We start from the raw sequence: 72089 nt of genomic DNA, 5'->3' as shown, positions 1-72089 counted from the left end.
CTTAAGTTTGAGAGGGGTGTTAGAGATATATTAACCCATTAGCATAAGCCCAAGCCTAATTCTACTTTGTATGCAAGCCAAGTCTTCTACTTGTACTAGAAGTCTATTAGTCTAGGGTTTAGTCTACTATATATACACATGTTATGATTCATTGTAACACTGGATTTGTACTACATTTTAATATATTATTAATGTAGCTCTTTAGGGTTTCTTCCGTGGATGTAGGCCGTTAGGTTGAACCACGTAACCCTCGTGTGTTATTGTATTCTACACTTTATGCTTTCGGTTCCGCATCCATACTTGCATATTTAACATGGTGTATCAATGCTAATATTTAACACAAACGAAGTTATTTCCTTTTAGACACACACAAAAAGAGACCCTAGTGTATGTTTTTTTTTTTTTTTTTTGGAATTTATTCTTTATCTGTAATGCATTGTCCACAACATTTTCATAACAAATTTTAAGTAGCAAGTTATTACGAATCGTTATTAGTAGCCAAAAAAGTAATTTCATAGGTAGGTAAAATTAGAACCAATAATAACTTACTACCTATGATTTTTTGTAAAAATATTGTGAAAATATTATGGAGGTAGCATTTCTCATTTTTTAAACCCCTATTTTGAAAAATAAAGTTGGACAAAAAAGTAATCTACAACAACATCATTTACCCCACATTTTTTTCACAACTATCCTATGCGATAGATTATAACCGATTGCTTGTCACTTTTACATTAACCCACCACTTACAACCTACCGCATTGATGCATCAAAATTATTACAAAATTTCTGCTCACATATCTTACCATTACAATTACCTTACCTAACCTAACTATTTACACTAGTTTCTCCCAAAAAAAAAAAAAGAAGATTTACACTAAGTACCGTCAAATAAAGTGTAGAGAGAAAGAGAGAGAGAGAGACAAATAACTTTGTCGGAAATTTTAGGGCCCGTTTGGCTTGAGGATGGAAGAAGGGAGAATGCAGGGAAGCAGAGTAGAATTAGCTGAAAATAAGCTAATTTGGAACCAAATTTACTCTACTCTACTCTACTCCCCTCAATCCAAACGGACCATTAGTCGTGATTAATTGTGAGTGTCATTTTTATACAAATTTGTCATTTTCATTATCATATTTAGTGCCTTCGAAAGCAAATTTAGTGCATCGAACCATCATTGATTGCCCAGTTTGTGATTGGTGTAAACAGGAGCCGGCAACAACTTTGCATGCTTTGTGGTCATGTCAAGAACTTGATGTAGTTTGGGAAGATGAAGACCTGTGGGCTTGTCGAAGATCAGTCACCTTCTTGAATTTCAAAGAGCTGTTATCGTGGCTAATCAAAAAACAGAATCACCTGGAGCTTTTCTCTATAACTACATGCATGGTCAATATGGACCCAACGAAACCAGGTTCGCTTGCACCAACTGAGCTACAGTCCCCATCAGATTGCCTCTACTGCAAAAGATCGACTTGCAGAATTCGTCTCAGTCCAGCCAGCCCCTCGATCTCACCCTCCTAGGACACGAGACCAATGGCGACCTCCAACTTTGGACATGATAAAGATAATTTTTGATGGAGCCATCTGCAACAAGGAGCCCAAGTCCGGGATTGGAGTGGTCCTGCATGATGTCCATTGTTCATTGCTAGCCTTTCTATCTCGACAACTGTCACAGGTTTACAGTCCATTGGAGATCGAAGCAAAGGCGGCGTCATCAGCTCTTCAATTTGCTGTCAATTTGGGTTTCAATCAGGCGGTCTTAGAGGGTGACTCCCAGGTTCTTATGATAGCACTGGTCAACAACAATATGTTTTTGTCCTCATGGTTTGCTTATTGATGATGTATGTCTTAGCGCTAGATTTTTTCATCAATTACGTTACTCTCATATAAAGAGAGGAGGTAATAAGGTTACTTATAATTTAGTTCGACGTGTTTTATGTATTTTAGATTTTGTTACGTGGATAGAGAATGTTCTACCACTCTTTCTTTCTGTTGTCCAAGCGGACATTGTTGGTTTTTTTTTTTAATAAAATGAATTATGTTTCTCCTCCAAAAAATAAATAATAATAATCAATCACAAAATTGTGGTAGAAATAAAATTTTTTTGGAAAATTTTGGAAAACACTCCTATCTTGAAGCATCTATCTTTCAATCAAATCAAACACATCCCAATAAATTTGACAGATTGACTTGTGCATTTGGTTCCACTTTAAGGAGCTAAAACGCGCTTTTTTAAAGCTGAAATTCCAAAATGTGTTTGGTAACGTAACGCAAAGCACATTGGAAGAAAGACGCTTTTCCTATTTTCCAAATCCAAAGGACTCCCACGTTACCGTGTGCCAGAAATAAGGCAGGAGAAAAATTGAAGAGGAAAGAACGAAAAAGGTAGGAGAAAGAGAAGAAATGAAGATTCTATAAAATTGGTGAAGAATACATGTGGAGGTGAATAAAAAAGAGGAGAAGAGTGGAGGAGTCAAGAGATTACTCAAAAATTAAAAAAGACATGGTCTGGAAAAATAGAATGAAGAAAAAAAAAAGTGTTGGGTTGGTGGACTACCCGGCCGGTAGTGTTTAATTTAAGAAAGAGAAGTCTAGAACACAACATTTTTTTATAACTTTTTGCCACAATTGTGACGTAGCAGAGTGTGATTGGTGAAAAAAAAAAATAGTAAATCCATATATAAGTGATGGTTAACTACTCACAATCTGCCACGTCAAAGTTGTGGCAAAGAAATTATGAAATAATTTGTGGTCCTAGAATTACTCTTTAAGAAAATGTTAGAATCACAAAAAATAACACAATTTTTGCCACAATTTGCTAATTGGCGTGTTATGAGTAGTGGAAGTGTGACCTCACTAGACTCACCACTTTTTTTCCACTACTCACAACTTGCCATGTGACGAGTTGTGAAAAAAAATTGTATAACTTTTGTAGTCCTAGCATTTTTTTAAACAAAACTTTGTTGATAGACTTGATGGAGTGATGATTACTAAAAAAGAGTTAAAATTAGGAAAATTTTTACTTTGGATCGTAAATACCTTCCAACCCAGTTCATGTACACCCCAATCATTTTGTGCTCCATGATGATGAAAATTAAATAATTAATTACTATTGATAAAAAGTCATTAAAAATATTAACAAATTATTATGACATTAATAAAAAGAATAACCAAGATCAAAAAAAGTATTATTAATATTATTGTTATTATTATTATTATTATTAAGCATGTGAAAACATATGAATGAAAGAAATATATACATGGTTCTTTTTGGTCCTTTTTGGTAATTCACAAATCAAACTGCCACTTTTTGCTAACCAAACACTCAGCTTTTCAAAAAACACTTTTTGGCAATCTTTACCATACCAAACATTCTGCTTTGAAAAATAAAAAACCAATTTCATACTGCACTTTTTAATATAACCACTTTTTCAAAAAGCACAATTTGCAAAATCTGAGCCAAACTCACCCTTAACAACTCAATTTCAACAAGGACCTAGAGTTGGATCACATTACCTAAACCACCAGGACAAGGGAAAGCACTAAAAAGTTGAGTATCATTGGTGCCACATAAAATGGCATAATTTACGCCACAACTCGCCATTATGAGTGATAGAAGTGCGTTCTTGCATATGACATCAACATTACTCCTAAAAAAGTAAAAATACTATAACTGTAACATTTTTCCACGTAAACAAATATAAGTAATGGGTTTACATGGATCCACAACTCACAACTAAATAAATTATGGCAAAATTATTAACTTTATTGTAGTCTTATTAGCATTATTGGGTGGAGCTCTGCTAATCAAAAATTAGCACTACAAAGTTTACTGCTAAATATAACTAATTATAAGGAAACAATTGATCAACCATTATTTTTAAAGAAACAATGAAAAATTTTATGACCCTAAATTTATTGTTTGTTTAGGTGCATTCATGGAAGACTCACTTGCCTTTCAATTTTTTTAGGCATAATTTTATGTTACTCACATGTGATTCAAGTTATATATATATATATATATATATATATATATATATATATGCTTAGACTGTCTCTTCTCCAAAAAAACAAATGGTTACTTTTTTTTTTTTTTTTTTTTTTTGAGAATCAAAATGGTTACTTATATGTACTTTATTTACCTATGATTTGAAATATCTTTTTTTTTTTTTCTACCTAAAATGAACTCTGTTGAGCTCCATAGTCCATTTAGAGAATGTTTGGGAAGAGTTTTTTAATTTTTTGTTGCCTTTTGTCTTAGATTGTTTTTGCAAGTAATATCTTTTAATTTTTTTTTTTAAAAAAAATAAGCTAACTTTTAACCTTTTTGTCACGCATTTAACATAAAAATCACAATAATATATATATAGATAAAAACTATATAAATAAGCTCCCAAAAATTATAAGATACCCATAAAAACACCTAGTCACCCTTCACCTTCAAAAATAAGGATAACAAAATGTATTTGTAGGACTTTTGTTGGTTTGTTTAGTCACACCCTGCCACCATAACAGATTGGGGAAAAAAGTGATAAGTTTATTGTGTTGGTAGGATTGTCGTTTTATGAAAGCAAAACCAACCCACTGCCAATATACGTTCATGCAAATGGAATATGCAGAGAACGTACAAATTTGCTTGTCGTTATGTAAAAACTAATAACGCGCGTTTTTCTGGCGTCACATTCCCCTTTTTTATGGCGTCACATTCCCTTTGCGACCATGATCTGACTCACACAACTCTCGTTTTCATTGACCGAAAGCACATGTCGAGGTCAGTCCAAAACCAAAGAATTTTAAAGAAGAGGGTAAAAAAAATTAGACGGAAATGCAATTTTTGTTCTTATATTTTGCCCCGTTTCTCATTTTGGTTCTTACATTTTTTTTTTTTTTTTTAAATTACAGTAAACTCACATGTTGTTTGTCCGTTTATACTTTGCCTACTCATGGTTTAAAATTTAATACTTTGTCCACTTGAAATTATTTCTGTTATGGCTCCATTATTCACTTCTATTAAAAATAAGGGTAATGTTTGCCCATTTATACTTTGCCTACTCATAATTTAAAATTTAATACTTTGTCCACTTGAGATTACTTCTGTTATGGCTTTGTTACTTACTTCTGTTAAAAATAAGGGTAAGTATATAATTTTACTCTCTTTTTATGTCTCTCTCCTCTCAAAACAAAAAATTATACTAAAAAACAAAAGAAAGAAGATCTAAAAGTTAGGGTTTTGTGGTAAAAATTATGAACTGTTAAATATTAGCATTGATACACCATGTTGAATATGCTAGTATAGATGCGGAAGCGAAAGAATAAAGTATATAACATAGTAACACATGAGAGTTACGTGGTTCAGCCTAACGACCTACATCCACGGAGGAAACCCTAAAGGGCTACATCAATAATATATTAGAGTGTAGTACAAATCCTGTGTTACAATAAATCATAACATGTGTATATATAGTAGACTAAACCCTAAACTAATAGACTTCTAGTACAAGTAGGAGACTTGGCTTGCACACAAAGTAGAATTAGGCTTGGGCCTATACTAATGGGCTAATATATCTCTAACACCCCCTTTCAAACTCAAGATGGAAGCTTGATGAAATCTTGAGATTTGATAAGTTTGAGAAGATCCCTTGAATGAAGTTTGGCTCTGTGACGGTAGTTTGAGGAAGGCAATGGTCTTGCAGTGTTGATACGACTTCTAACAGTGGCTTGACTATACCGGAGAGTTTTGACGGCAGTAGTAGAAAGCCAAAGAAGATGAACGCGGCGAAAAAAAAACACCAAGGAAGACAAAGATTGCTCTTAAATATACCGTAAGGACAGAAAACCATGGCCACAAGAAGGTGGCTCTGGTACCATGTTAAATATTAGCATTGATACACCATGTTGAATATGCTAGTATAGATGCGGAAGCGAAAGAATAAAGTATATAACATAGTAACACATGAGAGTTACGTGGTTCAGCCTAACGACCTACATCCACGGAGGAAACCCTAAAGGGCTACATCAATAATATATTAGAGTGTAGTACAAATCCTGTGTTACAATAAATCATAACATGTGTATATATAGTAGACTAAACCCTAAACTAATAGACTTCTAGTACAAGTAGGAGACTTGGCTTGCACACAAAGTAGAATTAGGCTTGGGCCTATACTAATGGGCTAATATATCTCTAACACCCCCTTTCAAACTCAAGATGGAAGCTTGATGAAATCTTGAGATTTGATAAGTTTGAGAAGATCCCTTGAATGAAGTTTGGCTCTGTGACGGTAGTTTGAGGAAGGCAATGGTCTTGCAGTGTTGATACGACTTCTAACAGTGGCTTGACTATACCGGAGAGTTTTGACGGCAGTAGTAGAAAGCCAAAGAAGATGAACGCGGCGAAAAAAAAACACCGAGGAAGACAAAGATTGCTCTTAAATATACCGTAAGGACAGAAAACCTTGGCCACAAGAAGGTGGCTCTGGTACCATGTTAAATATTAGCATTGATACACCATGTTGAATATGCTAGTATAGATGCGGAAGCGAAAGAATAAAGTATATAACATAGTAACACATGAGAGTTACGTGGTTCAGCCTAACGACCTACATCCACGGAGGAAACCCTAAAGGGCTACATCAATAATATATTAGAGTGTAGTACAAATCCTGTGTTACAATAAATCATAACATGTGTATATATAGTAGACTAAACCCTAAACTAATAGACTTCTAGTACAAGTAGGAGACTTGGCTTGCACACAAAGTAGAATTAGGCTTGGGCCTATACTAATGGGCTAATATATCTCTAACATGAACAAACTTCAACATTTTTTCATATCATTAGCCTATTCTAGTTTCTCATTTCCATCTTCTCCTCACAACCCATTTCATATTTTTACTTCCCAACCTTTTAATCAAACCCCTTTCTCATACCAAAACTCAATTCTCAGTCCAACACAAGAAAACCTCTGGAAAATTCACCCAAATCTACCATTAACAAACCCCAAAAGCCAAACCCAACATAAAACCCAACCTCCACGCCATAGAAAATCCATATCCAAAAAAAAAAAAAAAAACTCTTTTAATCTCTCTTTGTTTTAAGTTGGATTGTGAATTAAGTTTTGTTATGAGAAAGGGGTTTGATTGAAAGGTTGGGATGTAAAAATATGAAATGGGTTTTGGGGAGAAAGATGGAAATGAGAAACTGGAATAGGCTAATGATATGAAAAAAAGTTGATGTTTGTTAATAATTTTTACAACAAAACCCTAACTTTTAGATCTTCCTTCTCTTGTTTTTTATTATAATTTTTTGTTTAGGAAGTAGAGAGACATAAAAAGAGAGCAAAATTACATACTTACCCTTATTTTTAATAGAAATGGGTAACGGAGCTCTAACAGAAGTAATCTCAAGCAATATAGTGCTAAGTTTTAAATTACGAGTAGGCAAAGTGCAAACGAGTCAAATCACATGTGGGTTTACTATAATTTCCCCTTTTATTTTTACCACATTTAGCCCATATTTAGAAAAAGCCATCTATTTTATGCTCTATTAGTTTCAGCAATGATGTTTTCTAGAAAACAAGTCATTTTTCAAAAATTATTTTTTATAAAACTATCTCATTTTCCAATGTTTGGTAGCAATTTTAAATGAGTTAAAAAACAATTTTCTAACTTCCCTTATTTAGCTTGCTGTGAGATAAAGTTGTTTTCCAAAAAAAATTAATGGAAAACAATGTCTAAAAATAAGTCATACTTTTTATGTTGACCAAAGATAGTTTTTCTTTGACTCATCTTTTTTTATGCTACCAAACACTGGAAAACATGGAAAACTATCTTTACACAAGGTTTTGTATCGAAATAAACAGAGCGTTAGTCCTTTTCATTAGTGCCATAACGGCAATATCTTACGTGACTAACAAAGTGCATTGTTAGCATTCAGAATGCTTACGTGGCTATTAAAATAAGGAAAATGCTAACGCATGCCCTTAAAGCATTAGTTAATAATCCATTTAAAGAAAATTTTTATGGGAAAAGAAAAAAAATCAATTAATGTCTTGACAACTTTTTTCATTTCCCATAAAGGTGGTGTCAAAAATTTCTTAAAAATAGATTGTTAACTAATACCCTAAGGGCACTCGTTAGCATAGCTCTTAAAATAATATTATAAAAATTTATTTAGTATTCACATCAACATATAATTAAAAAAAAATAGCAAGGCTTAGATACAATACTTAGTTGCTGTTCCTTAGGTTCCCATTTTAAAATTCTGTCATGTGGATTTTTTCTCATGGGAAGGAAGTGCATTTTTTAGTTAAGTAGCCACATGACTAAATCTTAAGAGGGAAACCTAAGGAACGACACTAAGATACTGTACCTAAGTTTTGTCCTTAAAAAAATATAATTTCTCAATTTCTGAACAATTTTTTTTTTGAAATATATAATTTCTCAATTTAACAAAAAAAAAACAGAATTAAAAAATAAAAATAACATGAATTAAGATTTGAATTTACCTTGAACAAGAACACAAACCCAGTTCAATATCATCAATAAACCCAACACATACCCAAATGTTAACAAACTCAAAATACCCAAATATGAACAAAATACCAAACCGATTTACAACCACAATATTAATCAATATTAACATACGCACTCAAAATAATAATTAAAAAAAAAAATTGAAACACATGGCTGCCATGCGTGGGTACATCTCCTAAATTACCCAATTCCCAAGTGCTAAGCATTAATAGGTGGGTTGGATGCCACATGCAAGTTTTTAATTAGATTTTTGGGAAGAATAAGTTCTTCCCAAAGAACATTCATATGATCTCTCTCTCTGTCCCACAGAAGCGATTTTTATTAATGGAATTTTAGGGTATGTTTGGTAACTGTTTTTTTCCTCAGTTTTCTGTTTTCAAAAACAATTTTCTGTTTCCTAAGGCAAAATACTTGTTTTGTAACCTATTTTAAGCAAAAATCAAAAACTATTTTCAATTTCCATATTGTGAAGAAAACTGAAAACTGATCTTGAGCTGTTTTTGTTTTTTAGTTTTCAGAAGCTTTAGAAAACACGGAACCTGGTCCTCTGCATTACATGCTTTAATGAGCCAGCACAATGGTTCGAACCACGTGAATAACAAAACATTTTTCTTTCTAATATATTTTTCACTCTTTCCCGCGCTTGCAATTTTGTCTCTCAATTTTTAGCGCCTTCCTCTCCATCCCACGTATTAGAAACCCTTATATCTACTTCCTCTATCTACCTCCGCGCCTCCACTTCCTCACAAAGGCACAATTGAAAACGAGAACCACTTGTAAGGTAAGTGATTGGTCTTCACCAGACTCTCCTTCATGATTTCCTTTTGTTCTTCATTGGATTATACCATTCTTTATCTCGTTTTTTTCTTAGTCTCCTTTTCTAATTATATATATATATATATATATATATATTTTTTTTTTTTTTTGTGCGTGATTGAGCAGTTTTGTGCAACTTTCAAAGTTCTTGAAGAGCTTCATAATTTTGGGGAAGTATTTCATAATTTTAAAAACCCAATCTCTCAAAGGTACAGTAGTCTCCCCCTGCAACAAACCTCGACTTGACTGGACTGTGTTATTGTTTATTAATGGATGGTAGTCTCTCCCCCTGTTCTAGTAGTGGCTGAACAGGGCATACACTTATATGGTGCTTTGTTGATAGCTCAAAAGGAACAAACTTTTGGGTTTTATTTTTGGAGTTTTGGAGGGTTGGTCTGGTTGTGGCGGAAGGTTGTTGTTGCTTTGTGTTTGTAATTGCTGCTATTGTTGTTGGTTGTTGTTGAGAATGGCTTTTCTTTTTTTTTCTTTTTTTGAGACCGAAGATAGAATATATATTATTGATTGAAAAAGTGTTACATGAAGAGTACAAATAGGTTGCACGTAAAGATTACACCTGACCAAGTTTACATTGTGGGCCTTGTGCAGAAATCAAAGCAATTAACAATCACGAAATAGCTCAATTATTATAAGGAAAAGCAATTGAGTGTGCCTTATGTTTCATACTTTCATTGTCTATAGATGCTGATTGATAGTATTATTGTTTGGACCTTTAGTTTAAATAGAACCCCATTAACCAAAGAAAACAACTACTAAACAAATTTTCTGAATTTTGTTTTTGAAAAATGTGTTTTTCAAAACAACTAACCAAACGTGTTTTTCATTTTGAAAATAGAAAAAATAGTTTTTTTCTTTTTCCCTTGAAAACAAGAAAACAAAAATAGAAAACGAAAACAGTTACCAAACATGCCCTTAGTTTTCTGGGTTTGTTTTTTGGTGGTTGGTTTGGGTTGATGGATTTATGGGTCTTTGATCTTTCTCTTTTCCTTAACTGATTCAGTGCTTGAGAATGGGACTTTGTCTAGATCGAATCTCAAACTCGGGCTCACTTCAACAATGGAGCTTTATGGACCAATGAAGGCAGCCAACCTCGCCGAAATTGAAGACTTCAACCCATCCACTCAAAGACTCAGCTTGTCAGGTTCAAAATCTCAAATCTTCGGTCATGGTTTTTGTTTTATATGGATTTGAGTTCTCAATTTCATATGAGTTTGTTTGAATTGGGAAGTTGTAAGGATCAGTTGGGTTTGAAGGGATTTTGCTCCAATGGTCTTTGTTTGTTTCGAATTTTTCTAGTTTTGAAATTTATGAGTTTGTTTTCTAGGTTTGATATTTGTGGGTTTGCTCTAGATTTTCTGTTGGGTTTATGTTTGTGTTCTTGCTAGAGATCGGTTTGTGTTTGGTTTAAGTTGATTTTGTGTTGGTTTCTCGGAAAGATGAGAAAATCTTGATTTGAGTTGTGATTTTGTATATCTAGGTTTTGTGGTTTAAGAAAATCTAGGTTTTTTGGTTTGAGAAAATCTGAGATCATCTACTACTAGGTTTGTGTTTGTGTTCTTGCTGGAAATCAGTTTGTGTTTGTGTTTGTGTTTTGTGTTTTGTTGACAAGAAAGGGCAAGAAAATGTGAGAAAATCTAGACATGTGTTCTTATGTTTAAAACCTAGGTTTGTGTTCTTTAGTGTTTTGTTAAAGATGAACACAGATCTAAATTAATGTATTTTTTGGATTTTAATTTTTTTTTTCCCTTTTTGAATTTGTTAAAATTGATAAATTTTTAAAAAATTAATTGGTGTTGATGTGGCATTTTTAATATTATTTTAATTTTAATGGTCACTAGGCATTCTGAGTGCCAACTGTGCACTCCATTAGCCACGTAGGATATTACCGTTAGGGCACTAACGGAAAGAAATAAAATGGATGGCGTTTTTCTAAATAGGAACTAAATGTGGTAAAAATAAATGTAGGGGCTAAAATGGAAAACGGGGCAAAATATAACCGTTAGTCACGTAGGATATTACCGTTAGGGCACTAACAGAAAGAAATAAAATGGATGGCGTTTTTCTAAATAGGGACTAAATGTGCTAACAATAAAATGTAGGGACCAAAATGGAAAACGGGGCAAAATATAGGGACGGAAAGTGCATTTCCGCCAAAAAAAAATTAATAGCAGTGGCCACCACAATTTTGGAGGGTAAAAAATTAGTCCTTTTACTACTTTTCAGTTCCCACCATTCTTCTCTATCGCACTACATGACAAGATTTTAAAAAGATTATCCTAAATTTTAACCAGTAGCAACTTCAGGATTTTTTTTTCTAGGAGGTCAATAAAAAAATAAATCTTGATAGAAAATGAATCTTGTGGCCTACAATGTTTCTTTATAACAAATTTATCTATAGTACTAGCTAGAAAATAAAATATAAACTATTAGTTCATTTGACATATAGTTTCATAATACAATGAACATAGTAATTATTACTGTTAAGATGAAATTTTGAAAATCATCCATTGTTTTCAAATACAATAAAATTACTAATTATTATTGCTAAGTGAACTTTAATTATCATTGTTCAGAATACTTCTATCTATTAGTTTGTTTTAACTTTTTACAATTCTTGTATTTAACAATTCAACTCAATTTTGACAGCTATTGTTCTTTGTAACTGTATTAAGTGTGTTTGGGTCTTGATTATAAGCCAACTTATTACTTTACCTTTTTTCCTACTATTTGCGGGTCTAATGTGATTTCCTACTTATTTTATATTTTAAGCAAAATGTTAGATAAACTGTTCCTAAATAGATGCTAAGAAAATTTTTGTTATGTTAACATTTGCTTTTGTCTTCATTCAATCACTCTTGGCTTGTCCAACGCCCCTAATCCTTACTCAACAAATGACAAATTAAAAGAACTTCAAATTCAGTAACTAATTTTTATTTTCAGGGTTTTAGATTAAATTAGCTTGTTGTTGGACTCTCTTTTTTTTTTGTTTAAAAATTTCAAAATATTAGTAAGAGGATTATATTTAAGGTTATTTTAGTTGTGGTTCAAAAAAATTAGGGTCAAAGTGTTCCAATTTTTATTTTAGAGGGTCAAAACAAAATAAATATTTTATATTTTATATATTCTTTCTTGCCAAGTGAGGGGATTCATTTGAAACCCTTGGAACATGGCTAGCGCAGCCCATGGTCCTAACCTATGACTTTGACCAAAACATTATTAGCCCCCAAATATTTGATAATTTTGCACATAAATATAAACCTGAGAATTAGAGCACTAGCATTGGGATGTAAAAAAACACATATTTTACATTCTCAAATATTACTTTATCTATTTTACCACATTATTTTACAACTCACATAATATCTTAGTTTCTATTTTTACATACAACTCAATAAAATAATACAAATTATACAATCAAATAATATAAATTAAAAAAAAAAATCTATTTCTATCTCCTCTCCCATCTCTCTACTCTACCCAACAACTCTTCCCCACTACTCAAGGATGGACCCAAGTGAGGGCCCTAGAGGGCTTGAGCCCCCAAGGTCCAATTTTTTTTTTTTATAGTTATTATATATATATATATATATATATATATATATTTTTTTTTTTTTTGTAATTGGGCCCCCTTTCCAAAACCTTAGGCCCCTATCAGCCTAATTAGCCTAACTCAAATAGCAACTATCCAACCTAAAAATTTGACAAAAATGATAAAAGCATTCACAATGGTGATTGTATTTTAGAAAAAAAAAAAAAAAAAAAACTATTTTACCACCAAAGAACTAAAAAATAATTTGTTATTGGAGAAGCTAAAACTAAATTTTTTGTAACTACATTCTCAAAAAAAAAAAAAAAAAAATTATAATTACATTAAACTGGTATAAATACTAGTTGACTATAGCAAGTTGTTAAAAATAAAATACAATATTTTATTAAGATTATATATCTTCCTTCAATTAAAAAACTCAAATTCTCTCTCTCCCTTTATTATTTTAATGAGTTGTTTATATTATTTTAAATGAAGTGGTAAAATAATAGAACATTTGATATTAAGTGTAATATAAAGTGAAGTGGTAAAATAGATAAAATAGTTTTTTGATGTGCTAAAAGCTAAAATTTTTAGCACCACCACTATGAATGCTCTAAATTCAACAACAACAAAAATCCTAGCAAGCCTAGTATTAAAAAAAAAAAAAAAAAGTTATTTTGTTTTTGTTTTTGTCTTTGTTGGTAGATGATGGCATCTTAATGTATTTAGAAACAAAGATTTTGTGTATTTATAATTTTTTAATACTATATGGATGCATGTTTGGAGTTTTTTTCATTTATACTCCAGCCTCGCTAACTTAAAATTTTGGGTCCATCCCTGCCACTGCTACCCGCCAACATCACCCACAACCCATAAAAAAATCAACTAAACCACCACTACTAACCTAGCAAACCACCAAAAAAAACCTATACCAAACCCACTAAACCACCACCACAACACCGCCAAACATCACAACAAACCACCAAACCCACAAAATCAACCAAAACCTGCCAACCTAAACCACGATAAACCACCGCCAAGCATCACAACAAACCACCAAATGCACAAAATCAACCAAACTCGTTGACCAAACCATAATCAAGAGGCAAACCCCCCACCACAGTAAGCACCAGACCCACCATTACGCCACCATCACCTGACCACCCCACAACCCAACAACAACCCACACCACAAAACACTTCGGAATCCATACCCACAACCGCATTACACCCACAACCATCGAGCAACCCACCATCGCCGAGAGGCAAAAATGAACCACTCACCACCAAACTTACTGATTCAAACCGAAACTCAAACCCAAAACCCATACAACTTGCAACCCTAGACTTATTCAAACTAAAACCAATTCAAACCCATCTATCGCTGCTACCAAAGAGTGCATTTTGGTCCAATCAAGAGAGAAGAGAGAAAGATAGGCAACTAGGAGAACAGAGAGCATGGGTTTGAGAGAGAGAACTGATGAGAGATAGGGACAAATAAGAGATGAAAGAAAAGATAACTTATTTTTATTTGGAAAGAAGAATAAAATATTACAAAAACTTTTTTATCCTTAGCTAGAGTGGGTTGTATATATAAGAGCACTCACAACAGTGGAGCTAAATAGCTATATAGCTATTTTAGCTCCACCAAAACATAAAAAACCACCATCCAGTAGTGGAGTTATAGCTATTTTTTTTAACTTCATTGCTACAGTGCACTGTAGCTAAGAGCTAAAAAATATATATATTTTATTAAATTTCTCTCTCCTCTTTCATTTAAAAAATATTTTCTCTTTCTTTCTTTTTCTCTCTCTGGCTTCTCTTCTTTCTTCCTTTTTCCTTCTCAAATTTTTTTCCCTCCCTCATCTACTCTCTGCTTCACTGATCTATTCTGGGTTCATCTTCATTGCCGATCTTCATCTTCATCGCCGTCCCACGTCACCATCCCATGCCGATGACCCGTCTCGCCCAGTCCTTCAACGCCAATCTTCATCCTTATCGTCGTCCCACGTTGCCATCCCACGTCGCCGACCCATCTCGCCCAGTCCTTCATTGCCAATCTTCATCTTCATCGCCGTCCCACTCTGCCGACCCATCTTGCCCACTCCTTCATCTCACCGCCGATCCAAGCTCCATTGCCGACCTAAGCTTCATTGTCAATCCAAGCTCCACCGACACCGCCTTCATCGAACTCAAGAGTGCCTCGGATTTCATGGTTGTGGTTGGATTTCATGGTGGCGGTTTGGCTGAATTTCATGGTGGCTGTGGGCGGTTGTTATTGGTTGGCAGTGGTGGTGAATTGGTTTATGGTTTTTTTATTGTAGTGAGATGGATTATTTTATTGTAGTAGATATATTATTTTATTGTGATATTTATATTATTTTATTATGTTGAAAGCTAAAATAGATTTACTGTTGCAGCATGTATGTAGGTAAAATAGATAAAATAACTTTTGGTGGAGCTAAATAGCTAAATTTTTAGCTCCACTGCTATGGATGCAGTAACAACCCACTGTTCATTGTTGCTAAAATTTTTTAGCAATAGCAACCTAGATGTTGCATGTTTTTAAAGAATTGGGTTGTAAAATAGTAAACACCCCCCAATGCTAGTACTCTTATAAGGGGGGGAAAAAAAGCATTTACCCACTTTATGTTCGGGATAGTTCGCAATTCCTTATTTTACCTTTGAAACCAATCAATTTTTTTATTTATGTTTTGGAAATGAGCAAATACCTAAATTTGTTACTTTCTCAGTTAAATCTAAAGTTTTTTGAAGAAATTATTAGTTGTACATCACAAGGAAGATTAAAAGTTAAAGATTGCACTTTATTTTCTTAGATTGCATTTGTAATCATTGTAATTTCATTGGATTTAACTGACAAAGTAACAGATTGAAGGTATTTGCTCATTTTCCAAACATAGAAGGGGAAATTTGTTGGTTTTAAAGATAAGGGGGAGAAATTGTGAACTACCCCAAACATAGAGTACTTTTTCCCCTAATTATAATGTACCTTATATTTTTTAATCAACACTATAAGTTTTATTCAAGAACAAAAAAAAAAAAAGCAGAGTTTGATAATTTAAGGTCTAGCGTAAAAGATAAATTAAGAAGAGTAAAGGTTTAAAAAAAATAAAAATAAAAAATAAAAAACAAAGAAGGATTCTAGATAAGTATTGGGGAAAAAATGATTAGGTGAGTCTTACTCTTACATGGAAGTAAATCTGATGAACTTGAAATCCAGGTGCTAATTTAGTATTAAGTCATCATATATGTTACTAAATTTTGTGGAAATTTGGGGTATTATTTACAAGTTGCTCCTTTGTTTTTGGAGTGGGGGTTTCATAATTGAGGTTTTATGCTTATTAGTTTATGCAAAAGAAAAGATCGCTTTTCCATACCCAATTAATCCAATCGACAGCAAAGGCTAATTCTATTTTAAAGCATAGATATAGAACAAAGCATATAACATGAAACGAAGGAAAGTAACTTTGAATCATTTCTTCCGTGTAAGGAGGGAAAAGAATCCTATAGGCAAACTCCTTATAAATTGTACCTTGTAAGTTATTTTATATAGCTATCTAAGCGCTTTTGTTTGTGTGTGTAATAATTTGATATTTAGGGAGGAAGATTTGAACATTAGACATATTTATTAGAAAACACAAAAGTATCAATTTATATATTCACAATATGAACGACAAAACTAGAGAGGTAATTTTTGCAAAATACACATGTTAAGTGGCCATTTGGTGAAAAAATCAATCTTAACATGGAAGTTTTCATTAAAATATAAGTCTAGACAGGTGTCTATCTAAAGCATTGACACGTGTGCATTTTTGTAAGAGTTACTGTAACTTAGTTTGCAGCAAATCCTTACCCAAAATTATGTTCTCCTCGTGACCACGTGACTACGTCACTTTTCCATCATTCCACTTAAAACTCCCACCACGCATTTTAAATTGTTGAGTGAAAGTTAGTTTCTATTTAAAATTTTTTATCATAAATTGACTCAGCAATGTTAAATAGGTGTGAGTTTTGTAATGGAATGGTGAAAAAGTGTCGCAACTCCATTATGAAAACAATATAATTTTTCCTGCACGTGGTACTTTTTAAGGATGAGATATTGTGAGGTCCAACTAAAAAAAATTGGCATGAATTAATGAGAGGGCTTAAAAATATGGCTAAAGTGATAAATGAAACTTAAAAAGCTGGCTCCATTGACTCCACAGTCTACACCCTATAAAACAAAAAATCTGTCATAAAATAACTTTTGCAAATCAATAATTTAAGCTGATAGTTATTACTTATTTCATTTGATAGGGATTCCTAAATAGGTTATCTGTCCATAAGAGTCATCCAAACTTAATAAACGTCCAAGACGGGCTTCAAAAGGGAGAAATGAGAACAAAGTACCACAAATTTGAAAGGAGAACATCCAAAAAGATTTTAGTGATCTACACCACAAGAGGGTGTAAATGACCAACAAGCACTTAGTAAATTTTTAGGTATTTTCTACACCACGATCCACTATCCTAAGACGTGGGGTGAATTCCCCGAAACTTGCACCACTCTCCCCACTAAGTCCACACATTTCCCACAATGTTAGTGGCCCCTAACAAGTAGACCCACTCCAAACTTTCTATAAAAAAGACCCAACCACACCAAATTAAGAAACATACTACTATTCATTCACTCACTATACTTAAGTCATTGAGAGGAATCTGACTTAAATGTCAAAGAGTCCTTAGCCAGTTCATCCTAGTCACTTTCAATAGTCTTTTTTTCTTTCTTTTTCAGGTCATCACTTCACTGTTAAAACTCGGAGCTTACAGCCAATTGATTTCACTCTTCATCAACATTAATTACACCCACTTTTAAAGGGTTTCGAACTGAAAATTCTCTAATTAAGACGTTTATTAATTTGTTCGGTTTGTCATCCAAAACGACTTGTTATGGTTAACAACTACTCATCTTCCCCACTTGCGGCATTTTCAATGGTTTACTGTTTAGTGGTTTTCAAATTTTTAAATTGGATCAGTTGGAAAGGTATTTGGGGAATTAGGATAAGAATTGGAGGGTACAATTGTCAGAGAAATTAACCCAACGTCGCTAAAAAATTCAAATGCGGGCCTATTTGGTTGGAGATTTTTAGTATTGTTATTTAAAATGATGTAAAAATTGTGGTTTAAAAAGTGTTGATAACTCGTGTTTTAAGTATTCATAATGTAAAAAATGTGCTTGGTACCATATTTCAAATAACATGTTTCAGTGTGTGGAAAAGTATAATTATGTGTTTGGTATGTGTGTGTATTTTTTTTAAACTGACACAGTAAATATAATCTTTTTTTTTTTTTTGAGGAGAGAGAAACTCCTCTCTTTTCTTTTCTCCCCTGATCCTTCTCTCTTCACTTTTGTCTTCGTGTAAAAACAAAACCCACTGCGGGGTTAGAAAAATTCTAACTCAAACAATCGCATTGATATGGTCCGAAGAGTACTGCTCACAGGTATGGATCAGAAAAGGGAAATATGGATCAGAAAGAAAGTGAACTTCATACACCATTTCCACACGTCTTTTGCTTTTCTTCTTTATATATTTCTACACAACCCACTTTTCCTTCTCTGCCTCTCCCACTCCCATTTTCTAATATAAAGCATGGATTGGGATAAGGTTACCCACTTTCTTTCGCAAATTTTTTTTTTTTTTTTAATTTTAACTTTAACTTTTTAACTTTTCTTTAGTATATTTTATTTAACCGTTCAAATTGAAAGTTACTTTTTAAATTTTCAATTTCAATCATTGATTACAATTGCATCGGGTGATATTGCACCTGATGCAATTCACCCACTTTCTTTCACAATTTTTTTACTTTTTAACTTTAATTTTTTAACTTTCCTTTATTATATTTTATTTCATGGTTGAGATTGAAAGTTACTTTTCTAACTTTCAATCTCAATAACTTTCAATTTCAACCATTTATTACAATTGCATTAGGTGTAATACCCTAGGTATTGCACCTGATGCAATTCACCCACTTTCTTTCACAATTTTTTTTTTTTTTTTTTACATTTTTAACATTTTAACTTTCCTTTAATATATTTTATTTGATAATTGAGATTGAAAATTACTTTTTCAACTTTTAATTTCAGTCATTAATTACAATTGCATCAGATGCAATACCTAGGGTATTGCACCTGATGCAATTCACCCACTTTCTTTTACAATTTTTTTTACATTTTTAACTTTTTAATTTTCCTTTAATATATTTTATTTAATAGTTGAGATTAAAAATTAATTTTTCAACTTTCAATCTTAGTCATTAATTACAATTGCATCAGATGCAATACCTTAGGTATTGCACTTGATCTCAATCCGTCAAAAAGGATTGCACCTGATGCAATTCACCCACTTTCTTTCACAATTTTTTTTACATTTTTTACCTTTTAACCTTAACTTTTTAACTTTCCTTTAATATATTTTATTTAATGGTTGAGATTGAAAGTTACTTTTTCAACTTTCAATCTCAACCATTGATTACAATTGTATCAGGTGCAATACCTAGGGTACTGCACCTGATGCAATTCACCCACTTTCTTTCACAATTTTTTTTACATTTTTTACTTTTTAACTTTAACTTTTTTACTTTCCTTTAATATATTTTATTTAATGGTTGAGATTGAAAGTTACTTTTTCAACTTTCAATCTTAGCCATTGATTACAATTACATTAGGTGCAATACCTAGGGTATTGCACCTGATCTCAATTCTTTACCACCTACTTTTGGACTTAATTTCCGGAACAATCAATGCTAACACTTCGTCTCCATGTTTTAAGGGGGGATGATAACAGAGAGAATGTTTTGCAAAAAAAGAAAAAAGAAATGTTACGCCCATTAAAAATGATTTAGTGTGAGTTTAATTAATAAAAAATTGGTATAAATTGACGAAAGGATTGAAAATATTAATGAAGTGATAAGTTAACACATTAAAGGTATAGTGTGGGTTTATCTATTTTGATACTCACTTTATAATACACCCAACATCAAAGATTTTATTTTAACATTTAACACATTAAAATAATATAAATAACAAAATAAAATAATATATCTAATACAATAAACAACAACCACAACCATTAACACATTAAAATACTATTTTTTTATCACCCCACATTAAAAAATTATTTTTTTGTTTTGAGTTTTAAGCTACAGTGAGCTGCTATCTCTAGCAGCTCACTGTAGTTCAAACTTAAATTATTGTAACTTTGCCTTCTTTGCTGTAGAAGTTGTTTTTAGGGTATTGGTTGCTAAATTGACCTTTTAGTGAATTTAGCAACATTATTGAAGGCTCTTACTGTTACCTCAAAAAAAAAACAAAAACAAAAACAAAAACAAAACAAAACAAAAGGGCAGCTCATTGTAGTTCAAACTTAAATTATTGTAACTTTGCCTTCTTTGCTGTAGAAGTTGTTTTTAGGGTATTGGTTTTTAAATTGACTTTTTAGTGAATTTAGCAACATTATTGAAGGCCCTTACTGTTGCCTCAAAAAATAAAAAAACAAAACAAAAGGGAATTAGATAATTACTGGTTTCTTCTTGGACAAGTTGTATAGTACTCACTTTTTTACTACTTTACCTTCTGCCAACACTCTCTCCATGTTTTTTAAAGGGGGGTGATAATAAAGAGAATGTTTTGCTAAAAAAAGAAATGTTACGCCTGTTAAAATGATTTAGCATGGGTTTAACTAATAAAAAATTGGTATGAATCAACGAAATGACTGAAAATGTTAATGAAGTGATAAGTTAACACATTAAAGGTATAGTGTGGGTTTATCTATTTTAATAGATCACTTTATAATACACCTAACATCAAATATTATATTTTAACATTTAATATATTAAAATAATATAATAAAATAATATATCCAACACAATAAACAACGACTATAATCATCAACACATTAAAATACTATTTTTTTAACACCCCACATTAAAAAATTATTTTTTGTTTTGAGTTTTAAGCTACAGTGAACTGCTATCTTTAACAACTCACTATAGCTCAAACTTAAATTATTATGGGCCTCTTTGTTAGTGTTGTTTAAACAACAATTTTTGTTATTTAAACAACACAATACATGTTTCCATAATACTTTTGAGCCCGTTTGGTTGGGCGGTTTGATTGGGTAAACGCGCGTTTTTTAATGAAAACAATAATTATAAGTTGTTTGGCTAGACGATTTATAAGGAAATGTGTTTTTACAAATCGCCAAAAATGCGCGTTATCAATTCACAGTATCGGTCAACTTTTTTCAAAACGCAAATTTAAATTGATATCACGTTCTCCTATTTCACTTGTTTTGGGTTCAAAATACTGAATATACCCTCAAATACATACCCTTCCTTCTCATGAATCTCCTTTATTCCCTGCTATTGTGTCACTCCCTTGTTTAGCCGTGCACCTATATAGATGATTCGAGTCACGCATCTATCCCACTTTTTATGGGGTACAGTTCATATTTTTAGTTTCGTTTTGGCTTTGGTTCAATGAGGTGGCACTCTAATTTAACGCCAGGTAAACAAATCCATGTTATGCTAGAATTGGAGTTGGGCCAATTGGTATATGGATAGCATGCAGGAATAATGGTAAATGTCAAGGGCTCTTTTTTATTATTTTATGAATAGTCTGCCAAACTTTCAATAAAAGATCAACAACCATTACATTGAAACGGTGAGACTTATGCTACAGCCATAGAGAGGCTAATAGGCTACAATTTACAATAAGCCCATTATAGTAATTGCACCTATTAACTAAATGTTGTATGAATAGAAACAACACTTTTCTACCAAATGCATAATTGTGATTTTAAAAACTATGTTTTAAAAACACACTTTTTGAAACCGCTATTATTTAAAAACACTTTTTTTTAAACAGCTTATCCAAACAAATCATTTTTTACTCACACGTATTTTTATGACACTTAAACATTATTAGAATAACGTTACCAAACGGCCCTATAACTTTGCCTTCTCTTTTATAAAAGTTGTTTTTGACTTTTGAGGGAATTTAACAAACCTTATTGAAAGCTATTACTGTTACCTTAAAAAAATAAAAGGAAATTAGATAATTACTGATTTCTTCTTGGACAAGTTGTATGGTGCTCACTTTCTGACTACTTTACCTCCTCCAGAGTAATCAATGCCTAGACTTTCTCTCCATGTTTTAAAGGGAGACGATAAAAAGGAGAATGTTTTGCGAAAAAAGAAAAAAGAAATGTTACGCGCCCGTTAAAAATGATTAAGTGTGGGTTTAACTAATAAAAATTGGAATGAATTGGCAGGACTGAAAATATTAATAAAGTGACAAGTGAAACTCAAATAAGAAAAAAAAATGATAACAAGCATAATACAGTGATGGTCTTTAAAGATGAGTTATTGCTAGGTCCAACTAATAAAAAATTGGCATGGAATAATGAGAGAAGTAGAAAATGCTGATGAAGTGATAAATAGAACTCAAAACATTGCTAACTTATAAAGTTGAATTATGCAATTACTACATAATTAGGTATAATTTTGTTTCATAACTTACCGCATGACAAGTTATAATTGACAAAAGTGTATCAGTGAACCACAAAAAAATACACTTTTACTAATCACAACTGAGTTATAATACAAAATTATGCCCAGTTATATAGCACTGACATAATTCTATAAGTTTCTCAAAAAAAAAAAAAACATAATTCTATAAAGTTAGTAAAAAATTTGACATAAGCCAAAACAAATTCTGACATAAAACAATTTCGTAATACTCCCATGTTTGAAATTAAACCCGCCGTCGCCAAAAATATTAAATGCTTTATATTTTGATTTTCCACACGTCTTTTGCTTTCCAGTTTCTTTATACACTACTACACAGCCTATCCTTCTCTGCCACTCACTCCATTTTTCTCACACACTTCACTGAGCTCTATCTCTCTCTCATTTGAAAGTCTCATACACTTCACTGTGTTTTCTCTCTCTCGCGCACACAATGTCACGACGTGGCGTCGGTAGACAACCGGACTATCGTCGTGACCAGCCGTCACCGGCGTCTCAACAAGGCGGTGGAAGAGGCAGAGTTGCTGGTGGCAGACGAGGCGACGCTGATGGAAGAGGACGCGGTACTGCTCCTTCTAGTTTCTCTCTGGTTGTTTCACAACCATCATCAGTCGCTTCACCTTCAACTTCGGCTCCTCCTCAGCCTCAGCCTCAGCCATCACCGTCCTCGGTGGCTGAACTGGCAAGTGGTGTCGAAAGGACAGTCACATTGCAGGATCAAGCTCCGCCGAGAAGGCCTGGCTACGGAAACGTCGGAAAGAAAATCCAAGTCCGAGCAAATCATTTTCTCGTTGAAGTCGCCGATATAGATCTCTTCCACTACGATGTCAGTATCTAATAAAATGACAAAAGCTCTCTAAATATGAATCTGGATTTTATTCACTGAAGAGAGAAAATGAAAACGTGTAGAATAATTACATTGCTCTGCTATATATACATCTAACTAAGAGCATTAGCATTTTCTACTCTATTTTACCATTCTAAAAACTAACTTTATCATTATACCATTTTATTTTACAATACCTTCACATCCCAAACTTCTATTTTCCTCTTTTACTTATTAAAATAATATATTTACAAAATAAAATAATATATATCAAAATTTTTTCTTTTCTCTCCCATCTCTCTCCTCTCTCTCATTTTCAGCTCTACCCTCTGTAACTTCCGCCCTTCCCTCTGTAACTTCCGCCGAATCCTTCATTTCCAGCGAGGTGGTGAAATAATCCGACAATAACCATCAACTCAATCACCCAAAACTTCATAGATCAACCAAAAACGCATAAATTAACAAAACCCACAAACAAAAAATCCTAAATTTCACTACTCGATTTCAATAAAACCCAAAACTTCATTCGCTCCATGACGAGCTCGTACTCGCACTGCTCCGATTGTGGATCGTGGGTCATGGATCGCGAATTCGTGGGTCGTGGATCGTGGGTTGTGGATCGCCGTGTTGGTTTCGCCGTGCGGATGGCGTGATATGGTGCTGGGTTGCGGGTTCTGGGTTCGGCGATTGAGTGGCTGTGCTTTGTGGTGCCGGGTTGCGGGTGGCTGTTGCGGATGGCGTGATATGGTGTTGGGTTGCGGGTGCTGGGCTCGGCGATGGAGTGGCTATGCTTTGTGGTGCTGGGTTGCAGGTTCTGGGTTCGGCGATGGAGTGGCTGTGCTCTGTGGTGCTGGGTTGCGGGTGGCTGTTGCGGATGGCGTGATATGGTGCTGGGTTGCAGGTGCTGGGTTCGGCGATGGAGATTGGAGAGACAAAGATGAGGTTCGGCGATGGAGATTGGAGAGACAAAGATGAGAGATGAGAGACAGAGGAGAGAGAGAGAGAGAGAGATAAAATATTATTATTTTTTTACAATACTTGCTACAGTGCAATTCTATGTTTAGTTTAGAACTGGACTGTAGCAGTATTGCAAAAAAAATTGCAATACTGCCGTTTAGCATTCTCCAATGCAGTTGGTTTTGGGGCTTAAAATTGTAAATTTCCCTTAGATATGGCATTAGCATTCTCCAATGCTAATGCTCTAACTAACAGAATTGTAAATGCTTCTATAAGTGGTTGACAGCTGTATTAAAACCACTAAACTCAGTATTAACCACGTGACTGAAAAATTAAAACTGTTTAGTTAGACGGTGCCGTTTCTTGTGTTTTCTTCTTCTTGCTTTTGAGTAGAACGACATCGTTTTCATCCTTTAATTTTGCCTTCTGTTTTCTTTTACAAAACGCCACCGTTTTCTTCTGTTCTTCCTTTTGTTCTTTCATCTGAGTTTTCACTGTATCTCAAACGCAAACTTCTTCTCCATTTTTTTATTTACATTTTGTCCAGGAAGGAACTAGGTGGGGCCAGGCCCCTAGTCCCAAGAATTTTTTTTTAATATATATATATAATTTTATATTTAGACCCCTACCCTACAATTTTACATTGATTTCACTATAATAGTATTTGCATAAGTTGTAAAAATACACCTACATCAATCTATGTATCACTGTGTAAAAATATATTTGTGCTCATTAACTATGTAAATTTATACAATTCCGTAGCACAAATTTATTTTTTTCAAATTTACACGTTTATTATAGCACATATGTATTTTTGTATAATTATACCTAGACTAATGTCAGTGTATTTTGGGGTTGGTTGGAAAAATTTACAAAATAATTGTTGCTATGCAAATGAATGTTTTAGAAATTATCTAAATTGAGAGAAGTGGTTTTGGTTGAGGAAGAGAGAGATGATTTGAGATAATAATAAAAAATTAATACGGAAATAGTATTATGATGAAATGTAGTGTAAAATAAATAATTTGATATGGAATATTTTGAAAAGTAGGTATATAAAATAAAATAAAAATGTTATTATGCTAAAATAGACATAAATAATTGCATGAGTTAATATTGATACTCTAATGTAGTAAGACACAATCGTGTTTTGTCTTTGTTAGTAGATAATTTCATTATATTGTATTAAAAAACAATGATTTTGTGTATTTGTCTTTGTTAATAGTTTGTTAAAGCTAAATCGATGCTTATTTGAAATTTCATAATTTTTTTTTTTTACTTATACTTTACCCCCTAATTCGAAATCCTGGATCCATTCCTAATTTTTTTTCTTTATGACTTTGTTTTTAATGCACCAAATTATTGTTTATCATCCTGTTTCATGTATTTTAGTTTACTCTTATTTTTTAAATCTTCGTTGATTACAATTAATTTTTTTTCTTTACTTTGTGTTCTTCGACTTTTTGGTTTATTTGAATTTTTTTTAAATGTATGAAGTTGATGTTTGTGTTAACGTAACAATCGGTCTAGAAATAGAGTTTTGTTTCTTTTTTCTTTTTCTTTTTTTTGTTTATTTATTTGTTATTTCCTGTCGAAGAATCCCATTTCAGCTATACTGATAGCACAATGGTGATTTTAGTCATTTTTAAAAAAATCTCGGCTGATTATTATTATTATTTTTTTCATATTTTATGTGTTCTTTGACCTTTTGGTTTTCAATTTTTTTTTTTATAAAGTGTGTGAAGTTTTTTTTTTTTTTTTTTTCTGGAGAATGATTAAGTGTGTGAGGTTGATGCATGTGTGTGAATATAAAAATGGGTCCATAATCTTATAAAATATTAATAAATAAATAAAAGTCCATAAATGAAGACTCATTTCAGCTTCATTTTGTAGTAGTTTGTTTTTGGGTATTTATCTGAGGATTTAATATGTATAGAATGTAATGCATGTGTATATTTTGTTGTGTTGGTTTAGGTGACTATAACGCCAGCGATAAAATCAAAGAAAGTGAATCGGAGTGTAATGACTCAGCTAGACACGCTGTACCGAGAGTCACATTTTGGTGGCAGAAGGGCTGCTTACGATGGCAGCAATAGAATGTATACTGCAGGTGCATTGCCGTTTACATCCAAAGACTTCATTGTCAAGTTAGACAATGATGACCGTGCCGCATCTTCGACTTCCAGCTCTGCGAGGTATTGTCCTTCCATTTTCTTCTTGTTGGGTATTTTTCAATTTTGTGGTGGTTTAAATTTCATCTGATATGAATTGCCATTGCTCTGTTTAAGGTGCAGAAAAGAACGCCTATTCAAAGTGGCAATTAAGTTGGTTTTTAAGGCTGACTTACAGCATCTGAAAGAGTTTTTAGTCAGTAGGCAGTCAGATGTTCCGCAAAAAACAATTCAAATTCTCAATTTGGTACTCAGAGCGGAACCATCAATGAAGTAATTTATATATCTACATTTTTCTTGTATAGATATGGATATTTTTATTTTTTATAACTGTGTTAACATGGTGAAAATTTGGTTATAGGGATACTGTTGTGGGGAGGTCAATTTATCATCCTAACACAAATGATAGATTGGGTGACGACGGTATTGTTTATTGGAGAGGCTACTACCAATCTATCAGGCCAACCCAGATGGGGCTCTCGCTCAACCTCATCGGTATTCTTCATTCTTTATCTATGCTTCTTTTGTATGTTTTATTTGAAGTTGCACTTGTATTATATTGCTTTTAACATGTGATTGATTTTGTCGCAGATATGTCGGCCAGAGCATTCTATGAACCACTTCTTGTGACTGACTTTCTCGCAAAACATTTCCAATTTAATCTATCAAGTCATCTGTCTTATCAGGACCGTCTTATGGTTATTTTCTACGCTCTGTGATGTGGTTGTTGATGAATAAATGTGACTTTTGAATGAGGTGTAGATGAAGATTAAAGTTAGCTTCCTTTGTACCCAAAAAAATATTGAAAAACAATAAGAGTGTTTATTCTCATGCAGAGTAAATGGATTTTGTTGTGTTTACATATAAACTCAGTTGGTGGTGATGGTGATTATTCCCATCCACTACATTCTTTAATATGCCAACAGTGTAAATATGTACAATCAAATATACTATCTTCAGATATTCTGTTAGCTATATACTTGAAGTTGTACTTTCAATGGATTGTCGATGATGTACTTATAAAAAAAATGATTTGTTGATGCATAAATTAGCTCCAATGAAGTAATTCTGTTTTGTTTGTGAATTTCAGATTAAAAAGGCTTTGAGAGGAATAAAGGTTGAGCTTTCTCAGACGGACTATGTAAGAAGCTACAAAGTCACTGGTGTTTCAACACAATCAGTTAGCCAGTTAATGTGAGTAACTAGGCTTTTGTATTTGTCCTCTTCCACTCTCCACTTCTTTTGCATCCCTCTTTAATTGGTGTATTTAGTATGTAACCATAACGTTGTATGTAGTGAATATAAATATCAATTCAGCAAGGTAGACTGTGTTTGCATTGCTCTGTTGTTTTGTTTTTTTGAGTTAAATACAAAAATTGGAAAATGAATAGGATTTTAACTATTTAATGAAAATGCCATGGTTTCTTGAAAAATCTATAAGTGACTCCCTCCCCCTTTTTGCCTCTTTTTCTAAATGATATCTTTTATGATGTTTATTGTTTTGTTCTGTTCATTTGCAAATGCTCTTAGAAACTACTCTTTCTCATGGATTAACTTTGCTTATACTGCAAATTGCTTTCTTGTTGTATTAAGTTTAAGCAATTTAGTTTAAAAAAAAAAAAAAAAAAAAAAAAAAACTTAAATGTGATAACAATTTGTCTTACTAGTGACTTGCTTATGTGTTGGCTGTGCTTCAATTTTTTTTATATTATTTTTTTTGTGCTTCAAAGTTTTTTTCTTCAACTTATGTGGGTTTTTTTATTTAAATAACTTTTTTGGACTAATTATTGTTCATTTTCCTTGAGGTTTACCCTTGATGACAAGAAAACAAAGACATCAGTTCTTCAATATTTTCGTGACAAATATAACATTGTTCTCCAGTATGCGTCTTTGCCTGCCCTTCAAGCGGGTAGTGATTCAAATCCAGTTTATTTACCGATGGAGGTTTGTAAGATTGCTGCCGGACAGAGATACACTAAGACATTAAATAAAAAACAAGTAACTACCCTATTAAGAGCAACATGTCAACGGCCTTATGAAAGGGAAGGGAATATCACAGATGTATGTTAATGCTGTAAATTGGTGATAATTTGTTCAAATCTCTTTTGAATGAGCTTGTATAATTTCCAATATGTATTCATTGTTGGTAATCAAATGATGTATGGTTCTCTTTTATTACAGATCAGAAAGCGAAAGCTTGTAAATGAGGACTTCGGACTCCAAATACAAGAAGGACTTACAACGGTTGATGCTCGAGTGTTGCCATCTCCAACGGTAATTTTGTTGTTGTTTGTTTGTTTGAGCTATTTAGCCTATATAATACACTAAAATTTAATGTCACTTCCCTTTTTGCAGCTTAATTATCATGAAACTGGGAGAGAACCAAGGGAACAGCCTACAATGGGGCAATGGAATATGATAAACAAGGTCAGATGGTGCTTATTTTGTTGTGTAGCCGGTTACTTGATTCTGGTGTATTATAATTGATCCATTCCTCTGACATTATTTAGCTTTAAAATTCTGTAAAATTGGGTTTAAATTAGCTTTAGAACAGCACCCAGTGAATAATAGCAGCCCAAAATATGTGGCGGGTAAATGGTTAAACTGGGTGTTTCCCAAGTATCAAAGGCTGTCTGCCTGTATATTGTGAAAGGCTTTTATTATTCATAAATGTTGTTTTAGTTTGATTAACCTTTATAATTTTGATTTTGTAGAAAATGGTCAACGGCGGTAGAGTGTCATATTGGACGTGTGTGAATTTCTCCACTCGAGTGAACAAAGATTTTCTGTTCCAATTCTGTGATAAATTGGTCAACATGTGCAACAGCAAAGGAATTGTATGAGTCATATTACTTATTACCTGGTGTTCCATGATTACTTTATTGTATAATGTGCAGATCCTTACTGAATTTAGATAATTGACTCAAGACATTTTTGCACATTTCACCAGGATTTTAGCCTAGACCCTTTGATACCAATACATTCAGCTCATCCTGGTCAAATTGATAGGGCTCTCATGAATATTCACAAGCAGAGTGAAGCCAAACTTAAAGAAATTGAGCCAGCAGGAAAACAGCTTCAGCTGTTGATAATTATTTTGCCTGATGCCACTGGGTCATATGGTGAGCAACTCAATCAGTATTCAGATTTTATAATTAGAATTGGGTTCTTTCGCTTAAAATAATTTTTGTTGCTTTTAGGGAAGATTAAACGTATATGTGAAACGGAGCTAGGGATTGTTTCTCAGTGCTGTCAGCCCAAGCAAGCATCAAAGCTTAGTATGCAGTACCTTGAAAATTTGGCTCTCAAGATCAATGTGAAGGTTAGTTCTATATGATTTCTGATTGACTAATCCTGTTGAATTCATTGGTGGATTCAAATGTCTAAACTGACAATTGAAAACCTTTATAGGCGGGGGGACGTAACAATGTGTTAACTGATGCTATACAAAGAAGAATTCCTCTTATATCTGATCGACCAACAATAATATTTGGTGCGGATGTGACACATCCACAACCGGGAGAGGACTCTAGCCCTTCGATAGCTGCGGTATGTCGTGTAGTTTTTTAACCCCTTTATGACTTTATCATGTTAAACGGTTTAATTGATTGACACAGGTAGTAGCTTCTATGGATTGGCCGGAGGTAACCAAATACAGAGGACTTGTCTCTGCACAGGATCACAATGAAGAAATTATCCAGGATCTCTATAAATTAGTGCAGGATCCTCAAAGGGATTTGGTTCATGGAGGCATGATCAGGTAAGGTCATGCATGATTCTTTATTACCTTAGTGTGGAACGAAATATTATTTTTATTTTATTTTATTCTCATTTTTCCTTCAATTGTGTCACTCTTTTTCAGAGATCAACTTATTGCCTTCAGAAAAGCAACTGGGCATAGACCCCAGAGGATTATTTTCTACAGGTACAATATTGTTTTTGATCATGCAAAATTGAATTTGTTCATTATATCTATCTGATGTTCTATTTTACTCACAGAGATGGTGTTGGCGAAAGCCAATTTAGTCAAGTTCTGCTTTATGAGATGGATGCAATAAGAAAGGTAGTATAGCTATTGTTGTGAACTCGGGAGTCATTGTTCCGGGGTGCCCTTATGTATCACATAGGCATTTACCAGGAGTACCGAGGACAAAGATTCAGAATCAAACATGACTTGATTGTTGGGAGTACATTACACGTACAGCGTGTAAATAAAAACACCATCGTCATGTTTTTACGTTGGTTGAATATTAGTTTTTTGTTGTCTCTTTATGTTGACACCTTGGTCTCTAATTTTATAACTGTTTCTTTCAGGCCTGTCTCTCCCTAGAGGAAAATTATCTGCCGCCAGTTACTTTTATCGTTGTTCAGAAAAGACATAATACACGCCTTTTTCCTACAGATAATCAGACAGACAGGAGTGGCAATATTCAACCAGGTTCCCATTTTGTCACCCTAGGGTCAATTACAGTTTGTTGATTTTACAACAACTGACTGTGTATCTCGATGTGTAGGTACTGTTGTCGATACGAAGATTTGCCATCCAACTCAGTTTGACTTCTACCTTAACAGCCATGCTGGAAGACAGGTAAAACTTTGGTTCATTGTAGAATTAACCTTCAGAACAGTTGGCTTTATTTATGATAGGATTTTGATTTATTAATAGACATACCTTCCTTGTAAAGGAACGATTTGAATTCATTTGTATGGTACTTGTAGGGGACTAGCCGGCCCATGCACTACCACGTGTTGTACGATGAGAACAATTTTACTGCAGATCTCTTACAAGTGCTAACCAATAATTTGTGTTACACGTAATGCCCTTCCGATCTCTGGTTTTTTTTTTTTTTTGAATTCCTACTATGCATCTTAAAAACATTTCTGTTGTGTAATTTTGTAACTTAGATCAATTTCCTTTTCAGGTATGCAAGGTGCACTCGATCAGTTTCCATAGGTTTGATATTGTTCCTCTAATATTTCATTTTCTCTTTTTTATTATTATTTGTTTTTTCATTTAAATTACCATTAGATTGTGCATATGCTTATTTCTCTACTGAAACGACGAAAATTCCTATTGCAGTTCCTCCTGCATATTATGCCCATTTAACAGCTTTTCGAGCACGCTATTACATTGAGGGTGATACATCAGATGGTGGTTTTACTGGGAGTGAGAACAGAACAGTGTTCCGGCCCCTTCCTCTGATCAAGGATAACGTGACGGATGTCATGTTTTATTGCTGAGATAGGTGTTTTGTGGGGTTTCTTTTGGACGATAATGTTCATAGTTCCCCCTTTTGTTTATCTACTGAGATTAGTTAGGCCTTTTGTGGGGATTCTTTTGGACGAAGTTCACTATTCCCCCTTTTCTGTTTCTATCTTTTGTTAATACTCTCTTGCAATTGGTGCTTTGGTCTAGTTTCCATTGCACCTTACAGGCAACCGCTATAGTATTTTTTTTTTTTTTCTTTGTATTTTTTAGAAAGAGTTTCAACCTATGGCGTTCACTCTTGATAATAGTTTTTTATCTTCCTTCTGTACAAGCAAAACTAATTATATTTTGCAATGGTGTAATATTTGCTATTATAAAGTGAATGGTAATTACCAATTTGGCCGACTATTTTTATTTTGGATTAAAAATATCATTTTTTATTTATAAGATAGTATTTTAAACTTACGAAAATTTATATTGACATGAATTTAGTATTTTAAATAAAATATGATATGAATAATCAAAATATTATAATTCCCTTTTTTGAATGAGAAAATAATAGTTTTAAGGTGGGATAATATTGATATATTGTTATTCTGACAATCCAAATATTATCATATTATCACAAATTACTTTTTTGGATATATATAATAGATTCAACTTATCTCCATGATAATTGTTTTTTATCATCAATATAAAAGTCTTTAGATATCATGCTTTTTATCATTAATACAAAAGTCTTTGGATTTGAAAAGTTAAATGCTAGGGCTCGTAGTGGATTTTAATTCTAATAACAGAAAATTAGCAATTTAGCATATTTACATTTTGATTGAAAATTATAAAACAGTTTTATCCCTAAATGCTATTATTTAAGATAAAACTTATTGATCAACATTTTTTTTTTGTTTAATTTAAGATTCAATATTTGTTTACGTTAATTTTAAATATAAAGTAATAATTTCTTGACACATTTAAAAATAGACATCAAGCCTGTAAGGACCGAATTTGGATTGGACTCAATATAGGATTGAGTTTTAGCCCAATAAACCCAAACAATGAATTTGTAGAACGTGGGTAAAAGAACTAGTTCTTTTTGGTGATAAAGACAATAACAGTTGTTTATTTAAGAGAATCAAACACAAGTGAAATGAGAGAATTTGTCATCGGCACAGTCCGAGGAGCTATATTATAATATCCAGTTGATTATCAATGTTATAAGAATTCAAAGGATTATTACAAAGATTTCTTGACTTCTCAATCCCTTTTCTTATGCCACCTCTCCTTGCTATATACTATAATTTTGGTATCATCCCTACCCTACACGTGTAGGTTAGTTTCTAGGAACTCCTTCTTGTCTCATCCAACACCTCCCAAAACCTTCAACTAGCAGCTATAAGGCTGCTTAACTACTATTCAGGTATCACCTCCACATTAATGCTGCTAGAGAGTTAACTGAGATACATTTAATGTGGAGGTAGCAGTTTTTGAAGATATTTGTTGCCTCCCTTTACTCCTCCCTTATCTAATGTCCGACTTCTAATCGTGATTCAACCTTGAAGGATGTCAAGGATGATAAGACATTTTTACTGACCTCCGATCTCTATTTCCGAGATAATTTTTCTCCTTGGACATATTTTGGACTATCATATACAATCCTTATTTCTTCTTCTTATACCATTCTCATAATAACCTTATTTGACCGTCCTCGAATTAGGCCATAGGCCCAATTCGTACAGTTTTAATAGTATCTTCTGGCTAACTGGCCCCCACAAAGCCAATTTTGTTTTATTTTTTGGATGAATAGGGCTTGTCCAGATCTTATTTCTTTCTTCTCTTTTTTTTTTTTTAAAAAAAAATGATATGTCCACAACATTTTTACAACAAATCTTAAGTGGCAGGTTGTTATTAGTTATTATTATTGGGGCAAAAAAGTAAACTTAGTGTTAGGTTCAGATTTGAACCTATAACAACTAACCACCTATGATTTGTTGTGAAAATGTTGTGAACGTAGCACTTTTTTTTTTTTTTAAGATAAGACTAGTCAAATTGTTACGGTATAAAACACCAATAATAATAATAATATAATACGTTTAATTGACACTTGAGCTTACCCAAGTGCTATTGGGACCACTATATGAAATCTTTGTTATAATAAAAAAAATAAAAATAAAAATAAAAAATTTAAAAAAAGCTCAATAACCTCTAGGGGAAAATTTTTATTTTGAGTCATCGACTCATTGTAGCTCAATATTTCATTTTCTTTCCCCAACATCTTTCATTTGTGGAGGGTGTATAACTTTATATGCAACTCTGTGCGAAAATTGTCTATGAATTTGTGAAAACACACCCCTCTAGTTTTTGTAAGATGAAAACACCATTTTGGTCCTTACATTTTGGGGTTACAGTCAATTTAATCCCTACATTTTAGTAGTAGTCAATTTGGTCCCTATTATTTTTAAGTTGGAGTTAATTTGGTTCCTACCGTTAACTTACTAATAGAAAATGCCTACGTGACAAATGGTTTGTCCTGTTGGCGCACACATGGCTAATAATAATATATTTAAATATTTAAAAAACCACCTAAGCATTTTAATTTTTAAAAATTCCATTTCAGAAAAGAAAAAAAAAAATTGAAAGATTAACTGGAAATGATTGAAATCGCGCTTACTGGTACAAGTGGTTTGACAGAGAATACGGTTCGGGTCAAAAGTTCAGTAATCTCTTTGAATCCCTATTGCACAAGCTCAATCCCTTTTAGTCTTCAATCATTTAATGTAGATTTCACAAGCACAGATATCAAGGTCCTAGAGGGATGCAACTATGCTTTCTTATTAGTCAGCCAGAGATGCTTGAGTCCATTAAAACTCTGGAAAAATTGGATTTCATCCCTATGGTGCTGGATTGGAAGATGTATAAATGGATCAATGGTTGGCGTGAGATACTCGTTTCCTTCAACGATAGACGAGATATCTTTCAGTTATTAATCAGTGCATTCCAGTTAATCTTTCAATTTTTTTCTTAAATGGATTTTTTTTAAATTAAAATGCTTAGGTGGCTTTTTAAATATTTAAATATATTATTATATTAGCCACGTGTGCACCAACAAGACAGACCATTTGCTATGTAAGCATTTTCCGTTAGTAAGTTAACGGTGGGGATCAAATTGACTCCAGCTTAAAAATAACAGGGACCAAATTGATTGCTACTAAAATGTAAGGACCAAATTGACTGTGACCCCAAAATGTAGGGACTAAAATGGTGTTTTCGCCTTTTTGTAAATAGTCATGTTAATGAGTACTTTTAGGGTAATTATTAATAAACCATATTAGGAAAATTCTGACACTACATTTATGGAAAATATAAAAAATTGTTGACAAAATTAATTGTTTTATCATTTTTTCATAAAATGTTTCTAAAAGTAGTTATTAAAAAAATATCATTAAGGCATTCGTTAACATTTTCCTTTTGTGAAATGTGAATGATTGGTCCATAATTGAAGAAACAAATGTTGAAATTGAGAAATTAAGGATATGGAAAAATAAAAAAATAAAAAGATTGATCTAGAGAGATAAACTAATATATTTAAATGAAATAATTAAAAATAAAAAATAAAAAATAAAAAATAAAAATAAAAATAAAAATAAAATAAAATAAAATAAAAGAAGAAGAAGAAGAAGAAAAGAGTAGCCTGATGTTGTATATACATAACTACATATGAACCAAGTAAAGTACCCAAAAAAAAAAAGAACAAGTTGGGCTTTAATTTGTTACTGTTAATTAAGATTGATGTGAATCTTCTTAGCCCAATCTGTTCTAATAAGCCTACAATTTCTCGATTATGGATTTGCACATCGCATCCCCGCATCCTCTGAGATCGATAAAACTATTTGGATCTTAATCTTATTAACCAAAGAGATAAGTTAGCTCAACACAAATCAATAATCTTCCAAGGAATTCCACGTTGAACCCTCCTCAATTGCTCAATTGTCTTTTCTAAGTTAATCGGTATTGATATAATCAAACAAACTTCTAAGTCTTAACTCTTGTTCGACTTTTGGAAGAACTCATTTGTTCGACTTTTATATGTCTAAATCTTGATTTTTCTTTAATAATGTAATTAAAATATCTCCTTCACAAGGGATTTCTCCATAATACTCTAGGTGCTTTATGGCCACTGTATGAACTATGAAGTCTACTATAACTTTTTATTATTATTATTATTATTATTATCTATATCTGAAGATGATAAAATATTGGGCCTGATGGGCTTACCTTGATGGGCCTGACGGATTGGGTCTCTTGGGCCTGTGTGAAGATGGTCCCAGCTTTGAAGGCCCATCACTGACTGACACAGTAAGGGCCCATGATCCGAAACGTCCATATCCCAGAAAAACCCTAAGATCCGGAAGTGGGAATCCTTGCTCACCACGCTTAGAAGAATTGGGAGTAGAGTCCCACATTGAAAAGATGTGGAAACCAAAAAGGAAAAGTCAACCCTCTATCACTATAAAAGGTCTAATACCCACAGAAACCGAGATACGCTTTAATTGACCCTCTCTAACGCTCTAAGTAAAACAGAACAATTCTAACTTGACCGTCGGAGAACCTTTGGCCGGCACCACACCGGTGTTCCCTGAAGGACTTCCGTCGATTGTTCTTGTCGTGCAGGTTCGATTCGAGTCGCGAGTACGGTGTGACCCATTGGTGACAATTTTCGACGTCATCAATATCTATATAATAACTAATAGCCGAAACGTTTAACTTTTTGTTAACCACTCCTCATTCTTCCACATGGCTACATAAATTGCTGACACGTTCACTTTAAAACATTAAACAATTGTGTCTTTTCGGTGGTTTGCTTATTTAGTTTCAATGGGTAACTACTTATTATTGTTTAAAAATACCGAACAATTGTTTTGGATCCTGGGAAAGAATGAGAAATCTAAGGGCACTACCGTTAAGATATGGTAAAAACCTAAATAGATGAAGGCTATGCCCCAGCCAATTCAGAAAACTGTATCAATCATCCTCTAGAGAAGGAGTAGAAGAAGAAGAAGGAGGAGGAGGAGGAGGAAGATGAGAGAACGCTCTCACCACCTTGTTACCTTGTGATTCAGAAAACCTATTGAGAAGTCTTCTTTTTGTCTTTCCTTTTTAACTGTTTTTTTTTTTCCTTTTTTTTTTTTTTTTTTTTTTGCCATTGATTTCAAGATCAAGTACTAAGTTTTTGCCCTTCTGATTGATTTGTCATAGTTCCAAAAGTCCCCCTACAAAATTCTCTAAGTAGAAACCAATGGCTGTCTAAGTGGGTATGTATTTCTTATTTGAATTGTGATTGTGGGAATTATTGTTGATTAAAGAGATTGGCAGTAAAGATTGGGTTTCTAGGGTCGTTTTTGAGAAAATTCAAATAAATTTTTTGGTGTGTTTTGTTTGATTTGTTTCATGTGTTAACAATTAATGCTTTGGGATGTCATTTAAACTTCAAACTGTGGATCATGGACTCATGGAGTGGCTAATGTAACAGGTATAATCTGAAAAACATGGAATAATTTACGATATTTAAAACAGTGAGAACTATAAGTGGAAGAAAATTACAGCATTATGAAATAAAATAATATCAAATGGAGACAAACTACTGTGCGAGATCGTGGCATATCGTTTGTGAAATATGAAATTCATAAGTGCCATAGCTACATCTATGTTGCATTGTAAAGTTATCATCATTAGTTTTGAGTTTGAACAATTTGTTTTTACTGTGTTTTAACTCAGTTTTATTTTTAGATAATATCCGTCTCATATATTTATTTTTTTATTGTTTAGGACTGTATTTGGTTCTAAAGTGATGGTTTCACTCTCTAATATTCGATGATTTTTTTTTTTAACTTTAATTTTTTATCGTGGTCTCATACGATTTTTCTCATTGTTCAATTAAAATGCAAAATTTCAGTTTCAGGGTCATCAAAGTTGTTGGTCAACATACTGTACTCATGGGTCTATCCGTTGGGAACTAGATTCCTTGAAGGGATGAAAACGGTAAGTGTTTTTCCTTGAATCATCTTTTTGGGTTGCTTTGAATTAACTTATTTTTTAGGTCTTCTTTTGGTGTTGAATGACACATGTTTGATGAAATTCATTTTAAATTTGATATGAGATCTTTTCATTCAACTTTTTTTTTCCATCCTCATGTTGTGATATCTGAGTAGCTATACCATGGTTGTAAAAAAGTTAAATTTTTAATGGAATTTATTAATTTGGTTATAATATAAAATTTTCTTACAAAATTTTTTTAAATCTAAAATTTCATGTTCTTTTGGTGTTACATGAATTATATTCAATGAAATTCCTTTGGAATTTGATATATAATCTTCTCATTATATCCCCCCCCCCTCTTCCCCTCCAAAAAAAAAAAATCTTGTTGTTAAAAATCTAAGTATTTAAACAATAGCTGATTAAAATCAAATTTTTACATAAATGAATAATTTGGTTACAAATATGGAGATTAACCCAAATATTCAAAAAGAAAACTAATTCTAGACAAAACATAAGAAAAAGAAGAAGATTAAACCAATTCTAGACAGAACATAATTTTTTTTAGGATTATTTGTTTGGGTAGAAGAGATTGAAACGGTGTTGCATCGCAGTAAACTCGTCATCTTCTTCTACACGATAATGGGTTCCTTACAAATACGATTTCTTTGTTTTTCGTCAACTAAAATATTTGAATGGCTGAATTTTTTTATACTGAAGTAAGAGATTATATTAAGTTTTTAGAGTTAGTGCATCAAGTTCAATATATACTATAATTTTTTTAATAAAATAATTCCTAAATGGGTATGGTAGCAATTTAAAATGTGAATGTTTGATGTGAGATTTAATTTTGATGTATATTTGTGTTGTTAGTTCTATTATGTGTTTAATTTTTGGTTTTTTGGTTACGTAGTGGAATCTGTTTCAAGATTTGCTTTTGTTATTGGCTTAGTTGGTTTGCAACAGTTTTATTGCTTTTGGGATTTATGCAAAACCAATCTTTTCTATCCTGGTTTTCACAGCTTCCTTAAAATATGTATTGTCATTATATGTCATTCTATTTATTTGTTTATGCTAATCTAGGCAGTGGGTTGTGTTTTTTGTTTTTCTGTTTTTTTTTTTTTTTAATAAAAGATAGACAATGAATTTTGTTCTAGATGTGATTTTCTGATGTGGTGGGTTTGATTTTGGGTGTTTATGTGGTGTTCTGCTGTGATGGTTTTGGTGTGAGATGGTGGTGGGGTGGGATGTGGGGCATTGATGGGTGCTGGCAGCGAGGTGGGGTGTAGGTTGTGGTGGGGTGGTGGGATTTTTTTTTTTTGTATTTTTATATATTGTTGGTTTTTTTTAATGTTATTTTAATATTTGTATATATTATTTTAATATATAAAATTGAAGAATAGAAGATGTGATATATGGTGAATTATAAAATGGTTTATTAAAATAATAAAGTAGTGTTTTTGACATGTCAAAATAACATTTTTATAGAACACATGAAAAATTATTGTGCTAAATTAGCAGTGCTTATGTTACCTTAAGTCCATACTGCTTCTCCACTATTTTCCTCAACTATTTATATTCCTTCTCCGGCGCCAATGCTTCATCATCCATATAGTTTACTACAATTACCCCTTTAATTAATATCTCACACTTTCTCTCTCTCCTCTCCTGCTCTCTGTCTCTACTTCTCTCTGTTCGCTCTATCTCTCTTATCTCACGCTAAAATTCAGATCGGCGGTAGCTTTGGGTCACGGTGGAAGCACGAGGTGGATGTATGGGTTTGGGTTTTGATTTTTGGAGGAGCATGGCTACTTTTGGTTTTTTTTTTTAGAGTGAAAACATATGCAATTCATTAATTTAAATTAAGAGAGTCACAGTACATAGCTTCAATTGCAGGCAAAGGATCTTCCTCCAGCCAAACAACCTCCTCGTCTATTTGTCTAGCATATTTAGCCAACGCATGGGCCACAGCGTTCGCACTACGTTTTACAAAGCTAACCTCCAACCTACAAAGACTAGCAGCAATACACTTTATATCCTCATATACATGACCCAGACGAGACATATTTGGTTGAAGAGAACTAATAGCCTTCATGACTGTGTTGTTGTCTCCTTCAAGAACCAACTCCATGAACTACGCTTCCACCGCAAACTCCATTGCTCTCCGGCAAGCCAACACCTCCGCTTCCTCGCTGTCCTGCACCGGTGGCCTTCTAGCTGACAAAGCTGCCATGGCTTCTCCCTTGTCGTTCCGCACCATCACTCCTACTCCCGATGCATCTATCTCAACGAATACCGCTGCATCAAAGTTGAGCTTGTAACTTAAGCCAACTGGCGATTCCCACTTCTGCACCAACCCAGCACTACTCTAAATAGCCAATAGCTTCATTGCACCACGGTACTCCTGCAGCACATCTGTTGCACGCTTGACCAACCGCAACGGGTCTTGAAGCATCCCACCGTGTATGACCGAGTTTCTTTGACCCCAGATAACCCAGCATTGTACCAGGAACAACTCGAGCTCCTCCACTTCCAACTTGTCCATCATCTCCTCAAATAAATGGATGAAGTCTGCTTGGCCTCCCACCCTTTTTTGTATCCTTCCTTGACAACCAGCCCACACATCTCGCGCTACCCCGCAACTCCACAGTACATGCATCACCATCTCTGTTTCTTGTTTACATAATTCGCACATCCCATCCTCAATGATTCGTCTGCAAGCCAGATTCCCCTTCGTAGGCAAAATTTCCTGACAGGCCCTCCACCCAAATACCTTTATTTTATTTGGTAACTTGAAGTTCCACAGTCTAGGCCATATAAGTCCTCTGTTTCTCACACCTGAACTCTCCTCCATACCATTCCTTTCCCTTGACAGACCTCTTGCAATGTAGTATCCTGACTTAACCGAATACACTCCATTCTTATTAGGCAGCCACACAAGCGAGTCTAGTATGGACCTTCGACTCAAGGGAATGCAAAAGATAGCTTCTGCATCCTCTCTATGGAATTTTCCTCCAATCAAACCTTGGTCCCAACCTTGTCTATCCCAATCTATTAGCTCACTCACTCTCCAATCCTCTTTTGCTTCTAATGGTGGATGGAGTACTTGATTAGTTGGATGACTTGGAATCCATTTATCATGCATGAATCGAATCGAGCGGCCATCTCCAACCCTCCAACAACAACCCTTGTTCAAGATATGTTGGGCTGCAAGTAAACTCTTCCATACAAAAGAACTGTTGGGTACATCTGTTGCTTCCAAAAAACTGCCCCTGGGAAAATACTTTGCTTTAAAGCACCTAAAAACCAATGATTCCTTCTCATGTAACAACCTCTATCCTTGTTTGGCCAGCATTGCAAGGTTGAAATTTCTTAAATCACGGAAACCCATTCCACCTTCCTTCTTAGCTTGAGTTAACACATTCCAACTTTTCCAATGGATTTTCCTCTCATTGCTCATTTGCCCCCACCAAAACCTCGCACATAAAGCATTGAGCTCATCACAAAGCTTCACTTGTAGCTGGAAAACCCCCATAGTGTATGTAGGTATAGATTGTGCCACTGCTTTTATAAGAATTTCATTCCCAGCTCTTGACAATAATTGTCCCTTCCACCCCTGAATTTTTTTCCAAACCCTATCCTTAAGAAAGGAAAAAGTTTGGTATTTGGCACGGCCAACCAGTGTAGGCTGCTTTTGTTAGAATGCAAGCTATCATACAATCTTCATCAATGGTGGACAGCAATCAAACCATGAGAGAGATGAGAGAATTGTATATGCTTCAATATATAAATATCTGATGCTCTGCCCTTTATATAGTAGGATCAGAGGCGGGAAAAAATAAACTGCTCAAACTAACTTCTGATCTACCCAATACAGATGTGACAAGTGTCCAAATAGAAAATTAACCAAATGTTATATACAGACTACATGTAGCTTAAGCTAGTCTAAACTCTCTTGTAAACTACTTGTACTACTTGTAGCTTAGGCAGTCGTGTACACAATTTAATAGGAAAAATTTGGTATTTAGACAGTTTTTAGAAATTTTTTTTGTGAACAGTATGCGCGTCAAATTATTTAGTTAGTTGGACTGATTTTGGAACTCAAGTTTGGCAAACTCAAGTTCCGGCCCAAAATTCAAACTATAGTGGCGTTTTTTTAGTGGCGTTTGTCAAAAACGCCACTATATGTACCCTATAGTGTCGTTTTCTATAAACGTTGCTATAAGTACTAAAAAAACGCCACTATAGTGCTTGCTTTCCAGCCCAAAGTCAAGTTTGGCAAACTCGAGTTTCAAAATCAATCCAACTAACTAAATAGTTTGACACACATACTATTCACAAAAAAATTTTCTAAAAACAGTCTAAATACCAAATTTTGCCCAATTTAATAGCTTTGGGTTTTGGGTTTTGATTGCAGTGGATTTCAACCGATGAAAGGTGGCTAGTGCTGGTGAATCTCAAACCTTCTAACAACATGGATTTTGTCTTAGAGTGCAGCAGCTACAATTTATGAACTCAAAGAAGATTAGATCTTTCGTTTATTTCTTTTTGTAAGTGAGTCGGAGCTAATTTCTTTCATGTTTTTTTTTTTTTTTTTGGTCTTGTGCACAAAGTTTCATTCTTTCGTTCCTGAGGCTTGCTTGAAATCAAGCCAGCTACTGACAAATAGAACTTTCGAATGGTATGTATTAGTTCTGGGATTCAATTATGAATTCACTAATTTGATGTTTGATGTTTGCTAAGTTATTTTCTAGTCCAAGAGAGACACCGATATTAGTGGGATTCAGTAAAGGTCTCTGCATTGGAGTATTCAACTCTCAAGAAATTTTATATTAAGTTACTATTATTGATTAGCAGATATAACCATGTGGTTTACCCTAAAACTATGTCCAAATTATTACTAAAGCAAGACATTTTTTCTTTTATGAGATTCACTCATTCAGTCATCCAGAAAATAAAATTAGTTCTGCATTTCATTATCTGTGGGATTTTCCGTTGCTTACTGAAGTTTTTAACAATATCATGATTGTTGGGTGTAAATATTTACCTAAGAACAAATTGGGAAAAGAGGACCAAATTGTCACTTTCTTGTTTGTATTTTTTGCCAGTGCGTCGTTGCTAAGTGATAAGATTTATTGTTAGTTATTTTTTGTTTGATTCACTACATTCTTGTAATTGTTGCTAGGATTTTTGAACATACATTTCAAATATTAGTTTTTACAAAACCCTTCCTTCTTGATCTTGTTTTGTCTTTTTTTTTTTTAAATGTGTTTTTTGTTTTGAGAGGAGAATGACATAAAAGAAGAGTGAAAATACCTATTTACTCCTATTTTTAACAGATGTGAAACTTACCTCAAGTGGGTAAATTGACAAAATAATTTTAGGCCAAACCATAGGTGAGTTTACTGCAATTTCCCTGGTCATGTTTCTCTATATAGGTGTATTAGAGTTGTCATTGAAGCAATGACAAAGATTGGTTTCATTCTGGTGAAAGATGTCATAATTTAAAGCTGCATGAAATTGGACTCCTACAACTTCTAAAGATGCATTCTCAAATTTGCTACCCAATGGGACCATGAATTTTCCTTGTTGTATCTAGCTTAAACTTTGGGCAATAGACACCAAGGCATCTCCTTGGGCAACTAATCCAATATGAAACATCAATCCTCCAAAACCTCAAGCATGTCTCATAAAATTAGAGCCAAATCCTACTAGGCTAAAGATGCTTAATATGCATTATAATACCTCACTTGCCCCCTTAAACCTTCATTACCTAAAGGGTCAAAAAGAACTAGTCAAATTTGTTAGGAAATATGTGAGAATTGTTAGAGACATGTGATGTAAATTGGCTAATCCTTTGACAAAATACACTTTACTTGTAATTGGGTAGATCTAGGATGGATTTAGTACTTCAAAAAACAAGCGTTCAAGTCTAATATTGAAGCCATACAAGTCTGACCTTGAAACAAGTGAAGAAGTGTTGTTCATTAAAGCTCGACAGAAGTCTAGACAGAATCCTTTCAATCGAGGTTTAATGTTGAAGCTCGACAGAAGCTGTATCTGTCGAGAATTACGAAATTAGAATTTCTAGATCTGATTTCATGCATATCCATAAGTATTTGTGTAGGGTTTCTTTTCTCACAACCTTAGAAATATATAAAGATTATTTTAAGAGTCGTCACGAGTGATGCAAAGTGATGCAAAGGTTGTTGCAATTTTTGTTACATGCATATTGTGACCGGCGATAAAATTTTCCCTAGTTCTTCATATTCTCTGTAGAAGCTACTGCGTTTTTGCACTAAGGATTTTGTAACCAATGAGCTTCCTGATCTTCATCATTGATGAACTGAAAAATTTTGCAGTCAACATCTTCCTCAAGTTGGTGTGTTAGTCACGTACTAGGATCCATGCATCATTGATTAGTTACATATTGGAAGTCGTACATTGAACGAAGAGATTGCCGCTACATCACAAGTCCAATTGGATATTGGGGTAAAGGTTCAATTGTAGGTTGATATTGGGTACTAGAATTCCTTTTACTTGTAACCGTTTGTTTTGATAATAGTGGATTCTCGGGAGTGATGACCTTAAATTCACCTGATGGGATTTTGGCTCAATGGTTTTCTCCATTCGTAAACAAATCACCTGTGTCAAATTTATTTTCCACTGCATTTAACGTAGTTAGTGATTTGTTTATGCTACCACGCTTATTGCATGTTAATTTGACTTAATTAACTAACTTGGATAATTAAATAATTGATTTGTCAAATGGGTCAATACATTTTTGACCTATCAAATTGTTTCATAATTTTTTTCATAATAACAACTGAGACCATGCTAAAAAGCCCAGTCAGTGAGTAAGCACATGAAACAAGCAAAACCCATTAGGATGAACTTTTTATACCTTTACCTATGACTAAATGTGATACAACTCATTCAATTCTCTGATGTAGATGATTTTGGGGTTTAAAATGTCAAATTTTCCTTAGATTTGGAATTAACATTCCCCAATGCTAATGCTCTTACAGTAGCCATTTAGTTTTCTTTAGTAGTAATGACAGAAAATTCCAAGTTTTAAAACAACTGATTGATAATTTAAATATTTGCAACCAATTAACTATCAAAAAATTAACTGGAAAGAATGAAAAGATACAGCACCACCAATAATTTCATATATCTGGGTAAGCTACAAGCCTACAACGTACCTCAACTTTGTCAGGGAGTTTGACCATGTCACAAGCTAGTTTGAAAAGTTCCTTATTTGACCATGTCAGATATTCCATAGTATTATGATGATTATATTTTGATGCAAATTTCCTCTTCTTCTTTTTCATAAAAAGTTAGCTGGTTTGTCATTGCCTCCTATTTTTGTTTTCCTTATCATTATGCATTGTTATTTCTCTATTTCTGTTTTTTTGTGAGAGTTCATTAGGGTACCCTTTCTTTTGCAGAATGAAAATATTGACTCCCTTCCCCATTGGTCTGAAATCACCCTTGGTTATTTGCAGTGATTTTGGCTTGTGAAAAGGAGTGGGAAGAAAGAGTTATCACGTGGCATTTGTAATAAGCCTCTTGGCCCAATGGATCTGGGGATTCAGTAAGGGGGCTCTGTTTTTTAGCTGTGAGACCTGCAAATTAGCTTTTGAAAATTGAAAAAGCAACTGATGTAGAATAACTTTCATCTTTATAAAATTTAAGGGAAAAAAATCTACAAAATTTACGATGTGCAGGAATGAAATAGTTCTTTATTCTTGGTCTTCTAAACTTTATTTCTTTCATTCCACTATCACTATAAAAGTCAAAATGTAACAGTTTCTTTCATTTTATGTAAAGTTGTATTTAAAAGTTTCTATTACAGTACATATGTTACCACGTTAAATTCTTCCCGTTGCATAATGTACTGTGTTACCACTTTAAAGTCTTCCCATTGCATAATGGAAAAGAGCTTGTGGTGGTGACACTCATGCTCCAGACTCCAGTCTCCAGCGGCACGAACAGATGGAGTGCAAAATCAATATCAATCAATACATATATAAAAGCAGAGACCCCGTGTGAGAAAGCTAAAAGCATGAGGTTCTGTCAAGTGACACATTGTATGACATTCTTTTCATTTAGGTATCCACCTCATCTAAATTTAGCATTTATGTCAAACTATTTAAGTAATGGCAAATGCATTTACTTCAATATATTAATAAAATTCAAAGAATTTGTATACATTTATAACTTTACATGCTTTAAATTGATACGAATGGATCTAAAAAATCATGGGAAATGTAGGAATCAAAAAAAAAAATTCAATTTTCTACATAAGACTAACTTCATTGCAGAATTGCAAGAGTCGAATTCAATGAATTTGGTAAATATTATTTGTCTCCACATTTGTCCAATATAAATCCCCATTTCCATTGGACTTAAAAATTAAACTTCCATAATTTTCTCACAATATCTTTGTTTTTCTTTCAGAGAGGTATTGTTTTTCTTTCTAAGAGGTATCTTAATTTTCAAAATATTACGTTCGCATTAAATATTTTGTTTAGATTTTATGTATACGTTTTTACTTATGTAGCATTGTAATTTATTTAGGCTAATTTTTTCATATTATGTGCCAATTTATATTTTTGGTTTTCTATATGATGAATATACTTGGTAAGATCTATTTTTGGCTACTTTTAGTTCAATTAAAATTTGGAGGTTAAATTGTGATATTATTGCATCACTATGGCATTATTTTTTCTATTGCTGTATCATGAAATTCTAGAAATTTTTATAACTAATTGCTATAAAACATAAATAATACAAGAAAAACACCTAGGAACCAGCAAGTTTGTAGGTGACAATGCAAATTATGATCTAGTGACATTTCTTGGTTGCATAAATTAGAGGAATTTTCCCCCCAATGTATTTAGTTTGAATTTAGTTTTAGTAGAAAACCTCATAGATTAAGTGTGGCTAACAATAATAGTATTCATGAAATCAATGAGTCATAAATAATTTCTTACAAAATTTATTAAAATGCACCGCACATCGCGCGGGATATCGGCTAGTTTATTTAATAGTGCAAACTTAAAAGTTTATGTTTGGCAAGGATGCTTTGATGAGATCTACAATGGAGAGAGAGAGAGAGAGAGAGAGAGAGAGAGATTCTCTACTAAAAGAATATGTATTTTCAAAGATGCTTTGAGACCCAACTCTAGAGGTAGAGAATATTTTCTGAGATATGTAATGTCATAATGTGTCTTTCCTTTTTGCCACATCCGTTGTACAAATATGGATTTTAATGGAAACGAATTAATGAAAATTCGCCTATGTTGTGGATGAAGAGTCACAATGAGTAGTAAAATTGTATCAGTTGGGGGATTGTAATAAGGGAGGGATTTTTTTTTCTTACAATGATTCACTAAGAACTTATTAATAAGCATGTTCTTTAAGCATCAATTAGCTTTATAATGATTTAATCATAGCAAACACTGCATTATGAGAAGGTGCGCGATAATGATCAATTTGCTGAGAGCTCCTGACTGTTCATTAAAGCTGCATCAAGCAAAATCCACATGTATAATTGTTCGATACAGCATAAAGATCACACACAAACTGTTGTGTACAGCACGCAAGGGCTAGTAGGGCATATTGCCAAATATTTCACTAGAACAAATTCTAGGAAACTGAACTGTTTTAGCTAATAAGTGGACAGATATATGAGCATTATAAGCATGATGAAAACAAATTGCATTGGAAAATTTTCACCTTTATTGACATGCATGATTGAAGTAACATTAGCATTAGTTATGTTGTTAGATGTTGCATTATATTATTCATGATTTTTCCTCGTGCTGGAACAACACTATCAATGAAATGCATGAAGATGCTTCAAACAGTGAGCCCATATAAAGGCTACATCAGCAAGCACACACCATATAAGATTGTTGTTTAACAGGATGAGTCTGCATCATAAGAAGAATTTCTTGTATAAGTTTGCCTAATAAAGATTGACATGTTTAAACCTATTATTATGAGTTATATTAGATTACCATTTCACTGCAAGGGTTGGTGTCATACTAACAAACAATTCAAAATCCAAAACAAAGCTTCACTTACAAATACATCATCATTACATATTTGGTTTGGGAAAAAGCAGAATATGGTAGTTTCAATGTTTAATTTATTTACAAAATAGCTACGGTGAGGTAAAAAAACATTGATTTGTCAAAAACAGGACGGAGAAAGAAATGATTTATCCCAAATGTGTTCTTTTACTGCATGTAGCCTCATTTATCTGCAAACCAGATGATCCCTGAACTGAATTTTGACAAGACATAGTAGGTGTCGAGCTACTTTCTGCAGCATAGAAGTCATCAGCACAAAGCACAGCATACTCTGTGTGTCTTCAACTGCTTCCATGTCTATCTCCAAATTATCATCAAAAATCAAATCATCCCAGTTCTTGCACAACCCCTCATAATCCTCCCTGCATCTCCTCAGTAGCCAATGATTTTAGTGAACATATACTAAGGACTCTGCATGACCTGCATTCATCAAGTTCCTCTTCACATTACGAATATACTCAAATGTAGTCAATGCTCCTCCTGTGCAAGTGCTCTTAACACTTTGTGACAACACTTTAATTGCCAAACTACACAACTCTGGAGCACTTACACCATATAAATCCCACCATGACAGAGCAGACATTCTCTCTCTATCTTCTATAGCCTGAGGATGAGCAAAAAACCCGTTGTTGCTGATGAAATCACTCAGTTGCTGTCAAACAATCGAAACTTCCTTTGAATCCCGTACAAGTCTATCCACAGCATCTAAATAAACTTTGAGTACATCAAGATCAGCATGAGGTTTCCTTCTTTTGTCAGCACATATGCAAGAGTATGTAGAGGCACGTCCATCTTCTCCCATCGTCCAACAAGAAGATTTCGGATAACTTGACACAAATCTGCATTATTAGATAAAGCTAACTTTATGCATCCCAGCATGTCACCCATTCTTACTAATATGCTCCCAATACAAGCTCTATCTGAATCACAATGGTGAATTACATCCCTTATCATTTTTGTAAATGTCAATATGATGATCTTCAACTTCTTCCCAAAGTCATCTTCTAGAATAGTTCTTCTAACCTCTTCATGATCCATACTTGATTTTGACTTACCTTTCTTAAGGTTCTCCCATTCCTTGCTCAAAACCATGTTAATTAGATCATTCTTTAAGCGAAGAATGCCCTCTAAAACAACAAAATGTTGTCCATCTCTTCTCTTTTTTACTTGTAAAACATCCAGTGCAGAAAATTTCCGAAACATATACAATGATGAACTATGGTTTTAATGTATTTCATGATTTCCTTCGCCTGATTATATCATTTAGCAACAAAAACCAAACTTGGGTGTATAGAGTTTACAATATCTTTCAGCAAGAGACTAAGAGTATGAACAGTGCACCCTGACCAAAAAATATGTGGGTACGTTGTTTCAATACTTTTACCAGCAGCCTTACAAGTGTGTGTATTATCAGTAAAAAAAATTGCACCACTAGTGTAGTAGTGTTTGCCCGACCATCTACTGAAATATCACTTGAAATATCATCTCCTGAACAGTTAATGCCACTAATAAGCATTGCCTTACCTTCTAGTGTTTGCCCGACCATCTGACACTATAAAAACTCCATATGTTGCCCAAAGTTGTTTATAGTCATAGAGATCAATGCTTGATCAACTTTTGCTCTTTCCTTGTCAAGAAGGGCAGTCCTTATCTTCTCTGAACTTGGTGGCCCATATCCTCTAGGTGCTGCATTGATAGCTCTCACCTATCATTATGGAGTGAACAAAGGACAGTAACTATGAAATATGATAGAAATTGTTAAGTCGGGATGCTATCATAATTGATTTAGAACCATTGGAGCTATGATAAATTCTTGAAATATAATCATGACATCCCTCCCAAATAGAAGTTACACCAGAATAGCCTAATGAAAGAGCATCTTTTCTAAACATATAATTGGTCATGTAAACTATGGTATTTCAAAAAGTAAGATTCCAAGCAAATATAAGCAGAATGTATGAAGACCATTAATAAAACTAAATAACGTAACCTATCAAAAAAGGAAACATAATGCTGCAATGGAATTTTTCTTTCTTTTTCGAAAGAGTTTTAGTGACTTATTATTACATTGATATCATGATCGATTATCATGTTTTTCTTTATAGGTGTATTAGAGTCTAGAAAGCACGGACGCGGCTGGGAGGGTGGCGCACCCGAGTCCGACGCGGCGCGACGCGCGACGCGGCGTCCGACGCGGTTGACCGCGAGTCCGGCCGCGTCTGAGTTTTTTTTTTTTTTTTTTTTTCTCGGATTCGAGCCGAATTGGCTGGATTCGCGCCAACGCGGCTCGATTCGCGCCGAATCGGGATTATTCGGCCAGAATCAGGCCGTATCGGCCATATCAGGTCGTATCGGCCGGCGACTGATACGGCCGGAAACGGCCGAAATTGGCCTTAAAACTCGCCGGAGCAGCCGAAATTCTAACCTCAGATGTGTTTTTTGCCTTCTTCTTTCTTTGTTTTAAGAATCAAGTATATTAATGTGTTTTTTAAGAATATTTTTATAGTAAAAATATATAAATAATATAAATAAAAATATTCTTAATAATTTTTTAATCGCCGAGTCCCGCCGCACCCGCACCCTACTTTTTCAAAAATTGCCGAGTCCCGCATCCGCCCCCGCACCCGCACCCGAGTCCCGAAACGCACCCGTGCTTCATAGATTAGAGTTGTCATTGAAGCAATAACAAAGATTGGTTTGATTCAGTGAAAGATGTCACAAGTCACATATCCCCCATCACAATAAAAACCTATCCAACCACAAATCTTACCTTGAAAAGTATTTCTGAGTCTGGCTCAAAGAGGTTCATCACTAGGAGTCTTAGAAGGCTGAATAAATTTGGACTCCTACAACTTCTAAAGCTTGCATTCTCGAATTTGCTACCCAATGGGACCATGAATTTTCCTTCTTGTAACTAGCTTAAACTTTGGGCAATAGACACCAAGGCATCTCCTTGGGCAACTAATCAGTATGAAACATCAACAATCCTCCAAAACCTCAAGCATGTCTCATAAAATTAGAGCCAATTCCTTCTAGGCTAAAGATGCATTATAATACCTCCCTTGCACCTCTTAAACCTTCATTACCTAAAGGGCCAAAAAGAACTAGTCAAATTGTTTCATAATTTTTTCATAATAACAGCTGAGACCATGCTAAAAAGCCCAATGAGTAAGCACATGAAACAAGCAAAACCCATTAGGATGAACTTTTTATACCTTTACCAATGACTAAATGTGATACAACTCATACAAGAGCAACTAAATCACCAATGTATGTGTGTTCCAAACTAGCTTAATTGGTAAAATTTCTAATAGTTGAATAAGAGATTTGTGATTTAATCTTTATCTAGAACAAAAATCAATCGGTGTCTTGGTTTAATGATAAAAAACTATCATTAAAAATGAACATCATAAGTTGAAACTCTCTCAAAAAAATAAAAATAAAATATCAACCGTGTACAATTTGACGGGAAAAAAAATCTTATGCATTTGTTCAATAAGACCTCATTCACTAACACCACAAAAAAAAAAAAAAAAAAAAAAAAAAAAAAAAAAAACACAATAATTCCCAATTGTCCCACATGGTCCACATCTATAATTATAAATACAACAAAAAGGTACATTATTCATAAACTGAAAAATAATTCACTCCATTTTTTCTAATTCATTGGAACCACGAAATTCAGTATCTTTCACTAAACGAATTTAGGCAAAAATAAAAATAAACATCATCACATTTTCAACATGTTAAAATGTTGCATACATCACCACTATTGATTTTGAATACACTAATGTTCTGTTTGGCTGCACAAAAAATTTCTTCGACTCTGACTTGTTTCTTTCTTTTTCATACTTGTTTGGTTCTCTGTGAGCTGCGGGTAAGCTCAAAATAGCTCAATTACATATAAACACCAGAATTATGAATGTGTTTTTTCCTATATCACATCCTCTATTTTTCACAGCAACCAAAGTTTGGTTACCAAACAGACTTCAATGAAGTGATTAAAACAAAACGAAACCTAGCATGTGAAAGAAATAAGGCTATTTTATGTAAGAAAGGCAGGTGCTCCTCAAAAAAAAAAAAAAGTAAGAAAGGCAGGTAATCTAACTTTCTTTCACAAAAATGACAAAAGGGGTACTTAACTCTACTAGTTACTGCCAATAATAGGTGCAGAAAAAGCAAACTACGTCGTTTCCTTTTGGATACTCACACACATAAAGAGACCCCTAGGCCCTAGCATGTGTAAGATTTTTTTTTTTTTTTTTTTAATTTACTCGTCTAAATTTACCTATTTTTTAAACCCACTATTTTGAAAAATAAAGTTGAACAAAGAAGTAATTACGTATCGCATCAATTTGTCTTATCAAAATTATTACAAAACTTGTGTCCACATATTTTATTATTACAATTAATTTCCTGACCTAACTATTTACACCAGGAACTATCAACTAAAACTGTAGAGAGAGACAAAAATCCGACTAATTTTTTTTTTTTTTGGCAATAAATAGAGTAATTGTTTATTAATTTTTCTATCTCTCACAAAATTGTGATAAAAAAGTTTTTGTTTTGGAGAATTTTGAAAAACACTCCAAGAAGTATCTCTCTTTCAATCAAATCAAAGACAACCCCATCACTTTGACAGATTGACTTGACAAAGCAATTTCAACAAGGAGCCAGAGTTGAATCAAATTACCCAAACCACCGGGACAGGCGAAAGCACAATAAAGTAAAAACCCTATGACTATAACAAAAGCCACAATTTTTGCCACGCGATTAAAGTGATGACTTTGTGACACTGTCTGGATTTTAACCGTAGCTTTTTCTTATTGAATAAAATATTTATTAATATTTTGATTTAATGATAAAGATAAAGAGTTATCATTAAAACTAAATATTATATATTAAAATTTTTTATAAAAAATAAAAATAAAAAAGATAAATTATGATAAAATTAGGAGTTTATTTAACAACCTTAGTATTATTGAGCGAAATAATATTACTGATCAAAAGTTTTTTTTTTTTTTAAAGATGTAAAATTTTAAAGAAACAACTTCTCAACCATTATTTTTATTTTTTTTAAAGATGTAGAATTTTATGACACTTAAATAAGTTTACTGCTAAATATAACTAATTAAAGAAACAACTTCTCAACCATTATTTTTATTTTTTTTAAAGATGTAAAATTTTATGACACTTAAATTTATTGTTTGTTTAGGGGCATTCATGGAAGACTTGGTTCCCTTTAAATTTTGTAGAGATAATTATATGTTACTCACATGTGATTCAAGTTATATTTTATATGCATGTATTATCTTCTTCTCCAAAAAAAAAAAAAAAAAGTTACTTATATGTACCTTATTACCTGTGATTTGAAAATATCATTTTTTTTCTACTTAAAATTAACTCTCTTAAGCTCCATAGTCTATTTCTAGAGAATGTTTGGGATTTTTTTTTTTTCCCTTTTTGTCTTCGATATTTTTTTGAAAGTAATCTCTTTTAATTTTTTTTTTCCTTCTCAAAAAAAAATAAAATAAATAATTTTTTTTTTTTAAATAAGCTAGTATGTCACACATTTAACATAAAAATTACAAATATATATATATATATATATATATATATATACATCTTTAAATAAACACTATACAAATAAGTTACAAAAAATGACAGGTAGTCAAATGGACACCTAATTAGTAGTAATCACCCTTTAACCTTAAAAATAAAGATAAAAAATGTATTTGTTGGATTTTTGTTTGTTTGTTTTGGTCTCCCTGCCACCGCAACAAATTGGGAAAAAAAAAGTGATAAAAGTTTATTGTGTCAGTACTTGTAGGGATTATGAAGTTATCATTAGAGCTTTACTTTCTAAGGTGGTTGTTCATCCTGAGTATAGCCACGTGTTGCAAGACTCTCTTGTCTTAGCAAATGATTTTAGAATTTATAATTTTGTTCATATCAAACATGTAGGTATCTCGATTGCCCATTTTCTTACCAGACGTGTTAAGTCCGGCAATGAGCTGCAGGTTTGGCTTGAGGCCATTCTTAAGGATATAGCTCCTCTTGTAACGAGGGATTTTTTGTAATTTTTCTCTTTTCTGTCTTAATATAGTTTGACCCCGGGTCTGGATTCTCGAAGAAAAAAAAAAAAAAAAAAACCCAACTCCTTGCCAATATGATGATGCATATGGGAGTGGGATATGCAGGCAGAACGTACAATTTGCTTGCCTCTCTCTTTTAAGTACTATGAGCATTTCTTTCTCAAAAAAGAAAAGGTACTATGAGCATTTGGGCAAAAATATAAACCAGGTTGTAGGCCTTGTCGTTATGTAAACCACTGAGACAGGCAGAGCCGCAGAGCACAAAAACCGGTTCGACCACGACAAAATTTATAATTTTTGTCATAATTTTTGTTGTTGTTGTTGTTGTTTTTTTTTTTTTTTTTTTTTTGCCTTTTGTCTTGTAACTTTTTTTGTAAGTAATCTCTTTTAATTTTTTTTTTTTTTAAATAAGCTAGCTTTTAATCTTTTTGTCACACATTTAACATAAAAATCACAAGACAAATTAGCTACCGAAAATTGATACCCAAATGGACACCTAGTCAGCCTTCACCTTTAAAAATAATGATAACAAAATGTATTTGTAGGGTTTTTGTTTGTTTGTTTAGTCACACCCTGCCACCACAACAAATTGGGAAAAAACTAGCTTGGATGGCACCTGCAAGGCAAGTGCTACCCTTTTGAGTGAGAAAATTAAGCTAAAACTTATATTTGAAGAAGAATGAAACTATGTATTTAAACTTAGAGTATCTATTTTAATATATGAGTATTTATTTGCCATGATGGTTTCTTAGAACCTATTTGTTAAAAGTGGTATCCATTCACTAAAAACTTCTAAGAGTGATAATGAATATCATCTTCTTCAAATAATAAACAGTTTAGTTTTGCTAAGACACTATCGCAATATATAAATTTTCATAATGAATGATGTCATATTCTACAATTGAAGGTCTTCATCAAATACTTGCAATTATTCATAATAAATATTTTGTTATTCATACTTTCTTTTTTACTATCTTACATTTTATGAGTCTAGCCGTGATATTTAGCTTACTTTGTTTTTAATGAACACTCTTTTAAGTAAGAAGAGGAAAAAAAATAGGATAACAAAAGGCATATGTCATTGAAGTTTCCATTAGATAAAATTTTAAATCTAGAATATTTAAACCTAAGAAAATCAATTTCTTTAGGTAACAAATAACATATATCACCATTCCAACTTTCTAAGTATGACTACCACATAAAACTCAAAATACACATAAAAAAATTTTGAGACATTAAAATTTAGTAAGAGTCTTTTAGACATTCTATAATAGAACATTTTAAGAATCATAAGATTTCAAAATATTTCCTCGGTTCAACTAAGAGAGTAATATTTACCCTTTTTTTGCAAATATGTATAATATTTACTACTTTTGGTGTGTCTACATTCTACGCTGCAAGTTTACATTGAAAAGGTACAAAGCAAACATATAAAAATCATTAAAAAATAAAACAAACAACAAAAACAAACTCAAACCAAACTGGCCATATTGAAGGGGAGAAAAATAAGAAGAAGAAGAAGAATAAGAGAGCTCACCAATTAATTCTCCTTATTTTAAGGCTTTTAGCTAACAATATTAAATATTAAGTGTTACGTTTACAATATTTTTACAACAAATTTTCAGTAATATGTTATTAATGATTCTAATTTGAACCCACCATTAAAATTATTTTTTCCTCACCAATAATAGTCAATAATAACTTACTACTTAAAATTTCTTGTGAAAATATTGTAGATATAATATTTTTTTAATATTAAAAATTTTCCTTTCTCACCTAAGCTCAAACCTTTTGGCTTGTTAAAAAAAAAAAAAAACAAACAAACAAACAAACAAAAGTTGAATAAACCAATGAGTACTGTAGCCAGCGCCAATGGCTCCTTTTATATAGATATTATTAGTAAAAAGTGATGAAGGCGATTGTGTTGGTAGGTCCAGTTAGGATTATTGCTTTATGAAAGCAAAACCAACCCAATGCCAACATGTGTTCATGCACATGGAACATGCAGAGAACATACAATTTGCTTACCTCTCTTGAAAGTAATCCACGAGCATCTGAGCAAAAATACATTCCAGGTTGTAGGCCTTGCCTTTATGTAAACCACAAAGACAAGCTTGGGGATGGCAATTTTACCCCACCTTGCCTAACTCGCTCCTCTTCGTTTTGTTTCGCGTAAATTTTTTCCACTCCACAAAGGTGATGGGGCAAAATTTTAGCTCTGCACCATGAGGCGGGACAGGAATAGGTTTAGACTTTTTATATCCATCCCGCCCAACCCCTCCCTGTCCTTGCCCCATTTGCGATGCTAAGGGTTATAATTATATATTTTTTATATCCTAAAACCCTACTATTTAAATAACATATTAATATTAATTTATTTTATTCTACCCAATTTGGTTTTCTGCCTTTATTTTGCTATGTGTTATATTATGAGTTTTTTTTTTTTTTTTTTTTTTTTTTTTTTTTGTGATTGTCTTGTTAAACACTTGAATATATTATTCAATTTTTTTTTTAAATTGATTTGATTTGATTTGATGGGATAAATTTAGTTATAATTTCAAGTATATTTTTATTAATAAAATAGGTTTCATTAAAAAAAATTATACTAACTATAGGACAAATTAACAAAAAGTAAAGTTTTACGTGGTGGGATAGGGCTTCGTGGGGCCCCAAGGGGCTAGGATGGGGTGAAAAAGTTTTATCTGTCATGCGGGACGAGGTGGGGATAGAATAAGACAAAACCATACGGGGCAAGGACGAAGATCCCATCCTTTGGCCCCGCCCCGCCCCATTACTATCCCTAGACAAGTTAAGTACCAAAAATGTCATGAACACAACAAAATTCGTATTTTTTGTCCCAATTTGTTCACGTGGCAAATTATGGATGGTAAGTATATGTGAGTCCACAACTCCACCGCTCATAACTTGCCATATAACCAAGTTGAGATAAAGTTGTGAATTTAGTTGTGATTCTAGAAGGACGGATCCAAGATTTTAAGTCAACGGGACTGGAGTATAAAGAAAAGAAAAGAAAAAAACTCCAAATAAGCATATATATAGTATTAAAAAATTATAAATACACAAAATCATTGTTTCTAAATACAGTAAGAAGCATTCATCTACCAACAAAGACAAAAACAAAAACAAAATAATATTTTTTTTAATACGAGGCTGGTTAGGATTTTTTTTTTTTTTTTTTTTTTTTGTTGTTGTTGTTGAAGTTAGAACATTTATAGTGGTGGTGCTACAAATTTTAGTTTTAATACCTCAAAAAACTACTTTATCTGTTTTACCATCCCACTTTACAATACACCAAATATTAAATATTCTATTTCTTTTATCACTTCATTTAAAATAATATAAACAACTCATTAAAAAAATGAAGAAATTAAGAGAGTTTGAGCTTTTTAATTGAAGAAAGAAATATAATCTTAATAAAATATTGTATTTTATTTTTAACAACTTGATACAGTTAACTTGTATTTATACCAGTTTATTGTAATTGCAAAAAATTTAGTTTTAGCCTCTCTAATAACACATGATTTTTTGGTTCTTTAGTGGTAAAATAGTTTTTTTTTTTTTTTTTTGCTAAAATACAATCACTATTGTGAATGTTTTTATTGTTTTTGTAAATTTTTTGGGTTGAATAATTACCATTCGCGATAAACCAATTGGACTGGATGAGGAGAAAAGGGGCCTAAGACTTTGGAAGGGACCCAACTACAAAAATGAAATATATAATAACTAAAAAAAATTGGACCCGGACCCTTGAGCCCCCACTCAGGTCCATCCCTCTAGCATTATTGGACAAAGCACTGCTAACCAAAATTTGGCACTAACTAATTAAAGAAACAACTGATCAACAATTATTTTTAAAGGAAAATTGAAAAAATTTATGACATTAATGGTGTGTTTGGTAGTGGATTTTAGGGGATGGAAAAAATGAGGAATGAAAACTTTTTTGATGGTGTTTGGTTGAGAGAGAGGGGAGAAAATAATGGTGGAATTCAAGTATTTTTTCCTCGGGTCCACCAAAAAGTTTTCTTACCAAAATAAGAAAAAAAATTGATGATGAAAAATTTAATGGTAAATGACAAAAATCCTCATGTGCACTTTCCACAGGCACATGCACATGGGCTGCATTCAGTACGTTCCTTTTTTTTTGAATCTTTTTCTTTTCTTGTTGCTGCAACTTTCTCTTCTTCTTCATTTTTTTTTCCCTTCTTTTGATTTCCTGGACATTGCCTCTTTCCTTTTCTTTTTCTTTTTTCCTTTTCTTTTGATCTCCCTGGGATGTGGACGTGACAATGCTTTTTTTTTTTTTTTCAAGACGTGATTTTTTTCCTAGACATGATTATTATTTATTCAATTTGGGTGATTGCTTTTTCTTTTTTGGTTGTGTCATTTTTTTTTAAATGAACATCATTTTTTAACAAAGGTATATGAGTAAATTTATACAAACTCATTTTTTTCATACCTCCACTTTTTCACTCCCAATCAAATAAAAATAAGAGAAATTAAAAATTTTTCTATCCTCCCACTTTTCCATCTCTCAATCAAACAAACCCTAATGACTTGTTTGGATGGAAGGGGGGAAGGAGGGGGAGTGGAGAGAAGTAGAGTAGAATTGACTAAAAATAAGCTAATTTTGTACTAAATCTACTTTATTTTACTCTACTTCCCCTCTTTCTCCCTCAATCCATTAATTTATTGCTTGTTTAGGTGCATACATGGAAGACTGGCTTGCCTTTCAATTTTTTAGGCATAATTATTTGTTACCTGCATGTGATTCGGTTTTCTTTTTTTACATTATTGTTATGAACTTATTCAATCTATGAAAAGTTATAATGTTATATGTATGGACTATTGACTATCTTCTTCTAAAAAAATGTTACTTATATGTACTTTATTTACCTATGATTTGAAAATATTATTTTTGTCACACATTTAACATAAAAATCACAAACAAATTATATATTTAGATAAAAATTATACAAATAAGTTATCGAAAATTACATATTCCCTAGTCACCCTTCACCTTCAAAAATAAGGATAACAAAATGTATTTGTAGGATTTTTGTTTGTTTAGTCACACTGTCAGTGTCACACCCTGCCGAAAAAAAGTGATGAAGTTTGTGTTGGTAGGATTGTTGTTTTATGAAAGCAAAACCAACCCAATGCCCAATATGTATGTTCATGCGCGTAAAAAATGCAGATAGAGCGTACAATTTGCTTACCTCACTTTGTAAGCAATACGCGAGGCATCTGATTCGGAGCAAAAACCCAATGCCACGCGTTCTCCTGGCGTCACATTCCCTTTTCGACCATGGTCTCACTCACACAACTCTCGTTTTCATTGACTGAAAGCAACATGTTTAGGTCAGCCCAAAACCAACGAAGATTAAAGAAGAGGGTTAAAAAAATTATGGCAGTGTGGCCCACCACTGTTTTTGGATTATAATCCTTAGAACTTTTACTCCTTCTCGGTTCCCACCTCTTCGTCTCTATTGCAGTCTATGACAAGATCTTAAGAAGATTATCCTAACCAATGACTTTGACCAAGACATTACCAACCCCTAAATATAAACGTCATAATTGTAAGGGGAAAAAAGCATTTAATCATTTATGTTTGGGATTGTTGGCAATTCTTCTTTTATTTTTAAAACTAATTAATTTGTCTATTTATATTTTAAAAATGAGCAAACATCTCAATTTATTACCTTTTCAGTTAAATTTAATGAAATGTTTTAAATAAATTATTAGTTATACACCAAGGGAGAGAAAATTAAAGTTAAAGATTGTACTATTATTTTCTTAAATTGTATTTATAATCATTGTAAATTCATTCAATTTAACTGAAAAATAACGGATTGAATGTATTTGCTCATTTTTCAAATATAGACAAAAAATTTGTTGGTTTTAAAGATAAAGTAGGGGGGAATTGTGAACTACTCCAAACTTAGAGAGGATGAATGTATTTTTTTCTCCTAATTGTAATGCACCTGTTTTTTTAATCAACACTATAAGTTTTTGTTGAAGTATTTTAATATTAATTAATTAAAATGAATAAATATTACAACATAAATATAAAAATGTGGGAGTGAATATGAAATATGAGGAGTTAGTGAAATTATTTAATCCTACGTTAAAAAGGAGATAGACTATTTTATTATTTTTAGTTGTGGTGATTAGTGAGTTAATATGAATTGACTCAGATATTAGGCTGAATACGTGCATAAGGGGAGAGGTGAAGGGTGGAGGTGTCAAAATTGATATAGAATAAACAATAAATTAAGAAGAGTAAAGTTTAAAAAGAAAAAGAAAAAGCAAAGAAGGATTCTAGATAAGCATTGGGGAAAAAAATGATTAGGTGGGTCTTACTCTTACATGGAAGTCAATTTGATGAACTTCAAATCCTTCTAGATAAGCATTGGGGAAAAAAAATGAATAGGTGGGTCTTACTCTTACATGGAAGTAAATTTGATGAACTTCAAATCCAAATGCTAATCTAGTATTAAGTCACCATATTTGTTACTAAATTTTGTGGAAATTTGGGGTATTATTTATAGGTTGCTCCTTTGTTTTTGTGGTGGGGGTTTCATAATTGAGGTATCATGTTTATTAGTTTTTTTTTTTTTTTTTTGATAAGTTCACGTTTATTAGTTTATGCAAAAGAAAAAGATCGCATTTCCATACCCAATTAACCCAATCGACAACAAAGGCGAATTCTAATATAAAGCATAGACATGAAACAAAGCATATAACATGAAAAGAAGGAAAGCAACTTTGAATCATTTCTTCCTAGTAAGGAGGGAAAAGAATCCAATAGGCAAATTCTTTATAAATCGTACCTTGTAAGTAATTTTGTATAGCTATTCTAAGAGCTTTTTGTGTGTGTTATACTTTGATATTTCCAATAGGCAAATTCTTTATAAATCGTACCTTGTAAGTAATTTTGTATAGCTATTCTAAGAGCATTTTGTGTGTGTTATACTTTGATATTTGGGGAGGAAGATTTCAACATTGGACGTATTTTGTTAGAAATACAAAAAGAAAAAGAAAAAAAAAAGAAAGAAAAAAGAAGAGAGTACCAATTTATACCTTCACAACATGAACAACAAAACTAAAGAGGTAATAGCTAAGAGCATTCTTATCAAGGATTCTAAAATTTTTAGCATTTGACACTTCAAAAAACTACTTTATTTATTATACCATTCCATTTTAAGATACATCAAACATCAAAACTTCTATATTTTTTACCATTTCATTTAAATAATATAAACTACTCATTAAAATAATAATAATAAAACAACTACACAAAAATCTAGCAACCGGCCAACCCCTTCCTCCACCACCCCTACCACCGCTCCACTTGCCATAACCACCATTGTAGCAATCACAACCCACCATAGCCACCACCACCACAAGTCACAGCACCACCGTGGCAACCACAAAACAATTCTGAATGTGAAAAGCACTATAGATAGAACAAAAACACTATATATTTTCCTTTCCTCCATTTTTCTCGACAAGTAAACAGAGATTAAAGGAAACTCTAAATGTGAAAAAGAACAAAAATTGAACGAACCCCATTATAATTGAACTCAAAAATCAATACATTAATATCTCAATTTTCAATTTTGATTTTTCTTTCCCTCTTTTTTATGGGAAACCAAACAAAGAGTAGTATTAATGAAAAAATAGAGTATGAAAGAAGAAACAATAGAACGAACCAACGTCATTGGATCCAACAAGGAGGCAGTGATCACCGGAGTGAAGAGAGAGAGAAATCTTCGATTAAAGGAGTGGAACCTGGCAGAGGATGACCCATGAACAATCAGACCCACGCTTCAATCCACCCTTTGATCCATGCTCACGATTGCTTCGATCCATGCTCCAAACCAAAAACCCACACTTCGACCCACGACTTCTTCGATCCATGCAAACCCAAGAAGAGAGAACAAAGAACAGAGAACAAAGGGAGAGAATAGAGAACAGAGGGAGACCATCAGACCACAACGGACCATCAGACCACATCAAACCCATGACTGTTGGACCACCATTGCCGAACTAGAACCATCGTCAGATCACATCCATCGGGAGAGAGAAGAGAGAGAGGAAAGAGGAGAGAGAGCTGTGAGAATAAAAAACTTTTTTTTATTTTTTTTATTTTTACAATTCGGGCTACAATGAACTTGTATTAATACAAGCTCACTGTAGCAGTATGCCAAAAATTTTACCATTTGAAAGCTTTGATGGAGTTGCTTTTTTGGTGTTTTGATGCTAAAATTTAACATATACCCCTTTTAGCATCCTTAATGGGAATGCTCTAAAGATGGAAAAATGCTCTATTTTGCTTGATCCATCTTGCCTAGCGTGGATTTTCTTCACTAAAAAATGGGATGGGATAAGGACATGCCACAGGATTAAACCCTTAAATCCAAAAAAAATTCATGAATAAAGTGTTTGTTTGACAAAGATTATTTTTGCCAGCTTATTTTACTATTCAGTTAATATTTGCTACTATTCATAAGCCTCGCTGTACTTTTTGATATTGTGTATGGGTCCCATTGTACTATTTCAGCTAATTTTTACTTTTATTTATAGTACTTTCAGTAAAAAGTTTTCAGTTCCAACAAAATAAACTGATTTCAAATAGACTCTAATTTTATTTAATTAGGAGAATTTTGAAATCCACCCAGGGACAAGAGAAAACATTTTTTTTTCATATATGTGGATTATTTCAGAGTTAAAAGAGTCCTCCCAATGCAGTCCTAGTTGGCAATACAAAAAAGTGAAACATTTTACAAGGAATAAAGTGAGCCCACTTCCCAACCAATAAAATCAAAATATTCTCTTAAAAAAAAAAATTAGGATCTCTTTAAATATTGTTTATTTGTTGAAAACTGAAAATTTATTGCTAAAAATATTATAGCAAAATATTAATTAAAAGACAAAATACTGTTCACGCGTTTTTGTGCTTTGACTGGTTCACGAAAAGTACTATGAGACCAGTCAAAAAACGTAACAATAACGCAAATGCATTTTAAACAAACGCACACTTAATAAGCAACTTAGGAAAAATGTGCAAATAAAAATTTGGATACATCAATCATTTCAAATGAAGCATTTTTTTTTTCTACTTTAGATAAATATGAACAAGCCATTGAATGATATTCCTTTCCCACCAAAAAAAAAAAAAAATTTTGATTCCTAGTTTCCTACACTTCACTGAATAACAAAAAAGTAGTATCAAAGATAATTTAGATACATATGAAGTCTTCTAAAGTATAGGATATGCCCACAAATATGAAATGATAGGAGGAATTGAGTACTTTTTTTGATAGGAAGAATTGAGTACTTAATAAAAAGGAATAGATAGACTTTAAAACAATTTAACTTCGTGAAAAAGATTTGGTATACGTAACGACAAAGAATATGAAAAAAAAAAAAAAAATTTGTATTGTGCTCTGACTCTCTCTATCTCTCAGCCCTCATTTTGCCAATAGTCAAGAGGTTTTTTTTTTTTTGATAAGCAATAGTCAAGAGTTCCTTCCATGCTAAGCCTAATAATACATAATACAAGTTTATACTAAATGCTTTAACTGGTATTATAACTTCGTTAAATCAAAACGTGGCCTGAAAGCTTCGAACATGTCTAAGTCATACTTTTTCAATAGCATTTTCTTCAACACATGTCAAGGTGGTCCAAAAGTTGGGGTTTATATAGTAAGGAAAGGATTGAAAAATCAATATCTTAAAACATTTTATTCTGTTTACAATGTTCCAGCCTTTTTCTCTTTGTTCCTTCCCCACACAGACCTTACGTGTTAAGCCTAAAAGGAAATGAATCGTCTCCCACCACACTACGCAAAGGATTGTACGGATTTTTTATAAACAATTGGTGGGGTCCACAGTGACTCCACCAACGACCTAGGAACTCCTATTTCCCAAACCACGTCACGATTTTCTGTGTACCACATCGCCGCCTAAAAATTTGTATGTCGTGGGTGATGGCTCGCTAGGAATTAGGAATTAAATAATTACTGGTTTCTTCTTGGGCAAACCGTATGGTACTCTATATATCCAATACGATTTCTTCTCTGTTCCCAATAAACCCATCTTTGACTATTTTACCCCCCTTGGGTTTTGTCTTCAAATTGACACCAGCCATCAATGCCAACACTTCCTCTCCATGTTTTAATGGGAAATGTCAATTAGTACGTGGAAAAATTATATTGTTCTTGTGACTACGTGAGCAAGTTACTTATTTATCATTTTATTAAAAAAATTTTATATTTAAAATTGTTGAGTAAAAGTCAGTTTTTATTTTATTTTTTGTTATAAACTGTCTTAATAATGTTAAATAGGTGTGAGTCTTGCAATATCATAATTTCATTATAAAAACCATATAATTTTTCCTTAGTATGTTTTAAAGAGGAGAGACTATAAGGTCTCACTAATAAAAAATTTGCATTAATTAATGAATGGCTAAAAATACGACTAGAGTAATAAATGAAACTAAAAAAAAAAAATTTACCCTCCTAAATCTACAGTCTAGACTCAATAAAACAACAATCTGACATAAAACCATTTTGAAGACCAATAATTAAATGCGCCCACTTTTCAAGGGTGATGAACTGAAAATTCTCTAATTAAAGACGTTTTAATATTTGTTCGGTTCGTCATCAAAAACGACTTGTTAACGACTACTCATGTTACTCGAAAAAAGAAAAAAACTACTCATCTTCCCCACTCGCGGCATTTTCAATGGTTTAGCGGTTTTTCAAATTTTTTTTAAAATTGGGTTAGTTGAAAAGGTAATTTAAACGTTCACGATAGGGATCGAATTGGGTATTAGGATAAGAATTGGAGGGTAAAACTGTCAGAAAAGAAATTAACACGCCGTCGCCCAAAAAATTAAATGCTTATATTTTGATTTTCCACACGTCTTTTGCTTTTCTTCTTTCTATTTATTTATATACAATCTACTCTCTTCTTCTTCTTTGCCTCTTCCACTCTTCTTTTCGCTTAATCTCTCTCTCTCTCGTAGTCATTGAAAGTCTCAAACACTTCACTGAGTTTTCTCTCTCTCTCTCGCGCACACAATGTCACGACGTGGCGGCGGTAGACAACCGGACTATCGTCGTGATCAACCGTCACCGGCGTCTCAACAAGGCGGTGGTAGAGGCAGAGCTGGTGGCGGACGAGGCGACGGCGGTGGTCGTGGCGGACGAGGCGACGCCGGTGGACGAGGCGCCGGAGGTAGAGGTGCCGTTGGTGGAGGAGGAGGAGGAAGAGGCCGCGGTACTGTTCCCTCTAGTTTCTCTCCGGTGCCTGCTCCGGTTGTTTCACAACCATCATCGTTCGCTTCACCTTCAACTTCGGCTCCGCCTCCGCCTCCGCCTCAGCCTCAGCCTCAGCCTCAGCCTCGGCCTCAGCCTCAGCCTCAGCCTCAGCCATCGTCGTCCACGGTGGCTGACCTGGCCAGAGGTGTCGAAAGGACAGTCACATTGCAGGATCGACCTCCACAGCCTTTGTCCTCGAAAGCCGTGGTCGTTCCGAGAAGGCCTGGCTACGGAAGCGTCGGAAAGAGAATCCAAGTCCGAGCAAATCATTTTCTCGTTGAAGTCGCCGATAGAGATCTCCACCACTACGATGTGAGTATCTTATACACAAACTTCGTCTCCTTTTTTTTATATACGTTTTGTCCTTTTATGCCTTTTTTTTCAATGCTCCAAAATTATTTCTCATCATCCTGTTTCATATATTTTATTTTACTCTTATTTTTTAAGTCTTCGTTGATTACAATTTTTTTTCTCTTTATTTCTTGTCTTTGAATTTTTGGTTTATTTCAAATTTTTTTTTAAATGTGTGAAGTTGATGTTTGTGTTAATGTAACAATCGGTCTAGAAATGGAGTTTTGTTTCTTCTTCTTTTTTTGTGTTTATTTATCTATTATTTGTTTACTGTTGAAGAATCGCATTTCAGCAAGACTGATAGCACAATGTTGATTTTTAGTCATTTAAAAAAAAAATCTGTTGATTAATTTTTTTTCTTCATATTTTATGTGTTCTTTGACCTTTTGGTTTTCAAATTTTTTTATAAAGTGTGTGAAGTTGATGCATGTGTGAGAATCAGTGAATGTAAAAATGGAACCATTAATGGAGATTTGTTTTGTTTTTTTTTTTTTTTTTTTACTCTCATTTCAGGGCTAATGGCTTTCTGTTGGTAGTAGTTTTTGTTTTTGGGCATTTATCTGAGGACTCAATATGTATAGAATGTAATGCAGGTGTATATTTTGTGCTGGTTTAGTTGACTATAGCGCCTGAGATAACTTAAAAGAAAGTGAATCGGAGTTGATGTTTGTGTTAATGTAACCATCGGTCCATATATGGAGTTTTGTTTCTCCTTTTTTTGTGTTTATTTATTATTTATTTCCTGTCTAAAAATCTCATTTCAGCAAGACTGATAATTTTTTAGTCCATTAATTTTTTTTTTTTTTAAATTATTTATGTGTTCTTTGACCTTTTGAATTTCAATTTTTTTATTTATTATTATTATAGTGTGAAGTTGATGCATGTGTGAATGTAAAAATGGGTCCATAAATGGAGATTTGATTCTCATTTCAGGACTAACGGCTCTCTGTTGATGGTAATTTTTGTTTTTGGATATTTATTTGAGGATTTAATATGTATTGAATGTAATGCATGTGTATATTTTGTGTTGGTTTAGGTGACTATAACACCTGAGATAACATCAAAGAAAGTGAATCGGAATGTAATGACTCAGCTAGATACAATGTACCGAGAGTCACATTTTGGTAACAGAAGGGCTGCTTATGATGGCAGAAAGAGCCTTTATACTGCAGGAGCATTGCCGTTTACATCCAAAGAGTTCATTGTCAAGTTACAAAATGAGGACCATCCTGCATCTTCATCTTCCGGTTCTGCGAGGTATTGTTCTTTCATTCTCTTGTTGGGTATTTTCAATTTTGTGGTGGTTTAAATTTTGTCTGATATGAGTTGCCATTGCTCTGTTTTTTGAGGTGCAGAAAAGAACGCCAATTCAAAGTGGCAATTAAGTTGGTTGCTAAGCATGACTTACAGCACCTGAAAGAGTTTTTAATCAGTAGGCAGTCAGATGTTCCGCAAGAAACAATTCAAGCTCTCGATGTGGTACTCAGAGCAGAACCATCATTGAAGTAAATATATCTACATTTTTCTTCTATAGATATGGATTAAAAAAAATTAAAAAATTAAGACTGTATTAACTTGGTGAAAATTTGACATATAGGTATACTGTTGTGGGGAGGTCTTTTTTTCATCCTAGCTTGGGTACTCAAGGAGAATTGGGTGATGGTATTGAGTATTGGAGAGGCTACTACCAATCTCTCAGGCCAACACAGATGGGGCTGTCTCTAAATATAGGTATTCCTCATTCATATCTATGCTTTTTCGGTATGTTTCATTCAAAGTTGCACTTGTGTTATATTGCTTCTAACATATGATTGATTTTGTTGCAGATGTGTCAGCCAGAGCATTCTATGAACCACTTCTTGTGATTGACTTTCTTGCAAAACATTTCCGTTTTAATCTGTCAAGGCTGTCTGATCAGGACCGTATTAAGGTTATTTTCTATGCTGTATGATGTGATTGTTGATGAATAAATGTGACTTTTGAAGTAAATGTAGATGATGATTAAAGTTAGCTTCCATTGTACCCAAAAAAAAAAAAAAATTGAAAAAAATTATGTGATTAAAGTTAGCCAACAGTGTAAACATGTACAATCACATATGCTATCTTCAGATATTCTGTTGGCTATTACTTGAAGTTTTACTTTCAATGGCTTGTTGATGATGTACTTATATAAAAAAATTGGTTTGTTGATGCATAAATTAGCTCCAATGAAGTAATTCTGTTTTGTTTGTGAATTTCAGATTAAAAAGGCTTTGAGAGGAATAAAGGTTGAGCTTACTCATACGGAGTATGCAAAAAGTTACAAAGTCACTGGTGTTTCAACACAACCAGTTAGCCAGTTAATGTGAGTAACTAGACTTTTGTATTTGTCCTCTTCCACTCTCCCCCTCTTTTGCATCCCTCTTTTATTGGTGTATTTAGTATGTAACCATAACGTTGTATGTGGTGAATATAAATACCAATTCAGCTAGGTAGATTGTTTGCATTGCTCTTTTTTTGTTATTGTTGGTTTTTTTTTTTTTTTTTTTTTTTTTTTGGAGTTGAATACAAAAATTGAAAAATAAATAGGATTTTATTTAATGAAAATTCCATGGTTTCTTGACAAATCTCAAGTAACTGCCTCCCTCCCCCTTTTTGCCTCTTTTTCTAAATGATATCTTTTATGACGTTTATTGGTTTGTTCTATTCATTTGCAAATGCTCTTAGAAACTACCCTTTCTCATGGATTTAAGTTTGCTTATACTGCAAATTGTTTTCTAGTTGTATTAAGTTAGCAATTTAGGTAAAAAACACTTATGTGATAAGAATTTGTCTTACTAGTGACTTGTTTATTTGTTGGCTGTGTTTCGATTTTTTTTTTGTGCTTTGAAATTGTCTTCTTCAACTTATGTGTTTTTTTTTAAATAATTTTTTTGGGTTAATTATGTTCATTTTCCATCAGGTTTACCCTTGATGACAAGAAAACAAAGACATCAGTTCTTCAATATTTTCGTGATAAATATGGCATTGTTCTCCAGTATGCATCTTTGCCTGCCCTTCAAGCTGGTAGTGATTCGAATCCAGTTTACTTACCGATGGAGGTTTGTAAGATTGGTGCTGGACAGAGATACACAAAGAGATTAAATGAAAGACAGGTAACTAACCTACTAAGAGCAACATGTCAACGGCCTATTGAAAGGGAACGGAGTATCACAGGGGTATGTTAATGTTGTAAATTGGCAATAATTTGTTCACATCTCTTTTGAATGAGCTTGTATGATTTCCAATATGGATTCGTTGTTGGTAATTTGGTACTGTATGGTTCTCTTTTATTACAGATGGTAAAGCATAATGATTTTAGTAGTCTTAAGCTTGTACGTGAGGAATTTGGAATTGACGTACGACAAGGACTTACAACAGTTGATGCCCGAGTGCTGCCGCCTCCAATGGTAATTTTGTGGTGCTTTGTATGTTTGAGCTATTTTGTCTATATAATACAGTAAAATTTAATGTCATTTCCGTTTTTGCAGCTTACTTATCATGCAACTGGGAGAGAATCAAGGGAAAATCCTAGGATGGGGCAATGGAATATGATAAACAAGGTCAGATGGTGGTTATTTGGTTGTGTAGCTGGTTACTTGATTCCACTGTATTATAATTGTTCCATTCCTGACATTATTTAGCTTGAAAATTCTGTAAAATTGGGTTTATGTTTGCTTTAGAGCATCACCCAAATGAATAATGGTAGCCCAAAATAAGTGGCAGGTAAATGATTAATCTGGGTGTTTCTCAAGTATCAAAGGTTATCTGCCTGCATATTGTGAATGGCTTTTATTATTAGTAAATGTTATTTTAGTTTGATTAACCTTTATAATTTTGATTTTGTAGAAAATGGTCAATGGTGGTAGAGTGTCATATTGGACATGTGTGAATTTCTCTACTCGAGTGAACAGAGATTTTCCGTTCCAATTCTGTGATGAATTGGTCATCATGTGCAACAGCAAAGGAATTGTATGAGTCATATTACCTGGTGTTCCATGTTTACTTTATTGTATAATGTCTAGATCCTTACTGAATTTAGATAATTGACTAGACATTTTTGCACATTTCACCAGGATTTTAGCCGAAACCCTTTGATACCAATACATTCAGCTCATCCTGGTCAAATTGATAGGGCTCTCATGGATATTCACAAGCAGTGTGCAGCCAAACTTAAAGAAATTGAGCCAGGAAAACAGCTTCAGCTGTTGATAATTATTTTGCCTGATGTCACTGGGTCATACGGTGAGCAACTCAATCAGTATTCAGATTTTATAATTAGAATTGGGTTCTTTTGCTTAAAATAATTTTTGTTGCTTTTAGGGAAGATTAAACGTATATGTGAAACGGAGCTAGGAATTGTTTCTCAGTGCTGTCAGCCCAAGCAAGCATCAAAGCTTAGTAAGCAGTACCTTGAAAATTTGGCTCTCAAGATCAATGTGAAGGTTAGTTCTATATGATTTCTGATTGACTAATCCTGTTGAATTCATTGGTGGATTCAAATATCTAAACTGACAATTGAAACTCTTTATAGGCCGGGGGACGTAACAATGTGTTAACTGATGCTATTCAAAAAAGAATGCCTCTTGTATCTGATCGCCCTACAATTATATTTGGTGCGGATGTGACACATCCACAACCAGGAGAGGACTCTAGCCCTTCGATAGCTGCGGTATGTCATGTAGTTTTTTAACCCCTTTATGACTTTATCATGTTAAATGGTTTAATTGATTGATACAGGTAGTGGCTTCTATGGATTGGCCGGAGGTAACCAAATACAGAGGACTCGTCTCTGCACAGGAGCACCGTGAAGAAATTATCCAGGATCTCTATAAATCAGTGCAGGATCCTCAAAGGGGTTTAGTTCATGGAGGCTTGATCAGGTAAGGTCATGCATGATTCTTTATTACCTTAGTGGAAGGAAATATTATTTTATTTTCTCATTTTTCCTTCAATTGTGTCACTCTTTTTTCAGAGAACAACTTATTGCCTTCAGAAGAGCAACCGGGCAAAAACCCCATAGGATTATTTTCTACAGGTATAATTTTTTTTTTTATTTTTTTTTATTTTTTTATTTTTTTTTTTTATCGTGCAAAATTGGATTTCTTCATCATGTATATCTGATGTTATTCTATTTTACTCACAGAGATGGTGTTAGTGAAGGTCAATTTAGTCAAGTTCTGCTTTATGAGATGGATGCAATAAGAAAGGTATTATAGCTATTGTTGTGAACTCGGGAGTCATTGTACTGGGGTGCCCTTATGTATCAGATAGGCATATGTCAGGAGTACAAGGATGAAAACGATTCCGAATCAACATGACTTGATTGTTGAATATTAGTTTTTTGTTGTCTTTGTGTTGACACCTTGGTCTCTAATTTTATAACTGTTTCTTTCAGGCCTGCCTCTCACTAGAGGAAAATTATCTGCCGAAAGTTACTTTTGTTGTTGTTCAGAAAAGACATCATACACGCCTTTTTCCTACAGATAATCAGACAGACAGGAGTGGCAATATTCAACCAGGTTCCCATTTTTGTCACCCTAGGGCCAATTACAGTTTGTTGATTTTACAACAACTGACTGTGTATCTCTGTGTAGGTACTGTTGTCGATACGAAGATTTGCCATCCAACTGAGTTTGACTTCTACCTTAACAGCCATGCTGGTATACAGGTAAAACTTTGGTTCATTGTAGAATAAACTTTGAGAACAGTTGGCTTTATTTATGGATTGATTATGATTTATAAATAGACATACCTTGTAGAGGAATGATTTGAATTCATTTGTATTGTACTTGCAGGGGACTAGCCGCCCTACGCACTATCATGTGTTGTACGATGAGAACAATTTTACTGCAGATCTGTTACAAGGGCTAACCAATAATTTGTGTTACACGTAATTCCCTTCCAATCCCTGGTTTATTTGAATTCCTTCTATGGATCATAAAAACATTTCTGTTGTGTTATTTTGTAACTTTGATCAACTTCCTTTTCAGGTATGCAAGGTGCACTCGATCAGTTTCCATAGGTTTGATATCTTTTATTTCCTTTTATTTATTTCATTTAAATTACAATTAGTTTGTGCATATTCTTATTTCTCTACTGAATTGATAACTCCTATTGCAGTTCCTCCTGCATATTATGCCCATTTAGCAGCTTTTCGAGCACGCTATTACATTGAGGGTGAAACATCAGATGGTGGCTCTACTGGCGGTGAGAACAGAAGAGAGTTCCGGCCCCTTCCTCTGATCAAGGATAATGTGAAGGAAGTCATGTTTTATTGCTGAGATAGGTCTTTTGTGGGGTTTCTTTTGGATGATAGTGCTCATTGGTCCCTCTTTTGTTTCTCTACTGAGATTAGTTAGGCCTTTTGTGGGGTTAATTTTGGATGATGCTCATAGTTCCCCCTTATATGTTTCTATCTTTTGTTAATATGCTCTTGCGATTGGTGCTTTGGTATAGTTTCCATTTCCCAGAGGCTTTAGGCTTTAATTTTCTTTTGG

The 72089-nt window shown here is 33.3% G+C and overlaps 2 protein-coding genes across 3 annotated transcripts in view; both read left to right on the top strand.

The window, feature by feature from the left end:
* The first annotated feature begins 22905 nt into the window (after positions 1–22905).
* LOC126722400 (protein argonaute 5-like) lies at positions 22906–31676 on the top strand. Its single transcript, XM_050425577.1, has 21 exons — positions 22906–23307; positions 26239–26459; positions 26559–26708; positions 26797–26930; positions 27027–27133; positions 27526–27629; positions 28241–28496; positions 28617–28709; positions 28791–28862; positions 29150–29272; positions 29386–29557; positions 29636–29757; positions 29847–29984; positions 30053–30195; positions 30298–30360; positions 30435–30498; positions 30750–30873; positions 30950–31023; positions 31155–31249; positions 31358–31389; positions 31516–31676. The coding sequence occupies exons 1-21, from the start codon at positions 22915–22917 to the stop codon at positions 31674–31676; spliced, it is 2841 nt and encodes a 946-aa protein (XP_050281534.1). The 5' UTR covers positions 22906–22914.
* Positions 31677–64868: 33192 nt separating this feature from the next.
* Positions 64869–72089, top strand: part of LOC126722667 (protein argonaute 5) — a 7355-nt gene continuing 134 nt past the window's right edge. The window contains exons 1-21 of one of the 2 annotated variants that reach the window (XM_050425822.1): positions 64869–65532; positions 66608–66828; positions 66927–67076; positions 67169–67302; positions 67398–67501; positions 67812–67915; positions 68513–68768; positions 68889–68999; positions 69081–69152; positions 69439–69561; positions 69666–69834; positions 69913–70034; positions 70124–70261; positions 70330–70472; positions 70565–70627; positions 70736–70799; positions 70988–71111; positions 71187–71260; positions 71388–71482; positions 71583–71614; positions 71713–72089. The exon at positions 71713–72089 is cut by the window's right edge and continues 134 nt beyond it. In XM_050425822.1, coding sequence (XP_050281779.1) covers positions 64981–65532; positions 66608–66828; positions 66927–67076; positions 67169–67302; positions 67398–67501; positions 67812–67915; positions 68513–68768; positions 68889–68999; positions 69081–69152; positions 69439–69561; positions 69666–69834; positions 69913–70034; positions 70124–70261; positions 70330–70472; positions 70565–70627; positions 70736–70799; positions 70988–71111; positions 71187–71260; positions 71388–71482; positions 71583–71614; positions 71713–71873 — 3012 coding nt within the window. In that variant the 5' untranslated portion in view covers positions 64869–64980 and the 3' untranslated portion in view covers positions 71874–72089. The remainder of the gene's footprint in view (positions 65533–66607; positions 66829–66926; positions 67077–67168; positions 67303–67397; positions 67502–67811; positions 67916–68512; positions 68769–68888; positions 69000–69080; positions 69153–69438; positions 69562–69665; positions 69835–69912; positions 70035–70123; positions 70262–70329; positions 70473–70564; positions 70628–70735; positions 70800–70987; positions 71112–71186; positions 71261–71387; positions 71483–71582; positions 71615–71712) is intronic. The other variant, XM_050425830.1, reaches the window with a different exon arrangement.

The sequence above is a fragment of the Quercus robur genome, chromosome 1 (genome assembly GCF_932294415.1).
Source record: "Quercus robur chromosome 1, dhQueRobu3.1, whole genome shotgun sequence".
Taxonomy (NCBI): domain Eukaryota; kingdom Viridiplantae; phylum Streptophyta; class Magnoliopsida; order Fagales; family Fagaceae; genus Quercus; species Quercus robur.
Note: the sequence above shows the minus strand (reverse complement) of the source record. Positions and strands in the feature narration are given on the sequence as shown.

Bases quoted from the DNA above. Each gene is read 5' to 3' on its own strand.
- LOC126722400 (XM_050425577.1), top strand. From the start codon at position 22,915: ATGTCACGACGTGGCGTCGGTAGACAACCGGACTATCGTCGTGACCAG. The intron at 28,497-28,616 runs GTATGTTAATGC...CTTTTATTACAG, and splicing joins GGGAAGGGAATATCACAGAT to ATCAGAAAGCGAAAGCTTGT. The intron at 31,024-31,154 runs GTAAAACTTTGG...TGGTACTTGTAG, and splicing joins ACAGCCATGCTGGAAGACAG to GGGACTAGCCGGCCCATGCA.